Below are 72,089 nucleotides of genomic sequence, written 5' to 3'. Positions count from 1 at the left end.
TGTCGGGACCAAGATAAAGTCAAATATTCCACCCATACCTTTGCCGGTATCGCCCTCACGTGGTGGAACACGTATGTACAATCAGTGGGTACCGATGAAGCTCACTCCCTCTCTTGGGCCGATTTAAGGGAAAGGATGATCGTCGAATTTTTCCCTCGTGAAGAAACCCGAAAGCTCGAGCAAGAGCTAAGAACTTTGAAGGCGGTCGGAAACGATCTCAAGGCCTACAATCAATGATTCGCCGAGCTATCCTTGATGTGTTCCAACCTCGTGAACCCCGAATCTCAAAGGGTAGAACTCTATATGGATGGTCTTCCAAAGAACATCAAACAAGAAGTGATGTCATCTAAACCTACTAACCTACAACAAGCCTTAAACATGGCCCGCCAATTGATCGAAACGGTTGACAAAATCGTAGTTCCGGCACCTAAGGCTGAGGATAAATCGAGCGGCAACAAAAGAAAATGGGAAGCCCCCAATCAAGCAACAACTACAACAACAACTTCACCAAAAAGCCTTTCACCTCCGACGCCAAGAAAAGTTATGGCGGAAATAAACCCTTTTGCAACAAATGCCACAAACACCACTATGGTGAATGTAGCAATCTATTTTGCTACTGATGCCAAAGGGGTGGTCATGTGGCCAACGATTGTAGAAGTGCCGCCCCCGTCGCTCAAAAGGTGCCCAATGCACCAAAACCGGGTACTTGTTATGAATGTGGCCAAACGGGTCATTTTAGAAATGCATGTCTGAAGAAGAAAGCCAACACCAACACACGCGGAAGAGCTTTCAACATCAACACCGAGGAAGCCCGAGATGACAATGAATTAGTCACGGGTACGTTTCTCCTCAACAACACTTAGGTTACTTGCTTATTCGATTAGGGCGCCGATAAGAGTTTTGTATCCAAGACTTTGACTCATTCTTTTAACACTCCAACACTTCCACTAGATACCACTTATACCATTGAAGTGGCCAACGGAAAACTATTGAGTGCCGACACATATTACTGGGGGTGTACGTTAAACATTTTGGGTAATGAGTTTGAAATTGAATTGATACCCATGGAACTAGGAAGCTTCGATGTAATAATCGGTATGAATTGGCTAGCCAAAATGAAATCTCACATCCTTTGTGATCTTAACGTAATCCGAATTCCTATCGAGAATGCTGAACCTTTGATCGTCTATGGCGATAAGAGTTACACCGGACTCAACCTCGTTTCATGCATTAAAGTTAGAAAACTACTCCGTAAGGGTTGTTTTGCGATCCTTGCTCACTTTAAGAAAGTCAAGTCCGATGAGAAACAGATCGATGATGTGCCAATTGTTAGTGACTATTCCGATGTATTTCCCGACGAATTGCCGGGTCTTCCACCTCATCGACCAGTTGAATTCCAAATCGATCTTATTCTGGGAGCCGCACCCGTAGCACGTGTACCATATAGACTCACTCTATTCGAAATGCAAGAATTGCAAAGTCAAATCCAAGAACTACTTGATCGTGGTTTTATCCAACCTAGCCATTCACCTTGGGGCGCTCCGATTTTGTTTGTTAAAAAGAAAGACGGATCTCTACGAATGTGCATTGATTATCGTGAACTAAACAAATTGACGGTTAAGAACCGATATCCTCTTCCTCGCATCGATGACCTCTTTGATCAACTACAAGGGTCTTGTGTATATTCGAAAATCGATCTCCGCTCGGGTTATCATCAATTAAGGGTTAAGGGGGAAGATGTCTCCAAAACCGCTTTCCGAACTCGTTATGGTAGTTATGAATTCCTTGTCATGCCATTTGGTCTCACTAAAGCACCGGCGGTGTTCATGGATCTTATGAACCGCGTGTGCAAACCGTATCTTGACATATTTGTTATCGTGTTCATCGATGATATTTTGGTTTATTCTAAAAGCAAAGAAGAACACGAGGAACATCTCCGACTTGTGCTTGAACTTTTAAGACAAGAACGACTCTATGCCAAATTCTCCAAGTGTGAATTTTGGTTAAAGGAAGTTCAATTTCTTGGTCATGTTGTAAGTGACCAAGGTATTAAAGTCGATCCAACAAAAATCGAAGCCATTAGTAAATGGGAGACTCCTACTACTCCTACTCACATTCGTCAGTTCTTGGGTCTCGCCGGATACTATCGTAGATTCATCAAAGATTTCTCTTTGGTTGCTCGTCCTCTAACCGCGTTAACTCATCAGGGAAGAAAATTCGTTTGGGCAACCGAACAAGAATCCGCATTTCAAATCTTGAAAACGAAGCTAACCACTGCTCCTATCTTGTCACTTCCCGAAGGCAACGATGATTTTGTTATGTATTGCGACGCCTCGAAACATGGTTTTGGGTGTGTGTTGATGCAACGAACAAAAGTCATTTATTATGCTTCTCGACAACTCAAAATTCATGAACGAAACTACACTACACATGATCTCGAACTCGGAGCCGTTGTCTTTGCACTTAAAATGTGGAGACACTATCTTTATGGAACCAGGAGTACTATCTTTACCGATCACAAAAGTTTCCAACACATCTTCGATCAAAAGCAACTAAACATGAGACAACGAAGGTGGATTGAAACCTTAAACGATTACGATTGCGAGCTTCGTTACCATCCCGGAAAGGCAAATGTAGTAGCTGATGCCTTAAGTCAAAAAGAAAGAGCGGTGCCTCTTCGTGTTCGAGCCTTATACATCACCATCCACACAAACCTTATTAGCCAAATTCGGGTAGCCCAAGATGAAGCTCTCAAGGATGAAAATGTTTCACGCGAGCTCTTGAACATTTTCGTCTCTCGATTCGAAACTAAGGAAACCGGACTCCGATATTTTGCCGAAAGGATTTGGGTGCCTAGTTATGGGGACCTACGAAGTCTTATTTTAGATGAAGCCCATAAGTCACGATACTCGATTCACCCTGGTGCCAATAAGATGTACCACGACCTTAAACAACAATATTGGTGGCCGAACATCAAAAAGGACGTAGCTACTTATGTTTCCAAGTGTTTGACATGTTCCAAAGTCAAAGCTGAACACCAAAGACCGTCCGGACTACTTCAACAACCCGAGATCCCGTAATGGAAGTGAAAAAGGATAACGATGGATTTTATCACCAAACTACCAAAAACGACGGGCGGTTATGATACCATTTGGGTTATTGTTGACCGTCTCACCAAATTCGCGCACTTTCTCGCCACGAAGGAGACCGACAAAATGGAGAAACTTGCATAACTTTACATCAAGGAGATCGTAGCCCGACACGGTGTACCTATATCGATTATCTCCGACCGAGATGGCCGTTTTGTTTCTAGATTTTGGCGTACCTTGCAAGAAGCGTTGGGAACGCGTTTAGACATGAGCACCGCATATCATCCTCAAACTGATGGGCAAAGCGAACGCAGAATTCAAACCCTAGAGGACATGTTACGGGCTTGTGTTGTTGATTTTGGAAAAGCTTGGGACAAGCACTTACCTCTCGCCGAATTCTCCTACAACAATAGTTATCACGCGAGTATAAAAGCCACCCATTCAAAGCGTTATCCGAAAATGCCGTTCTCCTCTTTGTTGGGTCGAAGTAGGCGACGTACAAATCACCAGACCCGAACTCATTTACGAAACCACCGAGAAGATCGTTCAAATCCGAGATAGGCTTCGGACGGCCCGGAGTCGTCAAAAGTGCTATACCGACAAAAGACGCAACGACCTTGAATTTCAAGTCGGTGATCGCGTCATGTTAAAAGTCGCACCTTGGAAAGGTTTCATTCGTTTTGGAAAACGTGGGAAATTAAATCCGCGGTATATTGGTCCTTTCGAAATCTTGGAGCGTATTGGAACCGTTGCTTATCGTTCAGATCTTCTGCCCCAATTGAGCTCCGTTCATCCTACCTTCCATGTATCTAACTTGAAAAAGTATCTTACCGAACCCGATATCGTCATCCCTCTCGAGGAACTTACTATTGATGACAAACTTCATTTTGTGGAGGAACCGGTTGAAATTGTGGACACCTCCGTCAAGACATTGAAACAAAGCCGAATCCCGATTGTCAAGGTTCGTTGGAATGCCAAAAGAGGACCCGAGTTTACTTGGGAAAGGCAAGATCAAATGCAAAAGAAATACCCTCACTTGTTCCCGGTTCCGGAAACGCAAGATCCCGAGGAAGAAACAACGACTACTACGCCTACTTAAATTTCGGGACGAAATTTCTTTTAAGGAGTAGGTAATGTAACATCCCGCCTTTTTCTGTTTAACTATTTAAATTCCGTTATATGTTTATGACACCCCTCGTTAATACGCGTTTTAAAATATCTCATTTAGGTAATTCACGCACCCGAATGAAACTAGAAGGACCATTGTTGTCAAGAGAGCAAAGAGGTGACTAGGTCAACTAGTCAACCCTTCACTCTCATCCATTCATTAATTCTCTTTTCTTTTTCCATTTTCTTCACTACTTTCATATTTTCTCTCAAAACACCATTTTAAAGAATCATCATCTAAATCCAAGCTAGCGGGTGTCTTGCAAAACAAATTACATATTTAGAATCCTTGCAACTTCCTCTTCGATTCCATACCGATTTCATTACGTTTGGATAACTTTCTAAAATCACTAGATTTTGTGTTCTTGATGTTTTTAACTTATAAAGTTGTTAATTAGTGTCTATGGCTCAAGTCTAACATGAATATATGAATTATATGTTCGATCTTGTTATTTTTGATAACTAGCATGAACTTGAAAGTTTGGTGTGTTTGATTGATGATTTGATTGCTTAAATGTTGTTAAATGTTATAAATGCATGTATTAAATGTGTTCCTAACATCACTAGCTTCAATTTGATGTGTAGGTTGTTTTAGAAAACTTCATAAACATGATTAGTGCTTTTGGTGAATTTGGGTTAGGGTTCGGTGAACTTGAAATGAACTTTTGATGTATTAAATGCCATGAATTGTTGTTAGTAAGTAGTTAGTTGTATTGTATGCTTGATTACCTACGAAACGGCGCGTTATAGGGATGCATTTAATTCCCGAATCCTATTTTGTGCATTTATGAACTTGAGCATTAATTGAGCATTAAATGTTGGAAAGTCGGTTATTGCAAATGATGTTTTTGGTTGATGAAATGTGTTTAGTTGTGTTCCTTGTCAAATTAGCTTTCCAACGATATAAAATGCGTGTCGTAAGAGTTTACGGTTTGTGATTTATGTGAAAATGAAGTTTGATTTGAGACTTGCACAATTGAGACTGACCAGGTACCAGCACCCATTGATCGCCGCGGCGCGGCAATCCTGGGTCGTGGCGCGACCTAAGCCGTGCCCAGGTTCTGACCTCCTTGGTCAAAATAAGAAAAATGTTTGGCACGCTATGGACCTCCGATTCACGTGAGACTTGTTCTAACATGCTTATATATGAATAAAAACCTCAGAAAAATAGTTCGGGACCCGACCCGAACGTGTTGACTTTTTCGTTGACTTTGACCGACCAAAGTTTGACTTTTTGTCAAACTTAACTAAATGATTATGCAACCTTCCTAGCTTGTTTCTATACTTGTATCTTGCATGAAACTTGACAAATTGATTCACATGCTACATAATCGAGTCGTAACGAGCCATAGGACTAATTGAACATCTTTGACCTATCGTGTTTACCGTTATTGATACGACCTATTTGTTTAGGTCAAGACTAGCATTATCCTTTGCACACGTTACTTTGTGAAGTGATTTTCATACGTGTACTCAAGGTGAGATCATAGTCCCATCTTTCAAACAACTTTTATGCTTTAAACTATGGGATGAGAAACATATACGTATCATACTTTTACACATTGAACACAAGTACGAAAATGAACATTCCACGTATGGGTTTGAACGAAAATCCTCAATTCAATTATCATTAGTTACACTTGCAGGGTGTAAACGTGAACTTATATTATGTGATCACATGGGCTTGACGAGCCTCATTCGGACGGTTCGCTACCGTTAGCGGATGAAATATATTTTTGGGTCTAGTGTATGTTCTAACACTACACAAAGGGTGCAAAATAGTTAAGTTTGATAATTGGGTGCCCGCGAAACAAATAACAACTTTGGAATGCAAATGATTTTGATAATCATATTATATTAAATCTTGTGGTTCAAATGCAACGTTTACAAACACCTATGATTTCAGCAACGTTTTCGTTGACAGTTTTCTATATGTTTTCTCAGGTCCTTGAATGCTACTTGATACATGTTTCCGCACTCTTTTTGATACTTGCTTGGATGTCGAGTATACATGCATAGTTGGAGCGTCTTTTGACTACTTTAAATTGTGTCGCATAGGTTTCATTTGTACGTTAAACATTGTAATGTAACTAGTATTTTGAACTACCTTTGTAAACTTGAAACATCCTTTTACTTATGAAATGAATGCGACATATTTTGGTCAAACGTCATGTTAAAGACTTATAACCATGCAACGGGACCTAAGTAGTCGGTGCCGTCAAACATGATTTGGTCGGGTCGCTACATATGAAGCGTGGACAAGATTTGGAAAGTTATTAAGAGGATGTCCGCAAAATGGTTTAGACACTTGTCAAATAGTACAAATATTCTACCAAGGATGTGACATCACTACAAGAAAAGACATCGATATAGCAGTTGGTGGTTCCATTATGAAAAAAACCGCAACTGACGCTTACAAAATTATTGATAACACTGCTTCCCACTCACATGAGTGGCACCAAGAAAAAGATATCGTTAGATCATCTAAAGCAGCTAGAGCCGATTCTAGCCATGACTTTGATTCCATTTCCGCAAAGATAGATGCTGTTGAGAGACGAATGGAAAAGATGACTAAAGATATTCACTCAATACGAATTAGTTGTGAGCAGTGTGGAGGACCACATTTGACAAAAGATTGTCTCAGTATTGAACAAACAATGGAACAAAGAGAGAATGTTTCATACATGAACCAAAGGCCTGGAAATAATTTTCAGAATAATTATCAACCGCCAAGACCAATCTACAATCAAAATCAGAATTATAATCGAAATGTTCCATACAACAACCAACAAGGTCCTAGGAATCAACAAGTATCTAACAATACTTACAATCAGCAAAGACCTATTTTTCAAAACAAACCACCACAAACCGATGATAAAAAGCCAAATTTAGAAGATATGATGTCAAAGCTAGTTGAATCTCAAACTCAAGTTTTCACATCTCAGAAACAAACGAATGAACAAAATGCTCAAGCATTTAGAAATCAATAAGCTTCTATTCAAAATTTGGAACAAGAAGTGAGCAACCTAGCAAGGTTGATAGGTGAAAGAAAACTGGAAAGTCTACCTAGTGATACAAATGCTAACCCTCGGAATGAAACAGCTAAAGCCATTACCACAAGAAGTGGTATTACACTTAAACCACCTGAAATGCCTGCAATTTCTGATGACTCTATTCCTACTCCACAAGAACCACAATCTGAACAAGATAAGGAAAAAGAACTGGTAGTTGAAAAGGTTAATGAAGATAACACAGTTAAGACAAAACCTTATGTTAAACCATACCAACCATCACTTCCTTACCCGAGTAAAATGAGAAAAGAGAGACTTGAAGCCAAGCAATCTAAATTCTTGGATATGTTTAAACAAATAAATGTAAATCTTCCTTTCATTGATGTGATTTCAGGAATGCCTAGATATGCTAAATTGTTGAAAGATCTAATCACAAATAGAAAGAAAATGGAAGAATTCTCGGCTGTTACTATGAATGCTAATTGTTCTGCAGTGCTGTTGAATAACATACCAGAAAAACTCTCTGATCCAGGAAGTTTCACAATTCCATGTTTTCTGAGTAGTCTTAGTTCAATAGAAGCATTGGCAGATTTAGGTGCTAGTATAAATTTAATGCCGTATTCACTATACGCTAAACTAGACCTTGGAGAATTGAAACCAACATGAATAAGTATACAACTAGCCGATCGATCAGTAAAATATCCAAGAGGGATAATGGAGAACATGCTAGTTAAAGTTGGTACTTTAGTATTTCCAGTAGATTTTGTTATTCTGGACATGGAAGAAGATTCTCGAGTTCCTCTCATATTAGGAAGACCATTCTTAAACACGGCTAAAGCAATAATAGACGTGTTCGGTAAGAAACTGACCCTAAGTATAGAGGACAAGAGTGTTACCTTTTCTATGGATAGAGCCATGCAACAACCATAATCTGCAGATGATACATGTTATTATATTCAAACTATAGATTCACGTGCAGAATTGTTAGAAGAATTTCCAGAATTACAAGGAACGGGAGAATGTTCTTTAGGAGAAGGAACTGAACCAATTAATGAAGCTGAAATGTTAGCTACACTTATGGCTAATGAATACGAACCAACAATAGAAGAACTTCAAATGCTAAAAGAGGAAGACGGATATCGATATAAATCATCGATAGAAGAACCACCGACATTAGAGTTAAAGCCACTTCCAAACCATTTGGAATATGCTTATTTACATGGTGAATCTGAATTACCTGTAATAATATCGTCTTCTCTTACGGAAAATGAAAAATCTCGACTCATTACTGTGCTAAAAGCTCATAAACCAGCTATTGCATGGAAAATTCATGATATTAAAGGAATAAGTCCTTCGTATTGTACACATAAAATCCTTATGGAAGAAGGTCATAAAACATATGTGCAACGCCAACGAAGACTAAATCCTAATATGCAAGATGTTGTTAAGAAAGAAATTATTAAACTACTTGATGCAGGATTAATTTATCCAATCTCTGATAGTCCATGGGTAAGCCCAGTTCAATGTGTACCTAAGAAGGGTGGCATGACTGTCATCACAAATGAGAAAAATTAGCTTATTCCTACTAGGACTGTAACATGATAGCGTGTTTGTATTGATTATAGAAAATTAAATGACGCCACCAGAAAAGATCACTTTCCCTTACCTTTCATTGATCAAATGTTGGAAAGATTAGCCGGAAATAGTTACTATTGTTTTCTTGATGGTTTTTCCGGATACTTTCAAATTCCAATAGCACCCAAAGATCAAGAGAAAACCACGTTCGCGTGCCCTTATGGTACTTTTGCTTACAAACACATGCCATTTGGACTTTGCAACGCCCCTGCAACCTTTCAAAGGTGCATGATGGCGATTTTTCACGAAATGATAGAAGAATGCATGGAAGTTTTCATGAATGACTTTTCAGTCTTCGGTGATACTTTTGAATCATGTCTAGTTAATCTTGAACGAATGCTTATTAGATGCGAACAATCAAATCTAGTACTAAATTGGGAGAAATGCCATTTCATGGTTAAAGAAGGCATCGTCCTTGGTCATAAAATTTCAAAAGAAGGAATTGAAGTGGATAGAGCTAAAGTAGATGTAATTGCTAAACTTCCACATCCCACCAATGTTAGAGGAGTTAGGAGTTTTCTAGGGCATGCCGGTTTTTACCGACGTTTCATAAAAGATTTTTCTAAAATTGCCACTCCTATGAATAAACTCCTAGAAAAAGATGCTCCATTCATCTTTTCGGATGAATGCATCAAATCTTTTAATATTCTTAAAGAGAAACTCACTAATGCGCCGATTATGATAACTCCAAATTGGAATCTACCGTTTGAACTTATGTGCGATGCAAGTGATTTTGCAATGGGAGCCGTTTCAGGACAAATGATTGAAAAACGATTTCAACCTATCTATTACGCTAGTAAGACGTTACAAGGAGCACAAACAAATTACACAACTACTGAAAAAGAACTCCTTGCTATTGTCTTTGCTTTTGGCAAATTTCGTTCATATCTCGTTCTAGCTAAAACGGTGGTCTATACCGACCATTCTGCTCTTAGATACCTATTTTTGAAACAAGATGCCAAACCACAACTAATCTATTGGATCTTACTCTTACAAGAGTTCGATATTGAAATCCGAGATAAAAAGGGAGCAGAAAATCTCGCCGCTGATCATCTTTCTCGTCTTGAAAATCTTGAATTAGAAGTTCTCAATGAATCGGCCATACAAGATAACTTTTCTGATGAATATCTATTGAAGATAGATTATAGTGAAATTTCATGGTTTGCAGACTATGCAAACTACTTAGTATGTGGATTCCTTGAAAAAGGGTTGTCGTACCAAAAACGAAAGAAATTCTTTAGTGATATAAAACACTATTTCTGGGAAGATCCACATTTGTTTAAAAGTTATCCCGATGAAATAATACGCCGATGTGTATTCGGAGATGAAGCCAGTCAAATCTTAAACCATTGTCACACAGGACCAACAGGAGGGCATTATGGGCCTCAGCTCACAGCAAGAAAAGTTTACGATGCTGGATTCTATTGGCCTACAATTTTCAAAGACGCACACCTTCTTTGCAAATCCTGTGATGCTTGTCAAAGGGCCGGAAAAATAAGTCAACGTGATGAAATGCCACAAAATGTCATTCAAGTATGTGAAGTATTTGATGTTTGGGGTATTGACTTTATGGGTCCATTTCCAAAATCTCATAATAATCTCTACATTCTCGTTGCCATTGATTATGTATCTAAATGGGCGGAAGCACAAGCTCTCCCAACTAACGATGCACGAGTTGTAGTCAACTTTTTAAAACGTCTTTTTGCTAGGTTTGGAACACCGAAAGCTTTAATAAGTGATCGGGGTACTCATTTTTGTAATAATCAACTTGAGAAAGTTCTCAAAAGATATGGAGTAACTCATAAAATCTCAACCGCTTATCATCCACAAACAAGTGGACAAGTTGAAAATAGCAACCGAGCATTAAAACGTATTCTAGAGAAAATCGTAGGATCAAATCCGAAGGAATGGTCCATTAAATTGGAGGATGCACTCTGGGCTTTTAGAACAGCTTAAAAAACTCCAATTGGAACCACACCTTTTAAACTCGTTTACGGAAAAGCATGTCATCTTCCAGTAGAAATTGAACACAAAGCATTTTGGGCTTTGAAGACATGTAATCTTGATTTACATGAAGCCGGAAGTCTACGGTTAAGTCAACTAAACGAATTAGAAGAATTAAGACTTGAGGCATATGAAAATTCCTTAATCTATAAGGAAAGAACGAAGAAATGGCATGATAAAAGAATCAGAAGTTCAAAAGAATTTAAGGAAGGAGATAGAGTTCTTCTTTTCAATTCATGATTCAAGCTATTTCCTGAAAAATTGAAATTAAGATGGTCTGGACCATTTATAGTCAAAAGAGTTTTCCCATACGGAACAATAGAATTAATAAATTCAAATGGGATTGAATTTAAAGTTAATGGTCACAGAGTTAAACATTACATACATGGTCCGATGGAAGTTGACAATGAAGTCAATCATAATTTCACCACCCAAGAAAACCTTCAAAATAAAAACATAAATATGTTATCAAGAACATATGAAAAATCAAAATTGAAAAATGGGGAGGATTTAAATTGGAGTGATGAAGAAGAATTTCTATACAAACCTCCCATTACAAGAAATGAAGAAAAAGAAGTTCAAATAAAAGTGAAAGAACCAAGAAAAGAACACCCGATAAAGGTTAACAAACCAACTCGACTTACTAAAGTAGGAGACCCGGGTGAATTTATCATTTCTTGCTTGCTTAATGATGGTGCTATATATAATGGACTCGCAGATTTAGGAGCAAGTGCAAATATTATGCCTCTTTCCTTATACAAAAGATTAGGTATGGGTAAATTAAAACCCAACCAAAATAGGTGTTCAATCATTTGACCTAACCATTAAACACCCGGTTGGAATAGCAAATAATTTACTTGTTAAAGTGGGAAGTTTGACCTTTGTTGCAAACTTTATAGTTATTAATATGGAGGAAAACCTTGATATTCCTCTAATTTTAGGTCGCCCATTTTTAGCAACCACCGAGGCATTCATTGATGTAAGAGAAGGTAGAATGACACTTAGGGATGGTGATAAATCGGTCACCTTTGTGAACCGAAAGTTTAGATCTCCACCAACCAAAACTGTTAAACCAATAAAAACGCCTAAGTGTGGGGAAGATGAAGAAACACTTAATGATGATCCGTTAACAAAGAACCCTATTGATGATACGAAATTAGATGAACCCGTTTTTAACAGTTCAACGAAGAAACTTTATAAACGGATTCACGATGCTAGGATTAAGGGGAACTTTAAGTTATGTAACCGATTAGTATCCAATTTATCGCTTAAAGAAAAGGCGATGTTAGTTGAATTTGTGAAAGTTATTGAGGAAATCAACAAATGGATTGAAGCAAAAGTCAGAGATATACAAGTTGTTGATGAACCAATTAACAATGAAGTTAATCACAAATTCGATACCACGGCTAACTAAGTATGGGGAGAATCGAATCTTTTTAGGGTAATATATATTTCTGTTAGAGTTAGATTTTCTGTTTTCGTGTAGTTCTAAAAATGAAATTCGTATGGTCTTTCCCTAGCAGACCCTAAAGAACTAGTCTTCTCCCCCCATTCTGAATTTTTAATTTTTTTAGATTTTACGAGATGAAGAATTCCTTTGATCTGAACCATGGTCTAATGCTACACGCTATGATTACTAAATGTAATAATCACACACTTCCGAGTGAACTGGTATCATTCATAAGAGAAAAAATGGACGGAGTAAGAAAAGAACTCAGGAAAGATCATCATAAGATACATTTTGGTAAAGGAAAATCAAAATCCGCAACAAAAAGAAGAGCACGACACCTTGAAAGATGTTATAAATGCGGAAAATGGTCACACGAAGGTAAATGTTCAAATAATCAAACATATTCAAATACCGAATTTGTTACTCTATGCAGAGAAGGACCGTTCATATGTTTAGAAGAAAAGATATTGAAGAATCGAGGTTACGCTTACGTAGCTATGGAAAATCAAATCACACGACTCTCCTATGAGTCGGCTAAAGCAGGTCTCTGAGAATTCTTTCTCATAGGTAAGTATGTACAGTTTTTATTTTTATTTGCTTTTAACCTTTTGATAATAAACGCTGAATCGTTCGCTATAAAGTATTAAATTGGTATTCAATAAAATTAGGTATGCGTAACCGAAATTATTGATATCATACAAAAATTTATTACATCACTGCGAAATTTACCGTTTATTCTTAAGGTATAAATATCTTTAATCAATCAACCCAAAATATTTCAGAAATTCGTCAGGAGTAAAACTAGGTAATATAGCCGAAATTACTTTACCGAAAAGAGGGGCGTATATTTTTGATAATATTTGATTGATTAAAGTGGGATAAAAGACCAAAAAGATTTTTAATTTTATTTTTACCTTGTTTTTAAAATTAATATATAAATATTAAATTAATATTGTAAATCTTTTTAAATCAATATATTTAAGTTTTTAAGTATTTTTAAAAAATTAATATTTTTAATATAAGTTTGTATTTATAAAAATAAAAATATAATATAAATTTGGTGTGAATTTTTAATAATATGAATTTTTAATTTTATATATTTTAAATTTAAGTTTGGTGTAAATTTAAAAACAAAAATTTACTTTATTTCATTAAGTTAAAAATTTGATATTTAAAATTCATCTTGAGTTGAAAACTAGGTCGTTGAACCAAAATTGCTTTACCCGAGGGAGGGACGAGAAATTTTATTATCATTATTTTTAATCTTATTGAATTAAAGTATGCCAAAAACATTAAAAAAAAAAACCAAAAATCTTTGCTTTTAAAACAAACGCCAATATGTTTGGAAACTTTGGCAAAATTTAATCATTTTTCTACGCTAATCACCCTCAATAATTTAAATTGTTACTGATTTCTTGCAAATGAGGGCATTGCAAGATCTTAAGTGTGGGAAGGGGTTAAATTCTTTCGGATTTTTAAAAATTTTTCCATATACACTTGGTTACCATTAAAAATACTAGTAACGCAGTAGTTGTATTAGAATCTAGTGCTCTCTGATAATAAAGAACAGCCCTAGTCTTATATACTGACTACCCAATTCTAGTAAAATTTTTCAAAATTTTCAAATAAATGAATTCAAAATCATGTATATACATATTTATGAACGATAAAACTAGGTGTTAACACCGAAATTATTGTTACCTCGGAAAGGACATAAATTGAGAAACAACCCAAAGTGTTAGAATTCATTTAAAATGGAATAGAGGACAATAAAAAGGCAAAGAAAGGAAAATAAAAGCCAAGTATGGGAAAAATTTACCAAGATATTTAGAACATATATCACATATTTTTGTACAAATAATTGAAGATACTTTTGTTTTGGACAAAATTAACTGTTTTACCCGGTAAATTGTAATATATTTGAAAGAAAGATGGATCTACACGATGAATCAATTCCATCATTAAAAGGAAGTAAAGTCTTCCGAAAAAGACACGCGCTTCTTAATTTAGGTCAAGAAGTTGTCGTCCAGGCCAGTTGTAGAGTCTACGAAAAACCTTGAAAAGTTTTCTCGAAAATCAGCTGGAAATCCACGGACCTCCGCATCAAACAGGGTCGCCATGTGGTCAAACTTATCCTAACCATGAGAGGATCTGTCTCGTAAAATGGGGAGGGTGCCGTGCAAATTAGCTTGATAAGACTAATGAATCAGACCCCCAGAAAAGGATTATCTCCTTAAAGATTAAAAATCAGCTTTTAAGCCTGATATCACTCAATCCTTGAGATTGACCTTAAAGATTGAGAATTACAAACTCATGGAATTCAATGATATCTAAACTCGAGCTTGAACGAGAAAATATTTTGATAAATTAAAACCGATTTGTTTTCTGAAAACCTATTTTCAATGAGTTCATTACCATTGAACGTAAAATCCTAAGAATTCACCGGAATTCATTAGGTCACCTGTTCCAAATCGGGTGTCAACCGTAAGAACGGTGGTTGCATAGCATGGTCGAAGACAGGACCTTGTGCCAGACTGAAAAACTATAGGGTGATCTTTACTATTGCTCCTACAAAGGATAGTAATTGCATCCGACATGATATAGACCATAATTAAAAGTATGTCACGGGACATTGCCTTAACAGTTGCTTGTTCAACGCTTTCCTTTACAACCGGACGGTAGTTTACCAAAAGGTAATATACGGAGCAAGTATACTGGATGTGTTGCTTTCCTAATACAAGGTTAGTAAGTGGGTGACACAAAACCATAAGTTTTGAGCTAAAATTTTTAAATATGAAACTCACAAAACCCACAAAAACAATTTTGCAAACACCGATGAAGGGTTATTCCGGAAAACTTATCTAGGGTAAAAGCTAGATTAAATTTTCAAAAGATCAAATGTTTTCATAAAGATCCAATTTCATAACGGATCTAAATTTTCATAGTCATGTGAGACTGTAAACCACATCGTTACTACCATTGTTCATACCGCCGTATAGAAATCACTGATGTATAAAGTGTGAAGAATAAAGAAGTGATTCTAGTATTTTTATTTCAAGACTATATTGTTTGAGGACAAGCAACGCTCAAGTGTGGGAATATTTGATAATGCTAAAAACAAACATATATTTCATAGCATTATCCTTTAAGAAAGACAAGCTTTTAGTTGCAATTGTCCTATTTACAAGTGATATTCGTTTAAATAATAAAAGGTGAATTCAAAGGCAGATTCGACGAATTAAAGACGCAAACGACCAAAAAGCTAAAAAGTACAAAGTACAATCAAAGAGGTTCAAATTATTGATGAGAAACGTCTCAAAAGTACAAGTGTACGAGCCGCAAAACGCAAAGTTCAAATTATTAAATCGTACAAAAGGACGTTCGAAAAACTGGAACCAGGACATGAATCAACTCTCAACGCACGACGCAATGGACCGAAAGTTACAAATTAATTATGTATATAAATATAATATAATATTTAATTAATTATGTAAATTATATATATATATTATATTTATATATTATAAAAATAAACGTCGGCAGCCTAGGATCCAATTTGTGTGAGCTGGAATGCGAACCTCCGCACTTAGAAGGGTAAAAACTCCGCACTCGCGGAGCTGCACAGTAAAATGTGGGCCTATAAAAGGCAACGAATTCTGCACTTCACAAACACATCTTTTTCTCTCTATCACTCAATGATATATATATATATATATATATATATATATATATATATATATATATATATATATATATATATATATATATATATATATATATATATATATATTATTTTAATTTTAATTTTAATTTTAATAATAAGGGTATGTTAGCGAATGTTGTAAGGGTGTAAGTCGAAATTCTGTTCGTGTAAAGCTACGCTATTATTAATCATTGTAAGTTATGTTCAACCTTTTTAAATTAATGTCTCGTAGCTAAGTTATTATTATGCTTATTTAATGCCGAAGTAATCGTGATGTTGGGCTAAATATTAAAATTGGGTAATTGGGCTTTGGACCATAATTGGGGTTTGGATAAAAGAACGACACTTGTGGAAATTAGACTATGGGCTATTAATGGGTTTTATATTAACTTAACGATACCTCGTTAATTTAATATAAAGGTTATAATTTGACGTATCTATAAATAACCACATACGCTTAATCGGGTACGGTGGGCGGAATATCTATAAATACCAATAATTGTTCATTTTACCGGACACGGAATTGGATTAATAGTTAATGGACTAGTTGAAACAGGGGTGGATTACATTCAATGGTAATTGGTGTAATTGTTAACAAAGTAATAAAACCTTGGATTACACGCAGTCGATAACCTGGTGTATTCATTAAACAAAGTATTAAGACCTTGTTACAATTCGAATCCCCAATTAGTTGGAATATTTGACTTCGGGTATAAGGATAATTTGACGAAGACTCTCGCACTTTATATTTATGACTGATGGACTATTATGGACAAAACCGTATGGACATATTGAATAATCCAGGACAAAGGACAATTAACCCATGGTGATAAACTAAATTCAACACGTCGAACATCATGATTACGGAAGTTTAAATAAGCATAATTCCTTTATTTCATATTTAATTGCACTTTTAAGTATCGCACTTTAATTTATTGTTATTTACTTTACGCTTTAAATTAAGTCTTTTATATATTTAATATTTTACATTAGGTTTTAACTGCGACTTAAGTTTTTAAATCGACAAATCGGTCATTAAACGGTAAAAACCCCCTTATATACAAATTTAGTTTTAAAAATATAGCGTTAAACTTGGCTAGTTCCCTGTGGACGAACCGAACTTACTAAAAACTACACTACTGTACGATTAGGTACACTGCCTATAAGTGTTGTAGCAAGGTTTAGGTATATCCACTCTATAAATAAATAAATAACTTGTGTAAAATTGTATCGTATTTAATAGAATTTACTAGTAAAATATTATAGTATTTATTATCCCACCTCGAACACATCAATTTCTTGCGGAATTAGTTCCAGTGCTAGATCCAGAGTTATTTTTATTTTGCATCGCAGCCTGTACTGCGGATATGTTTGCTGCAAGGAAAACACGGAAGTCTTCCTCGCTCATGTTCAAATTCTGACGAGTCACCGGTGCCATTTCCTTCAAAAATAGGAAAAAGAATTGAGTTAATCATATAGAATTTAAGAGTAGTCAATAGTATCTCATAGTATTATATGAACTTATTTATAAAAGCTTTTTCTTCATATTAGCATTTTATAGTTTATATTCGGGTAGTACCTACCCGTTAAGTTCATACTTACTAGCTACTATACAACTCAACTACTACGTTTCTATATGAAAAACTTATTACAATAATATTTCGCGTTCAAACTTTATACAAAATATTACAAACTTACAATACTGCTATTATACATATAGGATGAAATATAGCACATAATAACTTTGCTACCCGACAGCTATAAAGGCAATTCTAATTAATACGCAAGTTGTTCAGCAAAAGAAATAAAGACACGTAATTCATAAATCCAGAAACAAGTCATGCATTCTGGTTTTACTAAGACGACTTCCCATCCTTGATCTTGTGGAAAGTAACCGTTATGACCATTGGCTAGGCAGCATGTTGTCATGTCATCAAAAGGACGAGGGTTTCGTAATGCCCAACAGCCCCGTAATAATCTAAAAACCTTGTTTCTCACCCCAATTACTGAATCCATCACTTGTGGGAAGGTTTTATTTAAAAGTTATAATCCGATGTTTCTTTCCTCACTTTGGTAAGAAGCGAACATCACTAACCCGTAAGTATAACATGCTTCTTTATGTTGCACGTTAGAAGCTCTTTCTAACTCACGAAATCCTATGTTGGGATATGTTGAGTCAAAATAGGTTCTTAACCCGTAGCGTAAAATTACATTTGGGTTCCCCGCATTTAACGCTTTAAAGAAAACACGGCGTAACTTACGGTCTCCCCAATGTGATATACCCCACCTATCAAAGGAAAGCCTTTTATAAACTAAGGCATTTCTGGAAAGTCTTTCAAATGTTTGACAAGTTAATTTTGCCATAACTAAATGTGCTGATGAATTCTGACCGACTCTAGACATGATTTCCTCAATCATATCCTCTGGTAGGTCTTCTAAAATATTCGTTTGTCTACACTTAACGTCGATTTTGTTTTTATACTGTAAAATAGACAAGGATTAGATTCGTAAAAGATAATTAACAAACAATACAAGCAATTTTTACATAGAACATAAAAGTACAAGCACAATACAATACATATAATACACAACATGATTACAACCCTCTAATCTGAATCACTGGTTTCTTCTTCTTCGAACTTGGTTCGCTTTCCTAATTTTCTAGGAATATATGGTGTTCCTCTAATACGAGCCGTCGTTTTCCACAATGGTTTAGAAAAACCTGGTGGTTTAGAGGTTCCCGGGTCATTGTTACATTTTAGGAAATACGGATGTTGCCGATACATATAAAGTTCATCGGGGTTAGAATCGGGTTTCTCTATTTTTATACATTTTCCCTTATTATTTTCTTTCGCTTTATTAAATTGGGTCAAGGTAATTTCTATAACATCATCGGAATCCTCATCGGGATCCGATTCATCAGAAAATTGGTAATCTTCTCAATATTTTGCTTCCTCGGTGGAAACACCATTGACCATTATTAACTTTGGTCCATTGGTTGAGGATTTTCTTTTATTTAATCGATTAATTGTAGGTATCAATATTTCTTCCTCCAGAACCTCTTCTTCTTCCGATTCATCCTCTTCCGATTCCTCCTCTTCTTATTCCTCTTCTTCCGGTTCCTCTTCTCCGGTTCCTCTTCTTCTGGTTCCTCTTCGGGAATTTGTGAATCTTCCCAAATTATATTCGACTCTTCATTATTATTAGGTGAGTCGATGGGATTTGTACTAGTGGTAGAAATCTATCACACAATATCAAACACATTAAGAGGTTAATATATCACATAATATTTACATGTTAATAATATATAGTTTCCAACAAAGGTGTTAAGCAATCGTTTTTAAAGAAAACACGGTCGAAGTCCAGACTCACTAATGTATCCTAACAAACTCGATAAGACACACTAATGCAAATTTCTGGTTCTCTAAGACCAACGCTCGGATACCAACTGAAATGTCCTGTTCATATTGATTATAAACGTTCCATATTAATTGATTTCGTCGCGAGGTTTTGACCTCTATATGAGACGTTTTTCAAAGACTGCATTCATTTTTAAAACAACCATAACCTTTATTTTATCGATAAAGGTTTAAAAAGCATTACGTAGATTATCAAATAATGATAATCTAAAATATATTGTTTACACACGACCATTACATAATGGTTTACAATAAGAATATATTACATCAAAAATAAGTTTCTTGAATGCAGTTTTTACATAATATCATACAAGCATGGACTCCAAATCTTGTCCTTATTTTAGTATGCAACAGCGGAAGCTCTTAATAATCACCTGAGAATAAACATGCTTAAAACGTCAACAAAAATGTTGGTGAGTTATAGGTTTAACCAATATATTATCAAATCATAATAATAGACCACAAGATTTCATATTTCAATACATCCCATACATAGAGATAAAAGTTATTCATACGGTGAACACCTGGTAATCGACATTAACAAGATGCATATAGAATATCCCCATCATTCCGGGACACCCATCGGACATGATAAAATCGAAGTACTAAAGCATTCCAAATTCCAGAATGGGGCTTGTTGGGCCTGATAGATCTATCTTTAGGATTCGCGTCAATTTGGGGGTCTGTTCCCAAATTCTTAGGCTACCAAGCTAAAAGGGGACATATTCGGCTTCGATCATTCACCCATATAAAGTAGTTTCATTTACTTGTGTCTATTTCGTAAAATATTTATAAAATTGCATGTATTCTCATCCCAAAATATAAGATTTTAAAAGTGGGACTATAACTCACTTTCACATATTTTTACTTCGTGGGGAAGTAAGACTTGGCCACTGGTCGATTCACGAACCTATAACAAATATGTACATATATATCAAAGTATGTTCAAAATATATTTACAACATTTTTAATACGTTTTACTATTTTAAGTTTATTAAGTCAGCTGTCCTCATTAGTAACCTACAACTAGTTGTCCATAGTTAGATGTACAGAAATAAATCGATATATATATTATCTTGAATCAATCCACGGCCCAGTGTATATATGTCTCAGGCTAGATCACAACTCAAAGCATATATATATTTGGAATCAACCTCAACCCTGTATAGCTAACTCCAACATTACTGCATATAGAATGTCTATGGTTGTTCCAAATAACATATATACATGGGTCGATATGATATGTCAAAACATTTGTATACGTGTCTATGGTATCCCAAGATTACATAATATATTAGAATACATGTATAATACAATATGAGTTAGCTAGGATATGATTAATATAGATTTGTTACCAATTTTCAAGTAGCTACAACAAGCAAAAAAATATCCAATCTTGTTTTACCCATAACTTCTTCGTTTTAAATCCGTTTTGAGTGAATCCAATTGCTATGGTTTCATATTGAACTTAAGTTTATGAATCTATACATAAAAAGTATAAGTTTATAGTCATAAATACAGGTTACAAGTTGTTTTTTTAAAGGTAGTCATTTCAGTCGAAAGAACGACGTCTAAATGACCATTTTGGCAAACATACTTCCACTTTGAGTTTAACCATGATTTTTGGATATAGTTTCATGTTCATAAGAAAAATCATTTTCCCAGAAGAACAACTTTTAAATCAAATTTTATCATATTTTTTAATTACCTAACCCAAAACAGCCCGCGGTGTTACTACGACGGCGTATATCCAGTTTTACGGTGTTTTTCATGTTTTCAGGTTTTAAATCATTAAGTTATCATATCATATAGATATAGAACATGTGTCTAGTTGATTTTAAAAGTTAAGTTAGAAGAATTAAGTTTTGTTTGCGAACAAGTTTAGATTTAACTAAACTATGTTCTAGCGATTACAAGTTTAAACTTTTGAATAAGGTAGTTTTATATATATGAATCGAATGATGTTATGAACATCATTACTACCTCAAGTTTTGTGAATAAACCTACTGGAAATGAAAAAATAGATCTAGCTTCAAAGGATCCTTGGATGGCTTGAAAGTTCTTGAAGCAAAATCATGACACGAAAACAAGTTCAAGTAAGATTTCCACTCGAAATAAGATTGTTATAGTTATAAAAATTGAATCAAAGTTTGAATATGAGTATTACCTTGTATTAGAAAGATATATTACTGTAAATAAGAAAGATTTCTTGAGGTTGGATGATCACTTTACAAGATTGGAAGTAAGCTAGCAAATTTGGAAGTATTCTTGATTTTATGAAACTAGAACTTATAGAATTTATGAAGAACACTTAGAACTTGAAGATAGAACTTGAGAGAGATCAATTAGATGAAGAAAATTGAAGAATGAAAGTGTTTGTAGGTATTTTTGGTCGTTGGTATATGGATTAGATATAAAGGATGTGTAATTTTATTTACATGTAAATAAGTCATGAATGATTACTAATATTTTTGTAATTTTATGAGATATTTCATGCTAGTTTCCAAATGATGGTTCCCACATGTGTTAGGTGACTCACATGGGCTGCTAAGAGCTGATCATTGGAGTGTATATACCAATAGTACATACATCTAAAAGTTGTGTATTGTACGAGTACGAATACGGGTGCATACGAGTAGAATTGTTGATGAAACTCAAAGAGGATGTAATTGTAAACATTTTTGTTAAGCAGAAGTATTTTGATAAGTGTCTTGAAGTCTTTCAAAAGTGTATGAATACATATTAAAATACTATATGTATATACATTTTAACTGAGTCGTTAAGTCATCGTTAGTCGTTACATGTAAATTTTGTTTTGAAACCTTTAGGTTAACGATCTTGTTAAATGTTGTTAACCCATTGTTTATTATATCTAAAGAGATGTTAAATTATTACATTATCATGATATTATGATATATTAATATATCTTAGTATGATATATATACAGTTAAATGTTGTTACAACTATAATCGTTACATATATGTCTCGTTTCGAAATCATTAAGTTAGTAGTCTTATTTTTACATATGTAGTTCATTGTTATTACACTTAATGACATGTTTACTTATCATTTATCATGATTAAACATAGTGTATCAATATCTTAATATGATTCATATGTATTTAGTAAGACGTTGTTATAACGATAATCGTTATAGATATCGTTTCGAGTTTCTTAATTCAATAAACTCAATTTTATGTATATAACTCATTGTTAAAATACCTAATGAGATACTTACTTATCATAATATCATGTTAAATATATATATAATCATATATATGTCATCATATAGTTTTTACAATTTTTAACGTTCGTGAATCACCAGTCAACTTGGGTGGTCAATTGTCTATATGAAACCTATTTCAATTAATCAAGTCTTAACAAGTTTGATTGCTTAACATGTTGGAAACACTTAATCATGTAAATAACAATTTCATTTAATATATATAAACATGGAAAAGTTCGGGTCACTACATAGTCAGGGTTGAATTTAGAAAATAAGGTGCGTCTTAACTTTTGACGTTGTCTTGGTTGAATTTCCGGAATTCAAGGGGTTTAAAGAAATCTTCAAAATCTAAAAGATTTGATTCTTCGGTAAATCAGGAAATTAGAATCCCCTTTGGTTAAATGCGATAATCTGTCTTGATTGATCGGTCTGGCTTTTCAAATTACCAGAAGTCACGAGAAAAGATAGAACTATCAGGAAGAGATGTTCTTAATATGTTTGGAGATTAGATAGAATGTAAGAGTCATGTAACATGGCACATGATAACGGTATGGTCTGTGAATCATCATGTTTCATTAGAAACTCAGCATGACTTACTATAATATAATCACGTTGATCAAGTGTCATTATATTATACTAACTCATGCATCAATTTCCAACACTACTTCAAAAACATTCATATTTAAAGTTAGAATTTTTCAGAATTTAGAAACTAAAACAGTTTCTCTTTTGATGTAATACAGATAATGCGGAGAGGTAAATGATTTCAGATAAGAATAGTTATGAAAATATCTTCAGGAATATCGAGGATATTTATAATCAAAGATACGATGATATCTTATAATTTCTAATATCGAAGGATGATGAAGAAGATTTATCCGTAAAAGTTTAGAGTCAGGAGCAAGGTATTCGTTAATGACTTCAACAGATGCTGAATCATTTGGATTCTTTGAAGGCAGATTTAGTCTCTGTGATTTTTCCACAGTCTCCTTCATAATTTAGCATAATCCGCTTTTTGGTACTAATTTTCTATTGAGCATTTCCAACACTCCATTCTTTATCATCAAACTTTCGACTGTTATGGTCATTTACAGTGTTTGCTGCTTCTTCAGCAATTTTCAAAATTAAGAGTATTGGTTCGTAGATTGAGTGATTTTCAGAATTTCAAAATGGAAGATCATTATTCTAAGAGATAAAGGTTATATGTATACATATACTGTTGATGCAGACATACTGCGAGATTTTAAAATACTGATTGCTAATTCCCGGTAATTGATGTGGTAATTCTCGTTATAAGATGTGGATGAGTATATGAATAGGTTTTAACGAACAATTATAATAGTTCTTCGGAGAGACATAAGCCAATGAGTAAAGAATTTGCTGGTAAGTTTACTGCTAATGTGGTGGAATATAAACGGTTCTTTGGTAACGATGATGAAGGGGTAATCTTTATAATAAGGTTTATTCGAATGAAAAATTGAAGTTGATTTGTTGGAACTGTGACAAAATTGGCTAATTTGAAAAAGAATTTCAATATTATTTTCGGTAATAACAATGCCAAAGGAGCTATCACAGATACGTGTTAAACGTTTACTCAGGTTCCGAGAGTTTTTCAGGTGCATAACTATATGCATAAATCTTTCCTTCCGTAGATGAAGTGAGGTTAGTTCAACCTCTCGATTGATGTGTTTTCAAGAATCATGAAAGGTTTGAACGCAGATTGTAATCGTCAAGATACAAATGAGGTTTAAGATGAAATCAAGTGGCAAACTTGAAGAAAAGTTTAGTTTCATATGTTATAATCAATATTTTAATTCATTTTAATTGTCCAATGTCATTAGTCCATAGTTAGGAGTCCACAATTAGTAGTTCAACAATTCATATATAGTTTAATATATAATATTCGAATTAATTAATACATGTCGTGACCCGTTATATACATGTCTCAGACTCGATCACTGTGACAACTCGGAAATTTTTGACCAAATTTAAACTTTTTCTTTAAATGACTTAATGTTTTCGACACGATAAGCAAAGTCTGTAATGTTGAGTCACGAAAGTTTTGGAACTATATTCATGTAATCAATTATTCTTTGACTGTTCTCGAAGATTCACGAACAATATATATAACTTAATGTGCATATATATATATGATTTCAAGTTATTTAGTAAACGATAGTAACATTCGATTATTGATTCGATTGATATTTAGATAAGTTAACTAAAACGTTTAAGATGAACCAGTAAAACACTAATTTGCTACAGTATTTTCGAATTTCTACAGTACCCGAAAAGCTACAGTGTATATATATATATATATATATACATATATATATATATATATACATACATATATATATATATATATATACATATATATATATATATATATATATATATATATATATATATATATATATATATATATATGTACTACGAGACGATGATTTATAGAAGCAAATAACCAAAACACTTAATTGATTAAAGCTACACTTCGAGTGACATAGTTTATCAATGATTAAGTTTAATTTTTGATAGAGGTACACTTCGCGTAATGAAAAGTACTAGTTTTCTAAGCGTACGAAAATGCGTTCGAGAAACTGGAACCGGGACATAAGTCGAGTGGTGACGTACGACTTATCGGAACAAAAATTACAGGTTAACTATGCACGAAAATTTAATATAATATATAAATTAAATATATTATATATATTATATTTAAATATGTCGACAAGCAAGAAACAAGCGAATGTGAGCTGTCACTAGGGGCCATGTGATCGCATGGGTTCCCCTCAATCATTCTGGCTCAGTTACACTCTCATTCTCTCTCGATCTCTTTTTCTATATTTATATTTATTATTATTATTATTATTATTATTATTATTATTATTATTATTATTATTATTACTATTATTATTATTATTATTATTATTATTAAGATTAATATTATTATTATTAATATTATTATTATTATTATTATTATTATTATTATTATTATTATTAAGATTAATATTATTATTATTAATCTTATTATTATTATTAGTAGTATTATTATACATAAAATACTACGACGAAGTCATGAGCGTGTCACTTTCAAAATGGGTCCTCAAACGGGTTAAAGCTATGAAAATTATGGATTATAGCTATGGAGGTTATGGGTAATGTTCGTGGGTAATATTCGCAAGTCAAACCTAGTGTTTATCATCTCTGTTGCGTCTACGTACTTTCCTGCAATATTGAATCACAATATTGATACGTGAGCATTCATATCTTATCTTTTATATATTATTTGTGTATCCATGTCTAGTGCTTGAGTATATATGTTATGCTTGTTTGTATGCTAAATTTAGTCATTAATGAATCATGAATTAAATACATATATTACTGATAAAAGGTATATGATATGCATGTTTTTGGAAAGCTGGTGAAAAATCAATAACTTTTCATTTAGAAATCGCGTAATTTCGATGGACGAATTAAAAGATATGGACAACTGAATTATGTTTAATAATAATTGAAATTGCTTTTGAATCTGCAATTAAGATTTAAACAACCTGTTTATGAGATTGATAAATTGGATTTTTGAATACTACTAGTCGAGTAAATGAATCCTTATATAAGGCACGTCTCGTTTTGTTAAACAATTGTCAAAATTGATTGTTTTGTCATATTTTAAAGCCATATAAAAACTATAGTCTAATTTTACAAGTATTGGGAAACTATGTGAAATGTTAAAATGTTTCGATTGCCATGATCATTCAACTATAGTATTGAGTCAGATTTACTTGTTGAAACGACTTTGGATAACTTTTGTATGTTGATCTCAAGCATTAGGATTGTGACACTATGACCTGACCTAGCTTGATATACAGTTATTGACCAACATATGTTCTCTAGGTTGAGATCTACGGTTATTTGGTATTCCGAGTTTCGGTCACATTTCGGTGAATGACTTTATGTGCTGCTAAGGTGAGTTTCATTGCTCCCTTTTTAATTGCTTTTGCAATCTATATTTTTGGGCTAAGAATACATGCACTTTATTTTAAACGCAATGGACACAAGTAAATACTTAATTCTACACTGAGTTTGAACTGAAAATCCCTTATCTTTGGTAACTAGTAACTGCCGGTTATAAGAACTGGCGGGCGCGAGTAGTTGTATATGGATCCATAGGGCTTGACATCCCCATCTGTTCTAGGTATAGAAACCCTAGCCTGAACTATAAAACAGACGAATACTATTTGAGTTTAGTACACATTGGTTTGCGTGTATTGTACATGTTGGTTGCATGTATGTTAAAACATGGGTACTTATTATAACGTTAAAGCTTAGTTACCAGGGTGCTCAATTTCTTAGAATATTTTGATAAACGTTTCTGGATGAAACAACTGAAATCTTGTGATCCACCTTTATATACAGATTATACGATACATTAAAACTATAAACTCACCAACCTTTGTGTTGACACTTGTTAGCATGTTTATTCTCAGGTTCCCTAGAAGTCTTCCGCTGTTTGCTTATATGTTAGACAAGCTTTGTGCATGGAGTCATACATGCTTTATTCAAGAAAACGTTGCATTCACAAAACCATCATCATGTATCTATTTTGACTGCATTGTCAATGGAAGTATTATTGTAAACTATTATTTACGGTGATTGTCTATATGTAGAAATCATCAGATGTCGAAAACCTTGGATTTAAATATTCATTATGGTATAACTTTTCCAAAGAATGCAATGTTTATAAAACGTATCATATAGAGGTCAAATACCTCGCAATGAAATCGATGAATAATGTATTCGTCCATATGGATTTGGAGCGATCGTCACAATCACAACTCAAAGTATATATATATTATTGTAGAATCAACCTCAACCCTGTATAGCTAACTCGAACATTACTGCATTTAGAGTGTCTATGGTTATTCCAAATAATATATATAGATGCGTCGATATGATATGTCAAAACCTTGTATACGTGTCCCGATATTTAAAGTGCATAAAATAAATAACAGAAATTAAATGACGATAAATAAAATTGCTAGAATTAAAATTGCGATAATTAAATTGCGATAAATAAATTGCGATAAATAAATGTAATAAGGGATTAACAGTTAGCTAAGAACAGTTAGCTAGGATTTTGTTATCGTGGATTCTTAACAAGATCTATCATAGTTAATTTGTTTGTTTCTAACAAATTTTATTTTTGTCAACTGTTTTCTTCATTATGCCACTTGTTGAATTCTGATAGGTCAAAATCCAAATATGAAATTGAATAAAAATGGTTATTCTACGGTGAACGGATACGTATATCTGTGGATGTAAGTAAGATAGTAAATGACTGTTGAATCAAATTCGAAGAATGTACAGTGTAACTTATTAATGTGAAATCTAAATATTCCTCGGGTATTACCTACCCATTAAAATATTTTCACCATTAACAGTTTGTACAAAAGAATTTTTAATTACAATCTTTATGAAAACATATATACATATATATTTCCTTCAAATGTAATCATGGATTTAATGAGTTAATATAATATTAAACTCATTTGATTTTCGGTTTGAGTTAGAATAAATAATCTCCAAGACTTTAGAGATTACATAATCGTCATGTAGAACGAAGATAAATGAGGTAGAATGATACGTAGAACGATGATTATACTCGAGGTTCAAAATGAGATGTTGAGGCATGGATTGTTGATGGTACTGGTGCTGTTACTGATGGTACTGTTGGTGCCGGTGATGTTGCTAAAGCTGGTAAATTTTGCACCATATTCTCCAAATTGATTACTCGAGCGCGAAGTTCGTTGACTTCTTATATTATTCCGGGATGATTGTCGGTCGGAACGAGCAGATGAATAAGGTTTAGAATTGTGGATAAAATATAATCGTGTCGAGCTATTCTAGAAATGAGGATGAAAATGGTGTTTCGGATAGGTTCGCCGGTAAGTGCTTCGGGTTCTTCACCAAGAGGTGAATTCGGTTGGTGGAAGGGATCGCCTTCTTCTCGTCTCCATTGATTAAGTCGACTACGAACCCATCCCCAATTCATCCAGAATTGGTGATGACTGATTTGTTGATCCATTCATGTCACACTGTTTTCGGAGCTCGAGTGAAACTCCATATCGGAATCCGAGGGACTTGAACTAGTGGCGAGTTCCATTTCGTACGATTGAATAAAGGATTTTTCGATATGAAAAGATTTCCGGGTATCGAATGGTATTCTAATTACATAGAATATCTATATATATAGTACTAAAGATTTCGTAGATTACGAAGAAATTTACGGAATGTACTAGATAAAGTTTACAGTAACAGATACTCTAAGATATAAATTAGCAGATACGCTAAGATATGAATTTCATCTATACACTATTCATGCAATCAATGCAGTAAGATGTGTTTAGACTAAGAATGATAAGCAAGTGATTTCCGACAAAAATGATAAGCAAGTGATTTCCAAATTGAGCAAGGCGGCCATACCTTCTCGTACTCAATACAAAATAATTAATTAAAATAATTCTAAATTATTTAATTTTAATAATTAAAATAATTATTAATAAGATTTAATAATAATAATTAATTAATAATATTTAATTTTAATTCAAAATTATTTAGATTAATGACATCACCTACCATGCTTAGACTTTTTTCTTTTTCTTTTTGATTTTTTCTTACCAAAGGAATTAACCTAATAATGACATCATCATTGTAGGATTTTAATACATATATATATATATATATATATATATATATATATATATATATATATATATATATATATATATATATATATATATATATATATGTATGTATGTATGTATAATAATGCATACAAGAGGATGCATACCGAGATTATTGTTGTATACAAATTGTTTATCATTTAAAATGATTGAGGCTCTTTTATTATATTATTCAAAGCATTCACATATCTATTGTTGTAATGAAATTGAGCACCTGGTATTATCTATTTCAGGTTTGAAAAGTTGAGGACTTAGTGAGCCTATGATATGCATGATTGCATGCACCAACTATTGGGTCGTTGACATATATAATTGGATATAAATAAATACTTGTATTTGAACGAATATTTATATCATATTTTTTTATAAACTATAATGTTTCTTTAGTACTCCGTAATATATAGGCTTTTAGTGTTGCACTTCCTCATAGAATTTAAAACTTACCTCGATGTATAACTAATTTAATTTGAAACAGTTTTTGAGCAACCGTGCAACGCACGAGCTCAAAACCTAGTAAAGTATAAAGAGAAGTTTATACGATTTTTGAGCAACCGTGCAACGCACGTGCTCAAAACCTAGTAAAGTATAAAGAGAAGTTTATGTCTATCGAGGTTATCGATATTCCAAATCCTAGTTAACAACTATAAACATGCATGCTATCTGATTCATGACTACTGAGTAACTGATACCATTGCTAATATTAAAAGACCCAAAAAATGAAGACTTTTATCAGAGTTTAGGCATATAAGGATGACAAAATTAAATATAAATGCATAAATATTAAGCCAGTAAACCTTTGAAACCACAAGATCCATTTTCAAATGTAACTAGTGTAGTCCAAAAACTACTCTGTAAGAGCATGGTTCTCTATCCAAAAACATAACACTACAACAAATTTGCTAATTAGCCACGCATAAATTTACACACTTTTTAAAAGTGTACTTTTTTGTTAAATTCCTCACACTTGTAAATGTGTGTATATGTATTATATTTATAAGTGTAGAATATCATTATAGTTTCACACAAAAAATTGTAGGGAAAAAAGTTCACACTAATTTGTGTGTATAATCATAAATATAACCACACTTAAGAGTGTTAAGTTAATTTTGTCGCACTAGATTTGTTCACGCTCCCCCTTGTGTGAAGAAATGAGGTGTAACAAAATTTACTCACATTTTTAAATGTGATTAAATTTGTGTTTGTACACACTAATAAGTGTGAACAAACTTTTTCTACAATTTTATGTGTGAAAATTGAATAACATTCAACATTTATAAATGTAGCAAACTTATACATATTTATAAGTGTGAGGAATTTGATAAAAAACTCACACTTTCCTACAAGTGTGTAAAAATATGCGTGAACAATTGATAAATTTGCTGTAGTGTAATCATGAACCACACTTAGAACTTTAGGAGTGTGATTCAATTATATCATTTTTTTATCAAGTATAACTATAGAGCATCTTTCATTATTCACGCACAAAAAAGTAAAAAACATGGTTTTGGAGGAGCACATTCCTGACCAATATATCGACTTTTACATGCTCTTAACTCTTAACATCATCAATCAGCTGGGAAATTGAGAACTAGACATAAACTATATACAAATTGCAATAGTATTAGTACCTTCACATACAAACTTTAATGGAGAAGTGGTATACGCACACTACATATTGCTACTGCTTTAATCATGTTGCATTAAGTCCCATCCAGCAACAAATACATATTATTATCGCCTGAAGCCTATGTGTAACACAATTTTACATATTATTATCGCCTCACAGCAACAAATACAAACCATCCACACACACTACAACAAATTAAAAAGGTCTAGTCCACACACATATTTATACCTATTTTCACGCTTTAAATGGTGTGCAATTATCAACCTCACGCTTGGCCAATGTGTGTGGAAATCAGCCGTAACAAAATTCATCTGCATTTGCACGCTTTTGAGTGTGAAATTACACTACAACAAAGTATGCGGATATACACGCTTTTTTAGTGGTTTACTCACACTTAGAATTGTGTCCATATTTGTTGCTCACGCTTGTATGATCCGTGTGGAATATGGGCGTAACAAAATTTCTTCAGTTATACACGCTTGTTTGTGTGAAAGATTTGTTCAGCTCTTCACATTAAGAAGCGTGAAGATATAGAGTTAAATTTTCACGCTTTTAAATGTTAACCAATTATTTCAACACTCGCAATTCAAAGCGTGTAGTTCTAGTCAAAATTTTCATGTATTCATTATTCACAAGCATGAGCGTGAGCAATTGAAATTTTTCATAATAAATAATAATAATTATTTACAAGCATGAGCGTGAGCAATTAAAATTTTTCATAATAAATTATATATATATATATATATATATATATATATATATATATATATATATATATATATATATATATATATATATATATATATATATATATTATTGGTCATTTAGTTACGGCTAGACAATACGTTTTATTATATTGTAACAAAAACATGGGTGACATTCTTTAAAGAAAATATTATTACAATGCAAACTTAAGATTTAAATACATGTTACAAGTCTATTAACATCTACTATACTAATAGACGAAACAAGTATCAGTACGGCCCTCGCGTTGAATGGGTATGTTTGGGTTCTTGTGCATTCCAGGAGTCGACAATAGTATGTAGTACGTGATGATCTCCGAGGTAAAGGCGGTCCAGCGTTGATACACCTTCACTTCTATCGTTTTTACTTGTGATTCGGACTAAGATCTTACAACTATTGGTTGTTCCGTTCTGCAAAGATCAAGAGGTTAATAAGATGTGGTTATAATTACATTCATAATAATGTATTTCAAACAGTTTCTAGGAGGCTGCTTGCATCTAAACATCAAATTATTACAACTTCAAAAAGAATGCAAATAGATAATACACACCATTGAAATTTTATACTTGCAAAGCCAAATACAAATATGTAAATTGAATTGTAAAACAGAAGCCACAAATATAAGGTTGTAACAAAGATATGCCTTATGGCAAAAAAAAAAAAAAAAATTATAAGGAATACAAATAAAAAGCTTATGAAGTAATACCTTCTGTAACAGCATGAGAAGCAAACTCAAAAGAAAATGGTAGAAGATTTTATGATAAATTTTTTGTGGATTAACAAAACGTTGAGCATCTAATCTAGAACGTGTGCAGTTAACAATGCACACAACATAAGAGAAGAGGTCACATTACATCACAAAATAACAATATACTGGTACATATCTAAAATAACAATTAATATAGCAAAGCATGAATCTTAAAAAGAACCTCTGTTTGTACAAAATCGAACAGCACTTGCAGAAGAGCTCCCGACAGAAGCAACAGAAACATTGGTTACCGCAGATGAACTCATTAACAGATAATAAAGAAAATAATATGAATCTTGCATAGAGTAGAACTTAAGTATCCATGAAAAATAGTAACAAATAAGAAAGGTTGAACCTTGAATCTATGATACTGATCAACTGCTTGATCAACATTGCTAAAATCAACTATCCTTCCTATTGGTATCATTATCATCGTCACATTAACATATCTGGTTTACACAAATACCAATCATCATAACCGAACATATATAATCATGTATGCATATGGATGTATACCTTTCCATAACGGCATTACATCATAATTTTATGTATCATAGATGTGTATCCTTATCGTTACACCATATGTATGATACTCTAGCTTCTGTTTAATAATTGATGTTTCAGGGCTATCAAGAAGTAAACAACTGAAAAGAGAACTTGTAAAGGCGACCCAAAACTATTAAAGTAAGTTTTATGATCTTTAACACCCAAACAATATACAATACTAGATACAGATACTACTTGAGGAGAAAGAAACAAAAAATATGTTGAAACAACCCAACCCGTATTCCATACGATAATTTTTTTTTTAAATAATACACATTTACGCGCCAATTAAATATGTAACCATTCCACACGTTCGTTGGAACATACAACAAGTTTTAGTGTTTACAAAAGGCACAAAGGCCATTAACGATGAGATAAGAGGTTTTGACCAATACAAAAATGATAGTTTTAAACCAAACAACACATCGAGCATGGTTTGGGACTAAACTACCCAAAACGCTGGGCCAACTTCCAAAAGCTCCAACAAAACATCATCAAAGGACACCTAATGCCCGATAACCCCCTTGCCCTTATCCACACCTGCATCTAAAAAGATAAACAACGAGAGGGGTAAGCTAATGCTTAGTGAATGCAATAATTATACATGTACATATATAATCTACTTATTTGCAACCACTTACGCAACACCGCATACAAGCTAGCAATACGACGACCATGCAAACATCATGCATAAACTACTATCCACAATTTACAAGAAACTAGCAACTAGCAACACCAATAGCATATAGTTCAATATTAATTATGCTAATACCAAACTCACACAACCATGGTTAACCAATAGTAAAAGGAATGGTACTCGAATTTCCCATCGGTGTTTATAACAACCGTTAGTGTACAACACATATATCACCAACCCTTGGACAACACATATCCGTTCATAAGATCGTTAGTGTACAACGCATATATCACCAACTTGGACAACACATATCCGTTCATAAATCGTTAGTGTACAACACATATATCACTAACTAGGACAACACATATCCTTACGTACAAATAAACACATCATATACGTATAAGTATACTTATTCCACTCATCTTGACACAAGGATGATGATTATGCACGTCCGAACTTCAAGGCAATGTACCTAATTCATTAAGTACACATTCAATCACACAACTAGTGGAATTAACCACAATACTTACACTTGAGCATTTAATGACCCAATTTGCATTAAATGACTCAACTACACCACAACCGCCCATAAATGGCCAAAGCTCATATTAAATCACTAAGGCTAGTGATTTAAAGTCTACTAACATCAATTAACATAACTTAGGGTAATTCATACCCATTTCACCCAATTAGGTCAACTAGTACCCATTTGACCCATTTTGAATACTTAGACTCACAATCGAGTCAAACTCACCCGTTAACAATTCTTTCATAAATCTAAAAGTGTATTAGTGACTAGCAATACCATTTGACACTTACAACCTCAAATCACAAGACCAAAACCCTAGTTTGTGGCTATTAGGGTTTCATTACAACAACATAACCCAAATTCACCCATTTTACCCTCAAATGGGTCATACAAGTCTCTAGTAACCAAAACCCTAGCCATTAACCAATTAAAACTCAAAACATAAAGTTAGAACTTACCGAGACTATCAACGTGTAGCTAGAGACACAAGGAACAACTTTAATTCTTGCTCCAAAGATCAACCCTCAATCCTTCACTCTCAAATCTCACTTTTAATTCAAATGGGTTTTAAGTTTTGGGAGAGAAAATGAAAGAAAATAGAAAAATGAAATGAATTAAATGAACAAGTGGTGGAGATTTAATGCTCCCATCAGATCTACACGTTAAATTACCAATTTGCCCCTTGAAATCCCTTAAAAAGAACAAAGTCCGGAATCTGTCCAGCAGGACTGTCGCGGCGCGACCAAATTCTCGCGGCGCGGCGTATAACAGGGAAACAGACCCTTCTTAACTCAACTTCTGATCCAGATTTCCTTTGTATGTCGCGTCGCGACCCAGATCCTCGCGGCGCGGCGTTATCCGTCACCTGGCCACTTCGACCACACTCAAACCCAAAAATCGTTTTACACACTCTCAATTCGTTCATGCTTCCAATACACGCCTAAACCTCATATCTAAGTCTCACAAGACTTAACGCTAACTGAACTCATTTATAAACTTATGTACGCACACATTAACAAGTACATATCTATATATAACTACACATATATCTATACATTTACGCAAAAGCTAACGAGTTACAAATGTACCAATGATTAAGTGTGTACCTTTAGACGTGTACGGGAAAAACGGGATGTTACATATGTATATATAGTGTATATATATTACTTGAGGCCACCAAAATATTGAGTACAAGCATACAACACAGATCAATTTTTATTTTGGCATATCCTTTATATAGTAGTTCCCTTTGATGTCCTAATTGTAGTGACCCGAACTTTTCCAAGTTTATATATATTAATTGAGATTGATATTTACATGATTAAATGTTTCCAACATGTTAAGCAATCAAACTTGTTAAGACTTGATTAATTGAAATATGTTTCATATAGACAATTGACCACCCAAGTTGACCGGTGATTCACGAACGTTAAAACTTGTAAAAACTATATGATGACATATATATGGATATATATATATAGTTAACATGATACTATGATAAGTAAACATATCATTAAGTATATTAACAATGAACTACATATGTAAAAACAAGACTACTAACTTAATGATTTTTAAACGAGACATATATGTAACGATTATCGTTGTAAAGACATTTAATGTATATATATCATATTAAGAGATATTCATACATGATAATATCATGATAATATAATAATTTAAAATCTCATTTGATATTATAAACATTGGGTTAACAACATTTAACAAGATCGTTAACCTAAAGGTTTCAAAACAACACTTACATGTAACGACTAACGATGACTTAACGACTCAGTTAAAATGTATATACATGTAGTGTTTTAATATGTATTTATACACTTTTTAAAGACTTCAATACACTTATCAAAATACTTCTACTTAACAAAAATGCTTACAATTACATCCTCGTTCAGTTTCATCAACAATTCTACTCGTATGCACCCGTATTCGTACTCGTACAATACACAGCTTTTAGATGTATGTACTATTGGTATATACACTCCAATGATCAGCTCTTAGCAGCCCATGTGAGTCACCTAACACATGTGCGAACCATCATTTGGCAACTAGCATGAAATATCTCATAAAATTACAAAAATATGAGTAATCATTCATGACTTATTTACATGAAAACAAAATTACATATCCTTTATATCTAATCCATACACCAACGACCAAAAACACCTACAAACACTTTCATTCTTCAATTTTCTTCATCTAATTGATCTCTCTCAAGTTCTATCTTCAAGTTCTAAGTGTTCTTCATAAATTCTACAAGTTCTAGTTACATAAAATCAAGAATACTTTCAAGTTTGCTAGCTCACTTCCAATCTTGTAAGGTGATCATCCAACCTCAAGAAATCTTTGTTTCTTACAGTAGGTTATCATTCTAATACAAGGTAATAATCATATTCAAACTTTGGTTCAATTTCTATAACTATAACAATCTTATTTCAAGTGATGATCTTACTTGAACTTGTTTTCGTGTCATGATTCTGCTTCAAGAACTTCGAGCCATCCAAGGATTCGTTGAAGCTAGATCCATTTTTCTCTTTTCCAGTAGGTTTATCCAAGGAACTTAAGGTAGTAATGATGTTCATAACATCATTCGATTCATACATATAAAGCTATCTTATTCGAAGGTTTAAACTTGTAATCACTAGAACATAGTTTAGTTAATTCTAAACTTGTTCGCAAACAAAAGTTAATCCTTCTAACTTGACTTTTAAAATCAACTAAACACATGTTCTATATCTATATGATATGCTAACTTAATGATTTAAAACCTGGAAACACGAAAAACACCGTAAAACCGGATTTACGCTTTCGTAGTAACACCGCGGGCTGTTTTGGGTTAGTTAATTAAAAACTATGATAAACTTTGATTTAAAAGTTGTTATTCTGAGAAAATGATTTTTATTATGAACATGAAACTATATCCAAAAATTATGGTTAAACTCAAAGTAGAAGTATGTTTTCTAAAATGGTCATCTAGACGTCGTTCTTTCGACTGAAATGACTACCTTTACAAAAACGACTTGTAACTTATTTTTCTGACTATAAACCTATACTTTTTCTTTTTAGATTCATAAAATAGAGTTCAATATGAAACCATAGCAATTTTATTCACTCAAAACGGATTTAAAATGAAGAAGTTATGGGTAAAACAAGATTGGATAATTTTTCTCATTTTAGCTACGTGAAAATTGATAACAAATCTATTCCAACCATAACTTAATCAACTTGTATTGTATATTATGTAATCTTGAGATACCATAGACACGTATACAATGTTTCGACCTATCATGTCGACACATCTATATATATTTCGGAACAACCATACACACTCTATATGTGAATGTTGGAGTTAGCTATACAGGGTTGAGGTTGATTCCAAAATATATATAGTTTGAGTTGTGATCAATACTGAGATACGTATACACTGCGTCGTGGATTGATTCAAGATAATATTTATCGATTTATTTCTGTACATCTAACTGTGGACAACTAGTTGTAGGTTACTAACGAGGACAGCTGACTTAATAAACTTAAAACATCAAAATATATTAAAAGTTTTGTAAATATATTTAGAACATACTTTGATATATATGTATGTATTGTTATAGGTTCGTGAATCAACCAGTGGCCAAGTCTTACTTCCCGACGAAGTAAAAATCTGTGAAAGTGAGTTATAGTCCCACTTTTAAAATCTAATATTTTTGGGATGAGAATACATGCAGATTTTATAAATGATTTACAAAATAGACACAAGTACGTGAAACTACATTCTATGGTTGAATTATCGAAATCGAATATGCCCCTTTTTATTAAGTCTGGTAATCTAAGAATTAGGGAACAGACACCCTAATTGATGCGAATCCTAAAGATAGATCTATTGGGCCTAACAAACCCCATCCAAAGTACCGGATGCTTTAGTACTTCGAAATTTATATCATATCCGAAGGGTGTCCCGGAATGATGGGGATATTCTTATATATTCATCTTGTTAATGTCGGTTACCAGGTGTTCACCATATGAATGACTTTTATCTCTATGTATGGGATGTGTATTGAAATATGAAATCTTGTGGTCTATTATTATGATTTGATATATATAGGTTAAACCTATAACTCACCAACATTTTTGTTGACGTTTTAAGCATGTTTATTCTCAGGTGATTATTAAGAGCTTCCGCTGTCGCATACTTAAATAAGGATGAGATTTGGAGTCCATGCTTGTATGATATTGTGTAAAAACTGCATTCAAGAAACTTGTTTTGTTGTAACATATTTGTATTGTAAACCATTATGTAATGGTCGTGTGTAAACATGATATTTTAGATTATCATTATTTGATAATCTACGTAAAGCTTTTTAAACCTTTATTGATGAAATAAAGGTTATGGTTTGTTTTAAAATGAATGCAGTCTTTGAAAAATGTCTCATATAGAGGTCAAAACCTCGCAACGAAATCAATTAATATGGAACGTTTTTAATCAATAAGAACGGGACATTTCAGTTGGTATCCGAGCGTTGGTCTTAGAGAACTAGAATTTTGCATTAGTGTGTCTTATCGAGTTTGTTAGGATGCATTAGTGAGTCTGGACTTCGACCGTGTTTACTTGAAAAATGATTGCTTAAAAAATTTTGTTGGAAACTATATATTTTTAACATGTGAATATTATGTGATATATTAACCTCTTAACGCGTTTGATATTATGTGATAGATGTCTACCTCTAGAACAAGTCCCATTGACTCACCTAATAATAATGAAGAGTCAAATGTAAATTGGAATGATTCGTGGACTGATTCACAAGTTCCCGAAGAGGAACCGGAAGAAGAGTCGGAACCGGAAGAAGAATCGGAACCGGAAGAAGAATCGGAACCGGATGAAGAAATAGAACCGGTGGGGGAAATAATAAAATGGTTAAGTAAAAGAAAATCCTCAACCAACCGACCAAGGTTAATTATGGTCAATGGTGTTTCCGCCAAGGAAGCAAAATATTGGGAGGATTACCAATTCTCCGATGTATCGGATTCCGACGAGAATTTCGATGATGTTATAGAAATTACCCCAACTGAATTTAAAAAGGCAAAAGAAAATAATAAGGGAAAGGGCATAAAAATAGAGAAATCTAATTCCAACCCCGATGAACTTTATATGTATCGTCAACCCCCGAAGTCCTTAAGTTGTAACAATGACCCGTGAACCTCTAAACCATCAGGTTTTTCTAAACCAATGTGGAAAACGACGGCTCGTATTAGGGGAACATCATATATCCCTAGAAGCTTGGCAAAACGAACCAAAACCAAAGAAGAAGAAACAAGCGAGTCGGAATAAGATAGTTGTATTCGTGTGGTGTAATATATGTAATATAGTGTGCTTATGCTTTATGATATATGTAAAAATTGTTTGTATTAATAAGTATTTTTTTTTATGAATCTAACTCTTGTCTATTTTACAGTATAAAAACACAAAATGGATAGACAACCCAATATTTTAAGAGACCTACCTGGAGACATGATTGATGAAATCTTGTCTAGAGTCGGTCAGAATTCTTCGGCACAACTATTTAAGGCGAGATCAGTTTGTAAGACATTCGAAGAACGTTCTAAGAATGTCTTGGTTTATAAAAGGCTTTCGTTCAAAAGATGGGGGATATCACATTGGGAAATCCATAAGTTACGATGTGTTTACTTTGACGCATATATTGCGGGGAACCCAAATGCTATTTTACGCAATGGGTTAAGAAATTATTTTGACTCAATATATCCGAATATTGGACATCGTGATTTAGAAAAAGCGGCTAACATGCAACATAAAGAAGCATGTTATGCTTACGGATTAGTAATGTTCGCTTCTCACCAAAGTGAGAACAAGAACATCGGGCTACAACTATTAAACAAAACGTTCCCACAAGTGACGGAGTCGGTAATTGGGGTAAGAAATGAGGTTTTTAGATTGTTACGGGACTGTTGGACATTACGTAACCCTCGTCCCTTTGACGACGTTACAACACGCTGTCTTATCAACGGCCATAATGGTTATGTTCCACAAGACCAAGGATGGGAAGTAATCCAAGTAAAACCAGAATGCATGATTTGTTTCTGGACGTATGAATTACGTGTCTTTATTGCCTTTGCTGAACGACTTGTGTACTAGCTAGAATTATCTTCACAACCATCTTGTATCAAATTTATTGTGTGCTATATTTCATGCTATATGTAAAATAAGCGGTATTGTAAGTTTGTAAAATATTGTGTAAAAGTTTGAACGCGAAATATTATTATAATCAGTTTTTCATATAGAATTGTAGTAGTTGAATTGTATATTAGCTACTAAGTATGAACTTAACGGGTAGGTACTACCCGAATTTAAACTTATAAAACGCTAATATGAAGAAAAAGCTTTTATAAATGAGTTCATATTATGCTACAAAATACTATTAACTACTCTTAATATTCTGTATGATTAACTTGTTCCATTTGATTATTTTGAAGGAAATGGCACCGACAACTCGACACACCGTGAATATGAATGAAGAGGAATTCCGTACTTTTCTAGCTTCAAACATAGCCGCAATACAGGCTGCGCTACATACCAACAATAACCTTGGATCTAGCAGTACAGGAAATCGTGTAGGATGCACCTACAAAGAATTCACTGCCTGCAAACCTTTGGAATTTGATGGAACCGAAGGACCGATCGGATTGAAACGGTGGACCGAGAAGGTCGAATCGGTGTTTGCCATAAGTAAGTGTACTGAAGAGGACAAAGTGAAGTACGCTACGCATACCTTCACAGGTTCTGTGTTAACATGGTGGAATACCTATCTAGAGCAAGTGGGACAAGACGATGCGTACGCACTACCGTGGTCAGCATTCAAGCACTTGATGAACGAGAAGTACCGTCCCAGAACCGAGGTCAATAAGCTCAAGACAGAACTTAGAGGGTTACGAACCCAAGGATTTGATATTACCATGTACGAAAGACGATTCACAGAATTGTGCCTATTGTGTCCGGGAGCATTCGAAGATGAGGAAGAGAAGATCGACGCGTTTGTGAAAGGATTACCGGAAAGAATCCAAGAAGATATAAGTTCACACGAGCCCGCCTCCATACAACAGGCATGTAGAATGGCTCACAAACTAGTGAACCAGATTGAAGAAAGAATTAAAGAACAGACTGCTGAAGAGGCCAATGTGAAGCAAGTCAAAAGAAAGTGGGAGGAAAACGGTGATAAGAATCACCAATACAACAACAACAGCAATTACAACAATAATCGCAACAATTATCCCAACAATCGCAACATCAATCGCAACTACAACAAACGGCCCAACAACAACAACAACAACAACAACAACAACAACAACAACAACAACAACAACAACAACAACAACAGCAACTACAACAATCATCCCAACAACAATAATAACCGCAACAACAACAACAATCAGAAGCAGCTATGCCAAAGGTGTGAAAAGTATCACTCGGGGTTCTGCACCAAATTTTGCAACAAGTGTAAAAGAAATGGTCATAACGCGATGAAGTGTGAGGTCTACGGACCAGGGGTTAATAGAATGAAAGGAACAAATGGTGTCGGAACGAGTAATGGCGGAGCAAGTAGCGTCGGAGCAAGTTATGCCAATGTAGTTTGTTATAAATGTGGAAAACCGGGCCACATTATTAGAAATTGCCCGAACCAGGAGAACACGAATGGACAAGGCCGCGAAAGAGTTTTCAATATTAATGCGGCAGAGGCACAGGAAGACCCGGAGCTTGTTACGGGTACGTTTCTTATTGACAATAAATCTGCTTACGTTTTATTTGATTCGGGTGCGGATAGAAGCTATATGAGTAGAGATTTTTGTGCTAAATTAAGTTGTCCATTGACGCCTTTGGATAGTAAATTTTTACTCGAATTAGCAAATAGTAAATTAATTTCAGCAGATAATATATGTCGGAATCGAGAAATTAAACTGGTTAGCGAAACATTTAAGATTGATTTGATACCAGTAGAGTTAGGGAGTTTTGATGTGATAATCGGTATGGACTGGTTGAAAGAAGTGAAAGCAGAGATCGTTTGTTATAAAAATGCAATTCGCATTATACGAGAAAAAGGAAAACCCTTAATGGTGTACGGAGAAAAGGGCAACACGAAGCTACATCTTATTAGTAATTTGAAGGCACAAAAACTAATAAGAAAAGGTTGCTATGCTGTTCTAGCACACGTCGAGAAAGTACAAACTGAAGAAAAGAGCATCAATGATGTTCCCATTGCAAAAGAATTTCCCGATGTATTTCCGAAAGAATTACCGGGATTACCCCCACATCGATCCGTTGAATTTCAAATAGATCTTGTACCAGGAGCTGCACCAATAGCTTGTGCTCCTTACAGACTCGCACCCAGTGAGATGAAAGAACTGCAAAGCCAATTACAAGAACTTTTAGAGCGTGGTTTCATTCGACCAAGCACATCACCGTGGGGAGCTCCTGTTTTGTTTGTCAAGAAGAAAGATGGTACATTCAGGTTGTGTATCGACTACTGAGAGTTGAACAAACTTACCATCAAGAACCGCTACCCACTACCGAGAATCGACGACTTATTTGATCAACTACAAGGCTCGTCTGTTTATTCAAAGATTGACTTACGTTCCGGGTATCATCAAATGCGGGTGAAAGAAGATGATATTCCAAAGACTGCTTTCAGAACACGTTACGGTCATTACGAGTTTATGGTCATGCCGTTTGGTTTAACTAATGCACCAGCTGTGTTCATGGACCTTATGAACCGAGTGTGTGGACCATACCTTGACAAGTTTGTCATTATTTTCATTGATGACATACTTATTTACTCAAAGAATGACCAAGAACACGGTGAACATTTGAGAAAGGTGTTAGAAGTACTGAGGAAGGAAGAATTGTACGCTAAGTTTTCAAAGTGTGCATTTTGGTTGGAAGAAGTTCAATTCCTCGGTCACATAGTGAACAAAGAAGGTATTAAGGTGGATCCGGCAAAGATAAAAACTGTTGAAAAGTGGGAAACCCCGAAAACTCCGAAACACATACGCCAGTTTTTAGGACTAGCTGGTTACTACAGAAGGTTCATCCAAGAATTTTCCAGAATAGCAAAACCCTTGACTGCATTAACGCATAAAGGGAAGAAATTTGAATGGAATGATGAACAAGAGAAAGCGTTTCAGTTATTGAAGAAAAAGCTAACTACGGCACCTATATTGTCATTGCCTGAAGGGAATGATGATTTTGTGATTTATTGTGACGCATCAAAGCAAGGTCTCGGTTGTTTATTAATGCAACGAACGAAGGTGATTGCTTATGCGTCTAGACAATTGAAGATTCACGAACAAAATTATACGACGCATGATTTGGAATTAGGAGCGGTTGTTTTTGCATTAAAGACTTGGAGGCACTACTTATATGGGGTCAAAAGTATTATATATACCGACCACAAAAGTCTTCAACACATATTTAATCAGAAACAACTGAATATGAGGCAGCGTAGGTGGATTGAATTATTGAATGATTACGACTTTGAGATTCGTTACCACCCGGGGAAGGCAAATATGGTAGCCGATGCCTTGAGCAGGAAGGACAGAGAACTCATTGGAGTAAAATCTATGAATATAATGATTCATAATAACCTTACTACTCAAATAAAGGAGGCGCAACAAGGAGTTTTAAAAGAGTGAAATTTAAAGGATGAAATACCCAAAGGATCGGAGAAGCATCTTAATATTCGGGAAGACGGAACCCGGTATAAGGCTGAAAGGATTTGGGTACCAAAATTTGGAGATATGAGAGAAATGGTACTTAGAGAAGCTCATAAAACCAGATACTCAATACATCCTGGAACGGGGAAGATGTACAAGGATCTCAAGAAACATTTTTGGTGGCCGGGTATGAAAGCCGATGTTGCTAAATACGTAGGAGAATGTTTGACGTGTTCTAAGGTCAAAGCTGAGCATCAGAAACCATCAGGTCTACTTCAACAACCCGAAATCCCGGAATGGAAATGGGAAAACATTACCATGGATTTCATCACTAAATTGCCAAGGACTGCAAGTGGTTTTGATACTATTTGGGTAATAGTTGATCGTCTCACCAAATCAGCACACTTCCTGCCAATAAGAGAAGATGACAAGATGGAGAAGTTAGCACGACTGTATTTGAAGGAAGTCTTCTCCAGACATGGAATACCAATCTCTATTATCTCTGATAGGGATGGCAGATTTATTTCAAGATTCTGGCAGACATTACAGCAAGCATTAGGAACTCGTCTAGACATGAGTACTGCCTATCATCCACAAACTGATGGGCAGAGCGAAAGGACGATACAAATGCTTGAAGACATGCTACGAGCATGTGTTATTGATTTCGAAAATAGTTGGGATCGACATCTACCGTTAGCAGAATTTTACTACAACAACAGCTACCATTAAAGCATTGAGATGGCGCCGTTTGAAGCACTTTATGGTAGAAAGTGCAGGTCTCCGATTTGTTGGAGTGAAGTGGGGGATAGACAGATTACGGGTCCGGAGATTATACAAGAAACTACCGAGAAGATCATCCAAATTCAACAACGGTTGAAAACCGCCCAAAGTCGACAAAAGAGCTACGCTGACATTAAAAGAAAAGATATAGAATTTGAAATTGGAGAGATGGTCATGCTTAAAGTTGCACCTTGGAAAGGCGTTGTTCGATTTGGTAAACGAGGGAAATTAAATCCAAGGTATATTGGACCATTCAAGATTATTGATCGTGTCGGACCAGTAGCTTACCGACTTGAGTTACCTCAACAACTCGCGGCTGTACATAACACTTTCCATGTCTCGAATTTGAAGAAATGTTTTGCTAAAGAAGATCTCACTATTCCGTTAGATGAAATCCAAATCAATGAAAAACTTCAATTCATCGAAGAACCCGTCGAAATAATGGATCGTGAGGTTAAAAGACTTAAGCAAAACAAGATACCAATTGTTAAGGTTCAATGGAATTCTCGTAGAGGACCCGAGTTCACCTGGGAGCGTGAAGATCAGATGAAGAAGAAATACCCGCATCTATTTCCAGAAGATTCGTCAACACCTTCAACAGCTTAAAATTTCGGGACGAAATTTATTTAACGGGTAGGTACTGTAGTGACCCGAACTTTTCCATGTTTATATATATTAATTGAGATTGATATTTACATGATTAAATGTTTCCAACATGTTAAGCAATCAAACTTGTTAAGACTTGATTAATTGAAATATGTTTCATATAGACAATTGACCACCCAAGTTGACCGGTGATTCACGAACGTTAAAACTTGTAAAAACTATATGATGACATATATATGGATATATATATATATATATATATATATATATATATATATATATATATATATATATATATATATATATATATATATATATTAACATGATACTATGATAATTAAACATATCATTAAGTATATTAACAATGAACTACATATGTAAAAACAAGACTACTAACTTAATGATTTTTAAACGAGACATATATGTAACGATTATCGTTGTAAAGACATTTAATGTATATATATCATATTAAGAGATATTCATACATGATAATATCATGATAATATAATAATTTAAAATCTAATTTGATATTATAAACATTGGGTTAACAACATTTAACAAGATCGTTAACCTAAAAGTTTCAAAACAACACTTACATGTAACGACTAACGATAACTTAACGACTCAGTTAAAATGTATATACATGTAGTGTTTTAATATGTATTTATACACTTTCGAAAGACTTCAATACACTTATCAAAATACTTCTACTTAACAAAAATGCTTACAATTACATCCTCGTTCAGTTTCATCAACAATTCTACTCGTATGAACCCGTATTCGTACTCGTACAATACACAGCTTTTAGATGTATGTACTATTGGTATATACACTCCAATAATCAGCTCTTAGCAGCCCATGTGAGTCACCTAACACATGTGGGAACCATCATTTGGCAACTAGCATGAAATATCTCATAAAATTACAAAAATATGAGTAATCATTCATGACTTATTTACATGAAAACAAAATTACATATCCTTTATATCTAATCCATACACCAACGACCAAAAACACCTACAAACACTTTCATTCTTCAATTTTCTTCATCTAATTGATCTCTCTCAAGTTCTATCTTCAAGTTCTAAGTGTTCTTCATAAATTCTACAAGTTCTAGTTACATAAAATCAAGAATACTTTCAAGTTTGCTAGCTCACTTCCAATCTTGTAAGGTGATCATCCAACCTCAAGAAATCTTTGTTTCTTACAGTAGGTTATCATTCTAATACAAGGTAATAATCATATTCAAACTTTGGTTCAATTTCTATAACTATAACAATCTTATTTCAAGTGATGATCTTACTTGAACTTGTTTTCGTGTCATGATTCTGCTTCAAGAACTTCGAGCCATCCAAGGATCCGTTGAAGCTAGATCCATTTTTCTCTTTTCCAGTAGGTTTATCCAAGGAACTTAAGGTAGTAATGATGTTCATAACATCATTCGATTCATATATATAAAGCTATCTTAGTCGAAGGTTTAAACTTGTAATCACTAGAACATAGTTTAGTTAATTCTAAACTTGTTCGCAAACAAAAGTTAATCCTTCTAACTTGACTTTTAAAATCAACTAAACACATGTTCTATATCTATATTATATGTTAACTTAATGATTTAAAACCTGGAAACACGAAAAACACCGTAAAACCGGATTTACGCCGTCGTAGTAACACCGCGGGCTGTTTTGGGTTAGTTAATTAAAAACTATGATAAACTTTGATTTAAAAGTTGTTATTCTGAAAAAATGATTTTTATTATGAACATGAAACTATATCCAAAAATTATGGTTAAACTCAAAGTAGAAGTATGTTTTTTAAAATGGTCATCTAGACGTCGTTCTTTCGACTGAAATGACTACCTTTACAAAAACGACTTGTAACTTATTTTTCCGACTATAAACCTATACTTTTTCTATTTAGATTCATAAAATAGAGTTCAATATGAAACCATAGCAATTTTATTCACTCAAAACGGATTTAAAATGAAGAAGTTATGGGTAAAACAAGATTGGATAATTTTTCTCATTTTAGCTACGTGAAAATTGGTAACAAATCTATTCCAACCATAACTTAATCAACTTGTATTGTATATTATGTAATCTTGAGATACCATAGACACGTATACAATGTTTCGACCTATCATGTCGACACATCTATATATATTTCGGAACAACCATACACACTCTATATGTGAATGTTGGAGTTAGCTATACAGGGTTGAGGTTGATTCCAAAATATATATAGTTTGAGTTGTGATCAATACTGAGATACGTATACACTGGGTCGTGCATTGATTCAAGATAATATTTATCGATTTATTTCTGTACATCTAACTGTGGACAACTAGTTGTAGGTTACTAACGAGGACAGCTGACTTAATAAACTTAAAACATCAAAATATATTAAAAGTTTTGTAAATATATTTTGAACATACTTTGATATATATGTATATATTGTTATAGGTTCGTGAATCAACCAGTGGCCAAGTCTTACTTCCCGACGAAGTAAAAATCTGTGAAAGTGAGTTATAGTCCCACTTTTAAAATCTAATATTTTTGGGATGAGAATACATGCAGGTTTTATAAATGATTTACAAAATAGACACAAGTACGTGAAACTACATTCTATGGTTGAATTATCGAAATCGAATATGCCCCTTTTTATTAAGTCTGGTAATCTAAGAATTAGGGAACAGACACCCTAATTGACGCGAATCTTAAAGATAGATCTATTGGGCCTAACAAACTCCATCCAAAGTGCCGGATGCTTTAGTACTTCGAAATTTATATCATATCCGAAGGGTGTCCCGGAATGATGGGGATATTCTTATATATGCATCTTGTTAATGTCGGTTACCAGGTGTTCACCATATGAATGACTTTTATCTCTATGTATGGGATGTGTATTGAAATATGAAATCTTGTGGTCTATTATTATGATTTGATATATATAGGTTAAACCTATAACTCACCAACATTTTTGTTGACGTTTTAAGCATGTTTATTCTCAGGTGATTATTAAGAGCTTCCGCTGTCGCATACTTAAATAAGGATGAGATTTGGAGTCCATGCTTGTATGATATTGTGTAAAAACTGCATTCAAGAAACTTATTTTGTTGTAACATATTTGTATTGTAAACCATTATGTAATGGTCGTGTGTAAACAGGATATTTTAGATTATCATTATTTGATAATCTACGTAAAGCTTTTTAAACCTTTATTGATGAAATAAAGGTTATGGTTTGTTTTAAAATGAATGCAGTCTTTGAAAAACGTCTCATATAGAGGTCAAAACCTCGCAACGAAATCAATTAATATGAAACGTTTTTAATCAATAAGAACGGGACATTTCACTAATAACATGAATGATCTAGATGCATATACACATTGTAAGATTTTTACCAAGAGAATGGTTAACAGTTCAATTCATGCACAATGCTCGAAGTTTTTGATTCATTAGTGCATCAATAGCTTGGTACTTGGTAGTATCAATCACTTAAACCAATAGCAATAAACTCTGTAGCTAATAAACAACTAACTTCGAGCCTATTTGTGGCCTAATATGAGTAATCAAACAACGCATGGACCTATTTGAGACATCAATACAAATTCCACATACAAAGTAAGAAGAATTAATTTTAAATCCATAAATATCAGTCAATATATGTAATTGGAAGAAATGCACCAATTACTCAACTAAACAAGTGACTAACAACATTAATTAACATCGAAACCCTATCTGAATGAATTAATTGAATGAACTTAAACATAATCGAGTATATGAACAGATGTTAAAAACGAAATGACGAGTCTACCTCCTCATACAAACAGTTCACAGCGGTTACATGTTTGCCCTTAACAAGATCATTCTGCATAATGTAAAGTCATGCAACTGTCAATACACTACTATAATTCAGTAAAATCTAACCTCTACATGTGGTATGAGAGATAAAGAAAAGCTTTCTCATCGATCATCATCTTCAATTCGTACTGAAAATCACCGAATTCATCAACTGCCGTTCAAGTTTGACCTACGGTTGACCACAATAATCGATCAAAGATTGTAGAGCTGTAGAGTCCAAATTAAAAACTTATTTAAGTTCACAATCATCCACTCTACCTTCGTCATTCACTGTTTCATATTTACACAAACATTTGAGCTAAAAATCTATCGATCAAAGGTTTAGCCTAAAAGTCAAATTAATCGATATCAAGAGATTTATGTGTTTTTAAGAACTGAATTCGATTAACGAGTGTTAGTCGAAGTATAAGTGATCAATTTCGATTAGATTTATGTATTTACCTTCACTTTTGGTCAGTTTCTGAATTCCACCGCCGTACACCGCCGTAAATCACCGGAAAACTCATACTAATTGGAGAAATTAGTTGCAAGTTAACACGCATCTGATTTACTTTCGAACTTCCTTACGCGTGTATCATCAACAATTCAAATCTCATAAACGTATCGGTTTAATTCCTCACGCATTGTTCTTCGATTGAAAATTGAAACAGCGAAGTTCTTTAATTCCTCGCACGCATATGTATTTAAATTAAGTTTCCGGAAACAATTTTACATCAATATACGCGCTCATGAAAACAAATTGAAATTAGGGTTCGTTATTTTTCAATAGGGGAAGAATACGTGTGTGTGTGTTTGGAGGAGAAGAAAGTTAAAAAGGACGCGTCCGTTTGTTACTTTTAAGTCAATCGTCAGTTACTCAGTTTGTTTGCTAGCCTAAAACAAGTAAGGACCAAAATAAAAATTTATGAATAAATTATACGGAGTACATCAATAAAAGTTCACGCTTTTGTATGTGTTCACAATTTTTATCAATCTCCACGCTTTAGTATGCGTACTTCACTTTATTTTATTCACGCTTCTAACTATGGGCTATTTTTACTCAATTATGTGTGTGAAGATTCGTTAGTACACATTTAAAAGTGTGGTTAATTTTCATCACATTCATGAGTGTGAGCAAGTTAAAAAAAATTACACACTTGAATCAAGCGTGAAAAAATAAGCGTGCAGAATCTGCATTTTTGTTGTAGTGTTATTAATGTATTCTTCATGCTTCAAAGTGTGAAGACTTGAGGAAATTCTTCACACTTTTAAATGTATAAACTATGATACTTTACTTTACTCACACTTGTAAGTGTGAGGATTTGAGTCAATAAATTAACTACACATGTAAGCGTGAGAAATATATATATATATATATATATATATATATATATATATATATATATATATATATATATATATATATATATATCGGTAGGATCAAGAGGGAAGTAACCAATCGGGGGAAGCGGGGAGAAGCAATTTTTTTTTTCTTTTCGTTTTTTGAAAAAACTTTGTTCACGAACATTATAGATTGGATGAAAATATGAACATTTAATAAAGACACTTTGTGATAAATGTTTTTATTTTGACGGAAAAACGCTCGAAGAAGTAATATATAACAATTATCGTGTTTTTCGAGTGTATGTTGAGGTTTTAGACATTAGGGTTTAGATATTAGGGTTTATAGGTATTAGATATTAGGGTTTAGAAATTTAGGGTTTAGGGTTTAGATTTAGGGTTTAGATTTAGAATTTAGATTGAGTTTTTAACACGAACGGTTTAGAGTTTAGGGTTTAGGGTTTAGGGTAACATATATTGATTAGAAGGATAAATATTACTGTACAAATTTACGTATTGCTACAAGTCTACTAACATCTACGGTAAGATAAAATGTGCTATTAAAGACTGTTGTGCTATCATGTTCTAATCTCCGTCTCAAAAAAGCCCTTGATACTTCGACACCTGTAAATTATGCAAAAATTAGCAAAATGTCAATTTCAACTTAATTAACATCCTGTGACAATGGTCAATTTGGTAAAAATCAAAATGGTGTTGGAATCGATATGAATTCTAATTTTACTCATGTTTCAGCAAGAGAGTCATTAATGTCAACTATACCTAACAATTGAGTCTAGCTGGATTTGAGTCATCAAGAGAGTGTAAATATCAACTATAGCTAGCAATTGTTTCGACAAAATAAGAGTTAATGTCAACTAATTGCACTTATCCAACACAAAACAACATTTTTTTAACCGTAACACTTGCCCGACCCACTCATGTTGTCACTTCTAGCAAAGAAAATGGATTCCCAACAGAAAAAAGAACTCAAATTAGTGTATGATTAACAAAGAGCAATACCATGTCAAGAGAATTAGCTCCGAGTGAAGCAAGTTCGGACTCTCCAGTTACAGCAGAGTCATCTGGAAGCGCCAACTGCTTCCTACAATAGTATTTTCAGACAAAACCACAACACATCGCTTTACTACATTATGAACAAAAACAAATCAGAAATCTATACATTGCAGAATTCTATACATCGCAGATAAAGATGTACACCTCATATCAATCTCATATGATAGATATAGATAAAGTTACATTGCTAACAAAGTCGAAGCACGATTAAAGTAACTGAACTACGATCTATTAAAGGCATATAAATTTACACAGACCTTGATGTGATGATATTGACATTAGAAGCCTTGGTAAGTGCCTATAATCAAACATAGCCAAATCTTAGCAATCAAGCTAAAAGAGGATCAAATAAGACAAACTCAAAAATAATCAAAAAGAAATCGCACAAGATAATAAAGTATTTCGTAATACTTGTATGCCTTGGAAAAACTTATGAATCAGTGAAGGTTGATACTAGATACTATTTACCATATCACTTTAATCAACTACATGATTAAATCTCATTAGAAAAGTGTATTTGTACTCTAAGCATTCATATACAAGCTGAAAATACTCTAAACTTGATGAAAACTACTATAAAGACTTTTAAATTAACTAACGAAAAGAAATAGACATTGAATTCGTATAAAATGCGATAGCAATCACACCTCCAAATTGCTGCAATACCATGAGTCCAACTCCAACCTAAAACACAACTACCATTATTTGAATGCAAAGGGAAAAATAAATTCAGAAGGTTTACGAAATAACAGAAAATACTAGCAGGGAGTGATTTGGCATATTTCATTTAGAACAAATCAAAAGACTACTTTCTGACAGCTGGTCAAGTGTTTCTAGAATCCTGTACAATGAGATGAGCAACACGTTCTAATTATCATTCATGAAGTTATAGATAATATAACCGCAAATTCTATAATTACAACTTTCAACAAATTTTTTTTTTCCATTTTAACTGTTTTAGTGAACTATTTAATTTAATCAGACTACAACATAAGTGAAGAAAATGTTACTTTGATTTCAGCTGCTTCTTTGGAAATTTCTGCGTTCTCTCCCCTGAGTCGCTGTAGAGCAGACTCGCAGCCCTCCCACCTACCAATTTTCAAACAATACTTAAACAATTGCAATACTATCAAGTTAATCAGCACAAAAAAGTATAAAGTCTTGAAATGCAATAGCAATAACAATAGTGTGGTAGCTTGAATTTAAATTAAGTAACAATTATAGTCATACAATGAGAGACGTTTCTGATTCAATGGTAGATCAATAACGTATTAGCTTTCAACACTTACTCGTACAATACAATAGCAGCAAGTTCCATATCAGGCAAACACATAATTTGAAATCTATTTTGGCATAATATGAGTAAGCAAACAGCACATGAGTCTATTTGAGACATCAATACGAATTCCACGTACAAATTAAAAAGAATTAACTTTGAAACCCTAATTACCAGTTCATAAACATCTAATTGGAAGAAATCCACAAATTAATCAACTAAACAGGTGACTAAGAGTGCTCCCATCCATGCCGTCCACACCACCGCCCAGGCCGCCGCCCACCTGGGCGCCGATGGCAGCGGGCAGCCCAGGGGGCCGTCCAGGTCCAGGTCCAAGCGATCGTCCCCCGTTTCGTGTTATTTGGTCAGATTTGTGGACGGTGGGACGGAGTATTAAGCCTTTTTTTTTTCTTTTTTTCTTTTTTTTTAGCTTAAAGCTGGTATCTATATATGTGACTGTATATGTATAGATGGAGATAGATGAGAAGATGAAGATAGAGATATTTTTAATTTATTATTATTGTTTTTTGTTGTGGCCAAAAATATTCTCTTTAATTTTTATTTTATTTTATATTTGTGATATTTGATTAATTCCTAAATTTTTAATTAAATGTAATTTAATACGGAATAATTAATAATAATCAATAATAATTAATTAAATTTTAAATATTATTAATAATAAAAGTATTTTTAATTTAATTAAAATAATTAAATGTGGGTCTCAATTATTGTGAGGAAGGAGTGTCATGGTCGGAAGTGTTTAGTCCTGGGTTTAATCCTGAGAAGGAAGTGCGAAAAAAGTGCTAATGTGGTGCTGATGTGGCGCTGAGGACTAAGCTGGAGACGTGTCTCCATTGGGAGCACTCTAACAGCATCAATTAACCTTGAGAGCTAACTAAATGATACGAACTGAAAGATAATCGAGCATATGAACAGATCTTAAGAACAAAACTATGAGTTTACCTGTCGTAACAATTTTTGATTTAGAACGGAACGATTTGACGAGCACTATTTGCTTCAAATCCATCACCAGCGAAATCGTTAACGATACTTTCTTCAAATCGTTTGGAATATACTTAAACTTAATTGAGTGAATTCATTATCCAGAGATGAAGCCGATCGATTTATTTTTTTACACAGAGTATTCAACTATCGGCTTTTTATTTAGATTGGTTACTTATTTGTTACTTATAACAAAATAAATATTACTCCCCAATTAAATAAATAATTAAAAAATCTTATACTAGCTGTATCAAAATAAACAACACTTGTACCTCACTTCATTTTCCTCACGGTTCTAATCGTGTATATGTTTGCTTTCACTAAAAGATCTGCTACTACACATTTAAAAGCATATACTATATTACCACAATTACAAGCGTGAGCTATGTTAAAAAAAAATTACACGCTTCTAACTGTGTAAATATTTCCACCCACTTATAGGTGTGAGAATTTAATTGTACACGCTTAAAAGCATTAACAATTTTAACTATGTTCATAAGCGTGATGAAACTTTAAAAATAATTCACACTCATGTCAAACGTGAAAAAATAAGCGTGGAGAAACGGCATTTTTGTTGTAGTGACACATTTAGTTGTGAAGTAATCAATCACTTAAAACAGGTTTATGTAATACTGAAAAAGTAACCGGATGCGCGTTCTTCAATCTCTATTAATCCTGCTGCTGCAAATTCATCAAGCTGGAACTTGAAGACATTTCAGTTCCAGCCAATAATTGTTGTTGGCTAAAATTTTGTTACCTTTCAGCTTCCTTGATTCAACGAACAGCAGCAAGATATCGATGTGCCAAACAATTGGACCCTAACTTTGCAGCCTGCACGGCAGATAAATATAAACTTTAAATACCGACAAGATTTAACAAAGACTACAATCATCTTCTCTAAGCACTTGATATACAGTAGCCAGATTAGTCCACTCAAAGTACATGAAAAGAAACTAAGAGCAATGAAAAATACACCATACACATGCAACTACAAAATCATATTTACACACACACACAAAAAAACAGCACAGTTCATATTGGAATAAACGGATAGTTTGGTCCTTTAATATGATGCCTTAAAAACATTTTTCTAAAATGCTGCTCAAGTTTCAACCTGACATCAGATGGCCATGTCATATACCTCAAGTTTCAACCGTCAAGAGCTGGGTAGGTATGGCTGTCAATATATTACCTCCGACATACCCAGCTCCTGACGGGATTGGTGGTGTTGCGTTGTTTATTAGATTTGACTATTTAATTATTTAATATCAAGCAATCACTTTCAAAACACACAAAGAAATTCATCCTAAACTTCATATCAATCAATAGCATATTGATTTTAATGGGTACAAAACCTACAAACAGTAATATATATCTTGCATCCTTACACCGATACTTGTAATTCCGAATTATTGATTTATCACTTACCCCGAAAGGATTATAATAAATGTATGATTGACAGTAGTTTATAGCAAAAGGGTAAGTAGTTTACTGCAACAGAGAAAGACAGGACACAATGAGCACGATTGAGTTTCAGATACCACATGCTTAATGCTAAACATGTTAGTAGCTGTAACAAACATACCTTTATAGGAATTTACTTTCGCGAATTGCTAAACGTGAATTTAGAGGGCTTACTTACATGTGAGGTATGGTGAAAGCCCCGGCTAGGCTCGTAACTAGAAAGAAAACTAAACAAAAAACAATAATACAGTATCTAAAAACGAGCCTAGCCTAAACCGAGACAAAAAAAACCTAAACCATACAAATTATAACCAGAAAAAAAAAAAAAAAAACTAGCATACAACCAACCAAGTCCTAGAGCAGAGACTCAAAAGCAAGAAACAAACCATCGACAACAAACAACTGAAACAAAGCATATGACTCTAATGACAACCCGATAGAAGAGACAATTAAGATTATAGTAACAAACGAGGATCAATGAGATTTCCATTTTAAATGATCCACTCATTTTGTACAACTATTTATGCATATAGTTCAAGTACACATCGCAAGATATCTAGTACACAATGTAGCAACGAATCGTTAATTAGCTAGCCTGCCTGAACAACCCCTACTATTTTTTCAAACCTCGAAATAAAATAGTTCTTGACCTATTTTGCTAGAGCGTAGTTACGAATATCTTCGATGCATAATGGTCGTGAAGAGAAACGATCTAGATACAACCCGTGATGAAAAACCGCAAGTAACTACAAGAGAAAACAATCCAGCAACACACACATACATACTTGAAACGAACCACAACACACGAACTGTATAGTATAAAATTGAGGTCGTTTTACACTAATATTCTAAAGTCTTGAATACACAGACAATGAAGCCCAACCCAAGTTGATCCTCTAATACTTCCTGTAATCTAATAATCTATTTAAGGGAACGGAAAGTGGAGATGACAAAATGAGGTTTTGATCGAGGGGACAAACAAACAAACACCTTAATCAGGGGTAAAATTCCATTAAAAAGTTACCCTAGTGTTAAGCTGAAATGTGGTGTTATAGCTAGATCATTTTGTCTTATGTTCTCTTCTTGATGTACAAAGTGGTTTTGCATTATTAATAACTCGAAATGTTCTAGCAAACTGACACAAAGCTGCTGCTGCTGATGATGATGATGATATCGATCTGGAGTGACACCCAGTTTGCCAAGTGTTGCTAAAGACATACTTATTTCCAATCATTACAAAGCTGTTAAAAGTTTTAAGGAACCCTTAGACCACCTAAAAAACTGACATGTTTAGACCCAAACCCCGTTTTGACCCAACCTAGCTCTCTGCGGGGATTGAGTAGCTTGATTATAAGAACTTTCAATAGGTCAAACATGCTCATGCTAATGCTAAACATGTTAGTAACTGTAGCAAACATACCTTTTAGGAATTTACTTTCGGGAATTGGTGCAGAAAGTGATTTGCCATCAATTGCATCTGTCAAACTACTCACGTCAAAAGCAAATGAATTTTTGGCGATACTCATAGAAGATCACTGTTCTGTATACCTGCATACACCATGAACAACAAAACAAGTGAGAATACGGGTTCTGACTCTTGAGGAAACAAACCATCCATCCACGGGAACCCGTAAAACAACGCTAATTTCTATACATTAGCAGAAATAAGAATGCAAATCAGAAAAATAACACCAATATATTTTACGTATTGGCAGTCATAAACAGGCCGAACAAGGTATGAAGCAGACCATTATATTTGGTCTAAGGAATTGTGAAAACTGTAAGGATACACTTGCAATAAATTTGAGTCCAGAAAACAATTACTACATAAGAATTTGCAGTTCAAAATAAGAAGATTGTAAGATGTAATGATTGTGAAATACCTAGGTGAACAAACACAAGAGCATTCCCTGTCACCACGAGGAACTTCGGTGGTAAAGTAGAGAGTTTAAAGCCCAAGTTGGTCCTCTAATATTGCCTGTAATTCAAGGAAACGATAATTATATATGGATCCTGCTTTGAGCTGTAAAGTGCATGTTTTCCCAACGCTCTTAATATATTTTTTTTAATTCCCTTTTATCTCCGTGCTCATCTCTATACATTTTTACATGCTCAAGAAACTTAAAGCCACTAAATTGACACAAGTGTGATATCCAAAACTCAAGTATCAAAACATCAACATTTTCGGGACCAAGTAAAATCAAACAATGAAAACAATTTTTAACATACCCATCCCCCATTCTGACAAGTTACCAACACACTGCCTGCCCATTTGACTTTTCAATAACATACATACCTGAACATGCCAACAACCCTCCTGATCCTTTTCACTTGTAAAACGAGCATAACTGATTCCTAGTATGGTGGGATTCTTGTCTTGTCTAGCAACAATATCATGTACAAAAAAGCCTTATCAGCACGCACCAATACCGCGGTAGTAGGTCCCCTAAATCGCAGTATATCGAATGAGTTAAACTGATGAAAAATATTTAATTGTGCGCAATCATGAGTAATAAAGAGACACAAGACCGAAAACCTGTGGACCAGGGAAACCACCCTAGTGGCAAGCCCAAAGGCCAGTTAACAACCTTCTGCAACAAGCTAGGAGGTGTATTCCTGCTCAATTCCATACCTAATAACACTGAAAACATCAGATGACAAGTCAACTAACCAAACAATATGTCATAAACATCAGGATTTAAGACACAGACACATATATATATACCATGGAACTTCCTTTTCGACTTCTGGTTAACTGAAGATTTTAGCAGCAGCATATCTCTTATATGTTGAGGTGTAGGCTTCTTTAATCGGCAGATTACTTGATGACCAAGTTAGGGTTTGGCCAGCCCTAATTTGTTTGGGCCGATTTTAGGGTTACTTAGATTAGGGTTTTGCTTAATCCTTTTCTTCTATAAATACTCTCTCATTGTACTTGTAAATTATCACCTCCAAAATTAATAAAATACTCTCTAGTTCCAAAGTGGATGTAGGTTTCACATCGAAACTGAACCACTATAATTCTCGTGTCTTTATTATTTTTCTGTGTTTTATTCTTTTTCGGCTATTGTGTGCGTGTGATTATTTTCGCAGGTTATCTCCTAACAACTGGTATCTAGAGCCAGGTTCTAAACACTAGCCGATTGCATCAGGTCTGTTGCTGCTATTACAGACCGAGTCTGCTGCTGCTGCTGTTACAGATCAGTTCGATCTGCTGCTGCTATTTTTTTAATCTAGGTTAAGCCCTAGCCGTTAATTATAGCAGCCCTAACAGCTGATCCAGACCTGCTGTTCCTTTTTTTTGGTTCTAACAACCGCTGCTCAGGAACCATAGCTGATTACAGCCGTTTACAGGTCAAACCCTAGCCGTCACCAACAGCTGTTGCTGTTACGATTAAGCCCCCTGCAGCAGATCACGGCTGCCGCCATTTTTTTTCTGGTCATCACAGCTGCTACTATTTCACAGGAGTGTTTTCTTTGCTGCTGTCCACTAGATCTAATAAAGCTTTTACAATGGCAGAAGAAGGAAGGATTAAAATCGATAAGTTTGATGGGCAAGATTTTGGGTGGTGGAAGATGCAGGTTGAAGACTTGTTATGTCAGAAGGATCTGATAGATGCTTTGAATGAGAATAAACCAGAAAAATTGAAAGACGATGAATGGAAGACGCTTGACAGGAAAGCCCTAGCTGTTGTCAGGCTCACGCTGACAAAAAGTGTTGCCTTTAACATTGTGAACGAAACCACTACACATGGTTTAATGAAGACCTTAGCAAATATGTATGAGAAGCCGTCTGCTTCTAACAAGGTGTTTTTGATCAGACAGTTGGTAAACACCAGGTTGAAAGAAGGTGCTTCAGTAACAAATCATGTTAATAACTTCAACAATATTATCTCTCGGTTACTGTCAGTTGATATCAAGTTCGATGACGAAGTCAAAGCTCTTCTATTATTATCTTCGTTACCTGAAAGCTGGTCAGGATCAGTCACAGCTATCAGTGGATCTACAGAGTCATCAAAGCTCAAGTTTGAGAGCATTCGTGATTTTATTCTTGGAGAAGATATAAGAAGAAAGAGTTCAGGAGAACCATCAGGAAACTTGCTGAGCACAGAAGAGAGGGGTAGGAGAAAAGGCAGAAGTAACACTACCAGGGGCAGGTCAAAGTCAAGAAGGAGGAGTGTGTCGAGAACGAGGAATGATATTAAATGTTGGAATTGTCAGGAGACTGGACACTTCAGAAACCAGTGCACTAAGCCAGTAACATCATCAAAGCCAAAGGAAGTTAATGCTGCAGTTGCAACAGATGATTATGATAACGTCCTTGTTTGCTGCATTGAGAATACAATTGATGCATGGGTTATGGATTCAGGAGCATCGTTTCATGCTACCCCAAGTCCACATTTGATGAAGAATCTACGAACAGGTAACCTTGGTAAAGTTCGTTTGGCTAATGATCATTTTCTTGACATTACAGGGATTGGAGACTTAGAGTTAACGACCTCTTTGGGCACTAATTGGACCTTGGAAAATGTCCGAGTTATTCCTGGCCTAAAGAAGAAACTAATCTCTGTTGGACAGCTTGATGATCAAGGATATAGTGTGCTATTTGGTGAAGGTCAGTGGAAAGTAATAAAGGGGAACTTAGTAATAGCCAAGGGTAAGAAGAGAGGCACTCTTTATATGGCAGAAGTTCCAGCTAATGAAGTAAATGCAGTTTCCAATGATCGTAGCTTAACCAGTCAGTGGCACCAACGTTTAGGTCACATGAGTGACAAAGGAATAAAAATGCTAGTGTCTAATGGTAAAATTCCTGGTCTAAAGAGAGTTGAATCGGACTTTTGCGAGTCATGTATTCTAGGAAAGAAGAAGAAGGTCACTTTTGCAAAAGCAGGCAGAACTTTAAAGGCTCAGAAGTTGGAGCTAGTACACACGGATGTGTTCGGGCCTACTCATGTTTCTTCATTGGGAGGAGCACGCTATTATGTTACTTTCATTGACGATTCAACACGCAAGGTATGGGTTTACTTTCTTAAAAATAAATCTGATGTATTTGAAGCTTTTAAGAAATGGAAATCTGCTGTTGAATTATCTTGTGATTTGAAGATAAAATGCTTGAAGTCGGATAATGGAGGAGAATACATCAGCACCGAATTCGTTAACTATTGTACTGATCATGGCATTCGGATGATCAAGACGGTTCCAGGTACTCCACAACAAAACGGAGTTGCAGAAAGAATGAATCGTACTTTAAATGAGAGAGCACGTAGCATGAGACTTAATTGTGGGCTACCAAAGACTCTATGGGCTGATGCAGTAAGCACTGCCGCTTATTTGATCAACCGTTCTCCATCAACTCCGCTTGATTTCAAAATACCCGAAGAAGAATGGAGAGGTAAATCAATCAGTTATGAGCATCTAAAAATCTTTGGGTGCAGTGCATATGATATTAATAAAGAAGGTGACAAACTTGATGCAAAAGCAAAGAAGTACGTGTTCATTGGTTATGGGGGAGACGACATGGGTTACAGGTTATGGGATAATAAGGGCAAACATGTTATCAGAAGTAAACATGCCACCTTCAATGAAGCAGAATTGTACAAGGATTTCAACTCAACACTAAAAGAAAAAGAATCAGTTGAATTTGAGGTTGACACAGAGACAACCAGAGAAGATGAAAGGGAAACTCCAGAGGATGAAACTGAAGTTCCAGTGGGAGTTCCTAACAGTGAAAGCTCGGAGTCTGATCACGAGCAGACTTCAGATAGTGGGAGCTCAGAGTCTGATGATGAGCAGACCCCACAGTCCCCGCCACAATCTGACCAGTCCAATTGGGTCAGGAGATCTACACGAGTCACAAGACAGCCAGTTAGGTTTAGTCCAACAGTTAACTATCTTCTTTTAACAGAAAATGGGGAACCAGAAAGTTATTCTGAGGCAATGAAGGTGAAAGATTCGTTCCAGTGGGAGCAGGCTATGAAAAGCGAGATGGAATCTTTATTGAAAAATCAAACTTGGAAGTTGACCAAGTTACCACCAGGAAAAAGGGTCTTACAGAATAAATGGGTTTTCAGAGTCAAGGATGAAGGGGATGGTTCTAAACGATACAAAGCAAGATTAGTTGTCAAAGGATTTCAACAAAAGAAAGGAGTCGATTATGCTGAAATCTTTTCTCCAGTAGTGAAGATGACGACTATCAGATTGGTTCTAAGTATGGTTGCAACCGAGAAGTTACACTTAGAACAGTTGGATGTTAAAACAGCCTTCCTGCATGGCGACATTGAAGAAGACATTTACATGTCTCAACCAGAGGGGTTTCGTGTCAAAGGAAAGGAGAGTCTTGTGTGTAATCTAAAGAGAAGCTTGTATGGTTTGAAACAAGCTCCCAGACAGTGGTACTTGAAATTTGATAATTTCATGGAGAAGACAGGATTCGTGAGAAGTTCTACAGATCATTGCTTTTATTTGAAGAAGTTCAAGAGCTCCTATATTATATTGCTTCTTTATGTCGATGATATGTTAATTGCAGGTTCTGATATGGTTGAAATACGCAATTTGAAGAAGCAATTATCTAGAGAATTTGAAATGAAGGATCTCGGGCCAGCTAAGCAGATTCTCGGTATGAGTATATGCAGGAATAAAGATGGGTCAGTTTCTTTATCTCAAGAAAAGTATATTCGGAAGGTTCTTGAAAAGTTCAGAATGAATGGTGAGTCTACAAAGCCAAGAAATACACCATTGGGAAGTCATCTAAAGCTTTCTAAATATCAGTCTCCTAAAACTGAAGTAGAAAAAGCAAAAATGGCTAAGGTTCCTTATGCATCCGCAGTAGGTAGTTTAATGTACGCTATGGTGTGTACAAGACCTGATATAGCACATGCAGTTGGGATGGTTAGTCGCTTTATGTCAGCTCCAGGGAAAGAACATTGGGAAGCAGTGAAGTGGATACTGCGGTATTTAAAGGGTACTCCCAAAGTTGGGTTATGTTTCAAGGGCAGGGATACTACTCTCAGGGGTTATTCTGATGCAGATCTGGGTAGATGCAATAATACCTTCAAGAGCACCACCGGGTATGTATTCACTATAGGAGGAACAGCAGTGAGTTGGATGTCTGGGCTTCAAAAGAGCGTGGCTCTATCTACTACTGAAGCAGAATACATGGCCTTGACTGAAGCCAGTAAAGAACTAGTGTGGTTGAAGACATTCATGAAAGAACTGGGCAGCAAACAGACAGAATTTGTCTTATATTGTGATAATGAGAGCGCAATCAAGTTAGCAAAAAATCCAGTCTATCATGCTAAGACGAAGCACATTGGCATGAAGTATCACTTTATCAGAGAACGGATAAGCAAGGGAACATTTAATCTGGAGAGCATTCCAGGTTCAAAGAATCCAGCAGATATGTTCACCAAACCAGTAACGCTAGATAAGTTGAAGTTGTGCATAGCTTCAACTGGCCTTCAGGAACATTTAAGAGAAGGCAGGAACTAGAGAGAGAAGAGATGAGTTGAGTCTTACATTACAAGAGTGCAGATCGATGATATTCGAAGCCTCCAAGTGGGAGATTGTTGAGGTGTAGGCTTCTTTAATCGGCAGATTACTTGATGACCAAGTTAGGGTTTGGCCAGCCCTAATTTGTTTGGGCCGATTTTAGGGTTACTTAGATTAGGGTTTTTCTTAATCCTTTTCTTCTATAAATACTCTCTCATTGTACTTGTAAATTATCACCTCCAAAATTAATAAAATACTCTCTAGTTTCAAAGTGGATGTAGGTTTCACATCGAAACTGAATCAATATAATTCTCGTGTCTTTATTATTTTTCTGTGTTTTATTCTTTTTCGGCTATTGTGTGTGTGTGATTATTTTCGCATGTTATCTCCTAACATTATATTCTCGGCTACATGTTGCAAGCAGTGAGCCTGAACCAGATGTGTAATGACACACTTTTTAACTTCGGAGCCATGACCCAATATACATTTAGACCTTAATTCAGACTAGGTTTGTATTGTAGCTCAATTATTAGACAAGGCAATGTCTTAACGTATGAATCGAGATTCTGAGTAGGCTCTCGATTAAGATGACATAAAACAACGTAACATGTTGTATAAGATGCACCACAAAGTAATTCCAACATTTATAAAAGAACAGATAACAACCAAACACATGACTCATATCACATATTATAAAGTCATTAAATTGTAGTACCAATTACAACACATCCATAAACAGTGACTATTTACTCTATTAAAGTGCATGTTTACCCAAGGCTCTTTATATTTAATTTCTTTAATCTCTCTACTCATCTCTATACATTTTTACATAATCAAGAAACTTAATTAAAAGCAACTAAATTAATACAAGAGTTATATCCAAAACTTACGTATCAAAACATCAACATTTTCGGGACCAAGTAAATGAATCAAAACTCAAGAAACTTGACACTGTACGATCAAACGATTAAAACAATTTGGTTGCGCTTAAAACAATTCTTACCTTTGTGTATGTTGAATCATTGAAGATAGTAGCGTTTTTTATCAGCTGGCCGGGATATGAGAAGCGTGCGTATAAACTATCCACATTTTACTTACATTAAGGTATTATTAAAACAGCAGAGTCAGTTGACATACAAACTTAATGGATTGTTACCTTCACAAATTGCACTAGATATTCAGTACTATTTGCAAATTGATATTCAGAAATTGACATAATTTTTTTAAAGTTTAGGCAATCTTAAACAGGCCGAACAAAGTATTACGCAGACCATCATATTTAGTCTAAGGAAATACTAAAAATCTAAAGGTTCAGTTGCAATAAATTTGAGTCCAGAAAACAATCACATAATAACTTGCATTTCAAATTAAGGGAGAAGACATAAATTGTGAAATACCTAGGTTTGACCAAGCATAAGAGTATTCCCTGTCACAAGAAACTGCAGCCTTGAGGTACACACAGACTATGAAGCTGAGCAGAAAGTATATTCGCGTTACTTTCTGAACAAGCCGAGACTATAATAACATCATTCATTATAAGTATACAAACCTGTTTTCAGAAGCAAATTTAGATATTTCTTGACTTTTGTAAAACAAAAATACAAATGTGTGAAGCATGAAATAAGTAGATTTGAGTTTAGGAGGAAACGGTTTATATTTTGGCATGTGTAAGTAACATTTTAGTTTCAGATAGATGAGTAACTATTGAAAGTGAATAAGCAAATATTGGTTATAACAACAAGTCACATACAGTTGTTTTCACATCCTAGCCTTGATGTAAATATCCCTTGTTCAGGTTATCTTTCGCCCTCACTTACGTTAGCTTGCAGCTTATCATACACTTCTGCAAATAAAGAAAGATAGATATTACTTCAAAAACAATAAGAATTTAAATAACCGAGTATTGAAACATTATAATTACAACGACACTGGAACTCACATTTAGAGAAACAATCAACAAACTAATCTGAACAAAATTTTATAAAATAAACAGTAAACCAGAAAGCAGACCTCAAAGCTGTCCTAGTTCAAATTTCAATTGATTGAAAAACTCATTGGTTGGTTAACCTGAAATGAAAAACATGCATCAATGTTATATACTGCTTCAAAGGTAATGTAACGTTAAACAATCAATTCAGCAACAAACAAACATATATAACTTACTTTAGTCTCATTCTGCAATCACTAATTCAAGCTCTTGAGCTTCAGTATCAAGATAATTCATCGATTGGTTATCCCTTCAATTCACCATCTTCATTACAATGCGTTTCCCAGATTTGGGTTTATTCATTACATTGTTAGAAAATAGGAGGTTATGTATATTACTTGTGAAAGAGAGGATTGATGATTTAGAAGTTAGATTGATCTTGAAGGCTTTGTTTATTACTTGATTTGCTTATTGAATTGCTTTGCTTGCTTACAAATGAGGGGTGAAGCCCTCTATTTATACTACTCAATGGAGTAGTCTAGATCACTCCATCATCTACTACTATCTAGATATTTCCTAGTATTTCTAGACCTAGATATTTTACAAGATTATTCTACACACATTCTACACACTTTCACTACTACATATTACAAGAAGCTTCTACATAATGGGCTATAATCTTGATCCAAAATATTTGTATACTTGCAAGCCCAAATCTAAAACACATAGCCCAAAATCAAGTTTAGTTTCCAACAGCCCCCCTTAAACTTGATTTCGTCACTCCGAGCATATTCCGTAATCTCTGAAATGTCTCGTGTTTTAGGGGCTTTGTGAAAATATCAGCAACTTGGTCAAGTGACTTCGCGTACTTTATCTGCACCTCTTTATTTGTAACACACTCCCTTATGTAATGGTATTTTGTATCGATGTGTTTGCTTCGATCATGAAAGACTGGATTCTTTGCTAGAGCAATCGCAGACTTGTTATCCACATATATCTCTGTAGGTTCCTTTTGAAAAAACTTAAGCTCATTTAGTAACTTCCTGAGCCATATTGCATGACAGGTGCACGATGTTGCTGCAACAAACTCGGCTTCACACGTTGACAGAGTCACAATGGGTTGCTTCTTCGAGCTCCATGTGAACGCCGTATCTCCCATATAGAACACGAAACCACTCGTACTCTTACGATCATCTTTGTCTCCAGCCCAATCACTATCACTGTATCCAACTAGCTTGAAGTGATTAGAAGGCGAATAAAACAGACCATAGTCAATCGTACCTTTGATGTAGCGAAGTATCCTCTTGGCTGCCTTCAAGTGATTTATTGTAGGTGCTTCCATGTATCGACTTACTAATCCAACTCCGTAGAGAATATCTGGCCTCGTGCAGGTTAGGTATCTCAGACTTCCAACCAAACTCTTGTATTGTGTTGGGTCCACCAAGTATCCTTCATCATCTTTTGACAATTTGAGATTGCAATCCACCGGTGTGTTCATTGACTTGCATTCATTCATCTTAAACTTCTTGAGCACCTCATTCGCATAACCTTCTTGGGATATGAATATTCCTTCTTTCTTTTGTTTTACCTCGATCCCAAGATAGTAAGCCATAAGTCCAATGTCGGTCATCTCGAACTCCCGAACCATTGCTTTCTTGAACTCCTCAAACATTTTGGGATTACTGCCAGTGAATATCAAGTCATCCACATATAGGCACACAATCATAACATCTCCTTCCTTGCTTACTTTGGTATAGAGAGCATGCTCATGTGGGCATTTTGTAAAGCCATTCTGTTGGAAATACTTGTCTATCCTGCTATTCCATGCTCGAGGCGCTTGCTTCAACCCATATAAGGCCCTTTTCAATTTCAGCACCTTATTCTCTTGGCCTTTCACGATGTATCCCAAAGGTTGTTCTATATAGACTTCTTCTTCTAAGTGGCCATTAAGGAACGCGGATTTGACATCCATTTGATAAATCTTCCAATTATGCTGAGCCGCAAGTGAGATTATTAATCTTATAGTTTCTAGACGAGCGACGGGAGCAAATACTTCTTCATAGTCTATGCCAGCTCGTTGACTATATCCCTTCGCCACCAACCTTGCCTTATATCTTTCAACTTCACCTTTGGAATTCTTCTTGGCCTTGTACACCCATTTTACACCAATAGCCTTATGTCCCTTTGGTAGTGTGGCAAGATCCCACGTATTATTCTTCTCGATTGCTTGAATCTCTTCGTCCATAGCACATTTCCACTTTTGGCTTTTTGTTGCGTCTTCATAGCTTATTGGCTCACAATCGGCAAGAAGGCAGAACAATGATAGATCCTCCATAGGCTGTGTTACCTCGTACAACTCCTCAATGCTCCTTGTGTGATGTTGTAGCCTACTTGATTCTCCTCCTGATGTTGGTGTCACTTCATTAGGTGTAGTGGTTGGTGTATGTGGAGAGTGCGGAGATGGTGTACTAGAAGGTTCTTGAACTTCTAGATATTCTTCGTTCTTTGCAGTACTCTCGAATGGATAAGGGAGAAAGTCGTAGTTCTCCTCTTCGGGAACATTCCAATCCCATGTTGCTTCTTCATCGAACACCACATCTTGACTTGAGATTACTTTACCATTATTGGGATTGTATAGCTTGTAACCCTTCGAACTTGAGTCATAGCCCACGAATATGAGTTTCTCGCTTTTATCATCGAGCTTCGTCCTCTTCTGATCTGGCACATGAGCATATGCCACACTTCCGAACACTCGAAGGTGTGAGATGCCGGGCTTCCTTCCACTCCAAGCTTCAATGGGCGTTTTGTTCTTGATGCTTCTAGTGGGCGAACGATTTGCTAGATAGATCGCACAATCCACTGCCTCAGCCCAAAACTCCTTAGGCATCCTTTTGCTCTTTAACATACTCCGGGCCATATCAAGAATGGTCCTATTTTTTCTTTCCGCAACACCATTTTGTTGAGGTGAATACGAAAGAGTTAGAGGACGTCGTAACCCGTTGTTGTCGCAAAATTTCTTGAATTCCTTGGATGTGAACTCTCCTCCACGATCGGATCTCAACGCCTTTATGGTGAGACCACTTTGATTCTCCAAAAATGCTTTAAACTTCTTGAACATTCCAAAAGCTTCCGACTTCTCTTTTAGAAAATAGACCCATGTCTTTCGACTAAAATCATCAATGAATAGAATAAAATATCTATTTTTACCAAAAGACGGTGGGCTGATGGGTCCACACACATCCGTGTGAATAAGTTCTAGAGGTTTCTTCGCTCTACTAGAAGCTTCTGTTGGAAAACTGTTTCGAAAGTGCTTTCCTAGAAGGCATCCCTCACATATTTGATCCGGATGATTAATTGGAGGCAAACCCTTCACCATTCCTTTACTTGATAATAATTTTAACCCTCCAAAATTTAAGTGCCCGTATCTCATGTGCCAAAGCCAAGAATTATCTTTGAAACATGCTTTTAAACATCTTGGAATGTCATGTTGAATATTTAGCATGAACATCCTATTCGTTGACATTGGCACCTTAGCAATCAAACCTCCTTTTTGGTCTCTTAAAGAAAGAGTACGATTTATCATGTGAATATCATAGCCTTTCTCTAAGAGTTGTCCAATACTCAGTATATTCGTCTTCATATTAGGCACATAATACACGTTAGAGATAAATTGATGCCTTCCATTTTTCAAGCGGATGAGAATCTTACCTTTGCCTTTAACCGGGACTTTAGAGGAATCTCCGAAGGTGATATTTCCACTAATTACCTCGTCTAACTCCACAAACATGTTTTTGTCACCGCACATATGGTTGCTTGCACCCGTGTCGAGATACCACAAATTTGATTCTCCGTTATCTTCACCTTTGCATGCTAATAACAAAGTGTTTTTCACGGCTTCGGTATCTTCTTGCACTAAATTTGCTCTTTCTTGCACGTAATTGTTTGACTTCTCGCATTTCGAAGCATAATGGCCAAATTTATGACAATTATAGCATTTGGTTTGAGAATTGTCATACCTTGGCCTTCTACTTGTGTAGCCTCTCCCGCGACCTCTTGTCGGGTGAAAATTTTGACTTATTTCTTCATTTCTGTAAGAACTATAACCTCCACGTTTGATATATCCTTGTCCTCGTCCTCGGCCACGTACTTGACCACGACCTCGTTGACTCGTTTGATGAGTCTTTTCACTGCTCTCTTCCTTGAAAGACAGTTTTGCTTGTAAAGCTTGCTCCAATGGCTCCTTATTATTCTTATTGAACCTCTCTTCATGGGCTTGTAGTGAACCCATGAGTTCATCGATAGTCATTGATTCTAGATCTTTAGATTCTTCGATGGCTACGACTATATAGTCGAATTTTGAATCTAATGATCTAAGAATCTTCTCAATGACTCTTACATCACTTAGAGTTTCACCATTCCTCTTTAATTGATTGACAATCGCCAAGACTCTTGTAAAATAATCGAAAATTGATTATGAGTCTTTCTTATTTAAGGATTCGAACTCACCTCGTAGTGTTTGTAGTCGAACCTTTTTCACCTTTTCAACTCCCTTGTGAGAATTCTCCAAGATCTCCCATGCTTTCTTGGCGGTGGTTGCACTTGCAATTTTCTCAAAAGCTCCATCATCTACACTTTGTTGGATAATGGAAAGAGCCTTTTGATCGTTCGTCTTCATTAATTTTTTCTCCTTGCCGAGAGGACCTTTTTCTGCAGGTTCCTCATAGCCTTCCTCCACAATCTCCCATAAGTCTTGTCCACCTAGGAAGGTCTTCATTTGGATGCTCCATTGATCATAATTATCCTTTGTGAGGCGAGGAAATGTGATGACATTGTTGGCCATCATCTTGTCGAACCAAGCTCTGATACCAATTTGCTAGAAAATAGGAGGTTATGTATATTATTTGTGGAAGAGAGGATTGATGATTTAGAAGTTAGATTGATCTTGAAGGCTTTGTTTATTACTTGATTTGCTTATTGAATTGCTTTGCTTGCTTACAAATGAGGGGTGAAGCCCTCTATTTATACTACTCAATGGAGTAGTCTAGATCACTCCATCATCTACTACTATCTAGATATTTCCTAGTATTTCTAGACCTAGATATTTTACAAGATTATTCTACACACATTCTACACACTTTCACTACTACATATTACAAGAAGCTTCTACATAATGGGCTATAATCTTGATCCAAAATATTTGTATACTTGCAAGCTCAAATCTAAAACACATAGCCCAAAATCAAGTTTAGTTTCCAACATACATTGTATGCAAAACTGAAAGGTACTTCACATTTTTGAAATTTGAACGACGTCAACAAGCTGTGGAATTAATTAGTCTAAGGAATTGCGATAACTGCTAAAGTTCAGTTGCAGCAGGACAAACTCATATATACATAGTTGAACAATCTGCCCATCTAACAACATATTATTATTATTATTATTATTATTATTATTATTATTATTATTATTATTATTATTATTATTATTATTATTTATGTATATTAAAGTAAACTGAATAACTGTAATCATATTCCAGGAATAATTGCAAGTCTAACAACACATGGAGGACATAAAAACACCAGCAATCTCATATAAATCTTTCAACAAACAAACATAAAAAGATACTCAATTTGCCTCAACAGAATGTTTAGTATCCTTTCAGATAAACATAAATGCTATAACTAGTACTACGAGTTAAAACATATGGATTAAATGTATACATATATGCATGCATACATTTTTATATGTATACATATACACATATTATTTACGTAGATAATAAGCTAAAGTAGTAGTTAAATTTGTAGTCGTATATTCCCATCCTGTTTCTTCACATCAATCTACAGCCAACGTCCTCGTCATACAACTTGGGATCGTCGTCCAAAGCTTTCCAACCTCGAGATGGAGGAATCTGACTACCATAGCTAGTAGTAGATTCTTCATGACCACCACCACCACCACTGCTGGTGGAAGCGTCACAGCAACACTACAGAAATATCATATAAAATTATAAATTATACAAAGTCGATAAGTCCATCATTTCTTCTATAACAACTACTTAGTGTTGGACGGTAGTGTGACTCACATTTGTTTAATGAAATGTGTTGAAAAGTCATAAAGTGGCTCTGGTTATTATACTGAAGGCACTCCAAAAACGTGCACATATGAAGTCAAAAGGTGAATAGTTGTGCTGATTTATAATGTTGTATTCACATGTTGTGTTCACATAGGAAGAAACCAATATAAATAAGAGATCATGCACGAAGGAAAAATCATCCAGAGAAAGAGATCAAGTGATTCAAGGGAGGATCAAAGTATCACAAATGTAGTAAACATAGTTGATCGATAATATCAACGGAGTGTGTTTCTTTGTGAGGTCGAGAGTTTTATTCTTGTAAGGAGTGTAAAAGAGTGTACGAGAAACTTAGATTTTATACTAAAATCTAAGGGGCTTGGGTTTGGGTTTAACTCATGGTGTATTTTTTCTTGTACTGGGTTCTTTTATATTATAAGAATAAAAGAGACTCTTGGGGTGGACGTAGGCAGGGTTTGCCGAACCACGTTAAATCGTCGTGTTATTAGTTACTTTATTTGCTTTCTATTATTTCTCGCAAGTTTATCTCAAACAAATTATATCCTCGCTTCCGCTGGTGTGGGTGCGTCAGGCTAATTGACATAACAAGTGGTATCAGAGCGTATCCAGATTTATCGGATATTTTTTGTTTGGAGATGGCGAGAAACGGCGGTATGCAATTTAAGGTGGAGCCATTTCAGATGGCGGATGACGATTGGAATATTATTGAACACTTAAATGTGTTTAATGGTCTGATGAATCAACCTGAAAAAGTTGAGGTTTATGTTGAAGAAGAAGATAAGACCCTTATTCTTCTTTCTTCACTTCCCAGCTCGTATGAAATTGTGGTTACTACTGTTCTTTATAGTAAGCCTATTGTAAAGATAGAGGATGTAGTACCAGCAATCTTATCAGAAGATAAGAGATGAAGATCTAGTGACTGTTTTGAGCATGGGTTTGCTATGGTTGGTCATGGAAGGGGAAGGTTTGCCGAGAAGAGATCTAGTGATAATAGTAGGTCTAGATCATGAGACGGCGTGAAGGGTATCCAGTGCTTCAAATGTCATGAGTGGGGTCACTAAGGAAGGACTGTCCACTCTGGAGGAATGGTGAAGGTAAATCTCGGGGTTCATCGGCTGCGGTAGCAGTTAATGTACCGGTGGGAGATGTTCTCACAATCTCCAAAAGTTCTACTTCTGCTCAAGATGAAT

The 72,089-nt window shown here is 34.7% G+C and overlaps 1 protein-coding gene and 2 long non-coding RNA genes across 4 annotated transcripts; all 3 read right to left on the bottom strand.

The window, feature by feature from the left end:
• Positions 1-31,914: 31,914 nt before the first annotated feature.
• Positions 31,915-50,039, bottom strand: LOC139858029 (uncharacterized). 2 transcript variants are annotated; one of them, XR_011762787.1, is made up of 4 exons: positions 49,696-50,039; positions 49,208-49,423; positions 32,750-33,660; positions 31,915-32,230 (listed from the first exon to the last, which is right to left on the bottom strand). It is a non-coding gene; the product is annotated as an uncharacterized lncRNA (long non-coding RNA). The 2 variants fall into 2 exon arrangements; XR_011762788.1 differs by having other exon boundaries at positions 49,321-49,423.
• Positions 50,040-51,171: 1,132 nt separating this feature from the next.
• Positions 51,172-54,029, bottom strand: LOC139860560 (uncharacterized). Its single transcript, XM_071849310.1, has 6 exons — positions 53,888-54,029; positions 52,659-52,737; positions 52,296-52,332; positions 51,906-51,946; positions 51,595-51,676; positions 51,172-51,198 (listed from the first exon to the last, which is right to left on the bottom strand). Exons 1-6 carry the CDS (start codon positions 53,949-53,951, stop codon positions 51,172-51,174), a joined length of 330 nt encoding a protein of 109 aa, XP_071705411.1. The 5' UTR covers positions 53,952-54,029.
• Positions 54,030-54,498: 469 nt separating this feature from the next.
• On the bottom strand, positions 54,499-57,810 carry LOC139857216 (uncharacterized). Its single transcript, XR_011762393.1, has 4 exons — positions 57,687-57,810; positions 57,274-57,368; positions 56,811-56,938; positions 54,499-54,757 (listed from the first exon to the last, which is right to left on the bottom strand). It is a non-coding gene; the product is annotated as an uncharacterized lncRNA (long non-coding RNA).
• Between the last annotated feature and the right edge of the window lie 14,279 nt (positions 57,811-72,089).

This window comes from Rutidosis leptorrhynchoides, chromosome 7, assembly GCF_046630445.1.
Source record: "Rutidosis leptorrhynchoides isolate AG116_Rl617_1_P2 chromosome 7, CSIRO_AGI_Rlap_v1, whole genome shotgun sequence".
In the NCBI taxonomy this organism is placed as follows: domain Eukaryota; kingdom Viridiplantae; phylum Streptophyta; class Magnoliopsida; order Asterales; family Asteraceae; genus Rutidosis; species Rutidosis leptorrhynchoides.
This window is presented reverse-complemented; position numbering and strand designations above follow the sequence as displayed.

Excerpts from the sequence above, each read along its gene's own strand:
- LOC139860560 (XM_071849310.1), bottom strand. The coding sequence starts at position 53,951 with ATGGATTTGAAGCAAATAGTGCTCGTCAAATCGTTCCGTTCTAAATCA. Across the intron at positions 51,947-52,295 it reads GGTATTGCAGCAATTTGGAG|GCACTTACCAAGGCTTCTAA; the intron begins GTGTGATTGCTA and ends GTTTGATTATAG. Across the intron at positions 51,677-51,905 it reads GTCAATATCATCACATCAAG|GAAGCAGTTGGCGCTTCCAG; the intron begins GTCTGTGTAAAT and ends ATACTATTGTAG.